Source organism: Silene latifolia, chromosome 4 (assembly GCF_048544455.1).
Source record: "Silene latifolia isolate original U9 population chromosome 4, ASM4854445v1, whole genome shotgun sequence".
Taxonomy (NCBI): domain Eukaryota; kingdom Viridiplantae; phylum Streptophyta; class Magnoliopsida; order Caryophyllales; family Caryophyllaceae; genus Silene; species Silene latifolia.
In genome coordinates this window covers 33,397,603-33,469,691 of record NC_133529.1, presented here as the reverse complement: position 1 = coordinate 33,469,691, position 72,089 = coordinate 33,397,603, and the positions used below count along the sequence as shown (strand labels likewise).

The 72,089-nt window shown below is 38.1% G+C and overlaps 2 protein-coding genes and 1 long non-coding RNA gene across 3 annotated transcripts; all 3 read right to left on the bottom strand.

Moving 5' to 3' along the window:
• Nucleotides 1–18,078: 18,078 nt before the first annotated feature.
• LOC141652198 (uncharacterized) lies at nucleotides 18,079–18,616 on the bottom strand. The gene is made up of 2 exons (XR_012547026.1): nucleotides 18,435–18,616; nucleotides 18,079–18,349 (listed from the first exon to the last, which is right to left on the bottom strand). It is a non-coding gene; the product is annotated as an uncharacterized LOC141652198 (long non-coding RNA).
• A 25,306-nt stretch (nucleotides 18,617–43,922) lies between these two features.
• Nucleotides 43,923–44,764, bottom strand: LOC141652197 (uncharacterized). Its single transcript, XM_074459789.1, has one exon. The coding sequence runs from the start codon at nucleotides 44,762–44,764 to the stop codon at nucleotides 44,186–44,188; it is 579 nt and encodes a 192-aa protein (XP_074315890.1). The 3' UTR covers nucleotides 43,923–44,185.
• A 2,254-nt stretch (nucleotides 44,765–47,018) lies between these two features.
• On the bottom strand, nucleotides 47,019–62,070 carry LOC141653401 (sterol 3-beta-glucosyltransferase UGT80A2). Its single transcript, XM_074461155.1, has 14 exons — nucleotides 61,642–62,070; nucleotides 59,589–59,770; nucleotides 57,986–58,228; nucleotides 57,670–57,781; nucleotides 56,708–56,878; nucleotides 54,984–55,047; nucleotides 54,824–54,881; nucleotides 54,501–54,678; nucleotides 53,624–53,754; nucleotides 52,404–52,506; nucleotides 52,192–52,268; nucleotides 51,538–51,585; nucleotides 51,309–51,458; nucleotides 47,019–47,481 (listed from the first exon to the last, which is right to left on the bottom strand). Exons 1-14 carry the CDS (start codon nucleotides 61,751–61,753, stop codon nucleotides 47,314–47,316), a joined length of 1,797 nt encoding a protein of 598 aa, XP_074317256.1. The 5' UTR covers nucleotides 61,754–62,070; the 3' UTR covers nucleotides 47,019–47,313.
• Nucleotides 62,071–72,089: the final 10,019 nt, after the last annotated feature.

Below are 72,089 nucleotides of genomic sequence, written 5' to 3'. Positions count from 1 at the left end.
TGAAGAAAGTTTTGAGTGGGTTTTTGCCAAGTTTTTAGAATGCATGGGTAAAGCTCCATCGATTATATTGACAGAGACCAGGAAAGAGCAATTGGTAATGCAATTAAAAAAATCTTCCCAAACACTCACCACAGGCTCGCCTTTGGCACATATTGAAAAATCTTTGGTAAAAATGCGGAAAAACATCCACTTTGGAACGATATCTCAAGTGACCTTAATTTAGCAGTTCACGACAGTTTGGAGGTGCATGATTTTGAGATAGCATGGAAGGAAATGGTTCGTAAATATGGTATTGAAAAATGTTCGTGGGTGACGGAGTCGTATTTGATCAGGGAGAGTTGGGTCCCCGCATATTGGCGTGGGATATTTTGTGCTGGGATGTCGTCGACGCAGAGGAGTGAGCAACAAAACCGGTTTTTCAAAACTTATGTCAATGGGAGGACTACTTTAAGTCGGTTTGCCCGAAAATTGAGGAAGCCTTGAAATTGAAAGTGGAGGAGGAGACCGCGAACAATCACGATTGCACAGAGAAACCGTATAAGATTGAGTGCAACTTACTTGTTGAGCAGGTTTTCCATAAATTGTATACTAAGAAGATATATAAGTTGGTACGTGACGAGGTAATTGGGTTAATTTATACGAACGTTGATCCGCCGAGAAGACTTGGGCATAGTGTGACATTTAACGTTGAAGATAAAAAAGTGGCGCCATTTGGTAAGTGTAAGAAATACTTTGGGTTGATATTGATGAAGTGTGGGACCGCTCAAGTGCTCATGTAAGTTATTTGAGTTCAAGGGTATACTGTGTCGACATATTATTAGATGCATGGTTATCGAAGATGTGAAGGTGATCCCAGAGAAGTATATACTTGATCGATGGCGAAAGGACTTGGTTAGAGAATACGAGACAATCAAAACTGGGTACTATAATCCGGAAGCCTCAGCTCGTGCGAAGAAGTCGTTGGAGGTAACTATAAGGAACCATTACATTTCCACACTAGCGCTTCGAGACGATGAAACTTATGCAACATATGATAGATTGACTTCTGAATTAATTAAGGAGTTGGAGGGGATTGTTGGTGTTGAAACTATAGACGCTTATGTCCCTGGCGGTGTTTCTTCTAGGGTATGGGGTCATAGAAGGCTACAGCCTAAGGAATGCAATATTAGATATATGAAGAGGAAGGCGCAGAGAGAGGGAAGGTGGTCTCAGGATCCTGTTGATGAAGAAGATCTGGGAGGGTACCAAAAGGCAAGAGAACTCCCGATGCTAGAAAGAATAAGAAGGTGAGTAATATAGTAATTGTTATTCATTGTTGTACTAAATTCTTTACTCGGCTTTTTTGCATAACCCTCTAAATAACGTCATAATTTTTTTAATTGCAGAAAAAAACTAATGTTTCAAACCCATTCACCGCTAATGAGAGCAATCATTTAAATACTGCATGTAGCGAGTTTGGTGCATCGCAATCTACTCCTACAAGACAGTTTGGTGCGTCGCAATGTACCCCTACGAGGAGCCAGTTTGGTGCGTCGCAATGTACCCCTACGCGGAGCCTTTTTGGTGCGTCACAATGTACCCCTACGCGGAGCCAGTTTGATATGTCGCAATCAACTCCTACAAGGAGCGTATTTGGTGCATCGCAATTACCCTCACCTTATTCTACCCCTAGCAGAAGCACATTTGGTGCATCACAGCCTACTCCTCCTTTGCATGCGATGGAAGGAGATGTTAATCGATCGATGTATGAGTCATCTTACGAATTTTACCGTTAGTATGTTTGTCATGTAAATTGCATATGAATGAAATTGCATTTTGCATAATGAAGACAATCATCTACTTAATGAAGTCTAATTATATTGACCAAGTTTAATTTCACATACCATAAGTTTAATTCCAGAAACCATGAGTTTATAATTACAAAATTACATACCAATTTAAACTTAGAGCCCTAATAGATCAACTTAAAAGTAAATAAAGTCATGGACAATATCGCCTCTTATAATCTTCGTCGTAGAAGAGGTTCTCAGTACGCAGTTGCTCTTCAATACGTTCAATGGTCGGGCCTGAGTGGAACCACCAGGTATACCATCCCCTTGTTGCCTTGCTCACAGAACGTTTCCACCAGCCGCACCTGGGTATTATATAACCCACCATCAAGTCCTCATTAGAACCCACTTCGTAAGCGGATGATCTCTCATGTGTCCCTTTGAGGATGACCTTTCCTTTTGGATACGCAACTGAATTTGGAACATTCCTAGCCCTTCTAAGAAATCTTTCTTCCTCTATTTTTGTTATTTCTGCCTCCCAAGGACAATCCGGATTTGAAACCGCTTGTCTTTTATTTGGATGTTGAAACTTCCACCGAAAGGGTCGCACTTCCGTTTTCCTCATATCCATAATATCTTCGAAAGATTCCAAAGAAGATCAAACATGCATAAAGATTAACGAGATACATGATGTTACTCAAAACTCACAATCATCAATCCTTTAAACCTAAACCTCAATATATGTAGAACATGCATATTTGGGGATTACATATCATATAATCAGAATCATCAAGACATCAATATATGAAGAACAAGCACGCATCTTGGACTGACTAAGCAACAATAATCATTTAAACTTGTACAGAGTATAAATTTAGGGCAAAATTTGTATACAAAGAACAATATTCCATCAAGTACTTCATCTTCTACTGATGAAGAACAATAAATCTTTAACATATACGGTAACATGCATACTTGTTAAATTATTAATAAACATATTTAAGTTTAAATGTGAGATCAAACCTACCTTGTTGATAATGATGAAAAAGTAGGCGTGATGTAGACGTTATCAGACGGTATGTCTCTTCAACTTCTCTGTGCAGTCAGTTTATATGGGGAAGTGAAATGAATGGGTGCCACTTTGTTGTGGGATATTAAAATAAACGATTTGTATTTTTTTTTTTTTTTTTATTCAGTACAATATGAACATGATTATAGGATTATACTGTGGCAGAAAATTATAAAAAAAAGAGAGATAAGATCTTAACAATATTGCGTTATTTTAATAGCTTTATGATACGGATATTATAATATTGCATTATGTGATATGATGATCTAACAACGAACGAAACCTACTTAGATAAACGTAAACATTATAACATTAATATATTTTAACTTCTGTGAAATGATCTAAAAAGAATGAAACTTACTTAGATAAACATAAACATTATATATTAATATTTTTTTATTATTCCATAAAATAAAAAATAAACAAGACATTTCCTAATTGAATATTGTCCATTTTCATGGACAATATGGTGGTTGTGGCCAACCACCACTAATTGACATTTTATACTTCTTCGTTTCATCACGGCCACCTTCGTTATGGTACCAATTAATCGCCCCATGCTCGCAAACCAGGAAATTCACCTAGTTTCCGTATCGCATCTTGGCGGGATATAGGACATGATAAGGTCCCCGCACGAACCAACTCGAATGCCTGATGTCTTGTTGTATCCCTTGACCTTATAGTTATTTGGTGTATAGACCCTTGGTTCCCACCTCATTCTTTTGTATGGGTAAACAACTTCCATTTAGGTTTTTTAGGGTTTTTGGGTTGTGTTGATGGAATGGTTGACAGAGAAAAAAATTTATGGGGACACATATATATATAGGAGATGGAGATGGTGTCTTCTCATTTTTATACTCCATATCCAGTGGTCAGTTTTACGTATATTGTATAAGTTCAATGTACATACGCCGTACGGTCCGTTTACTACGTATATTGTATAGCTTCAATGTACATACTCCATATTCTCTGGTAATTAATTTGAAGATGTGTGCAAAATGGTCCGTTTACTACGTTGTCTTCACGTGGAAATGCAATTCGTTAATTTAAACTGTATACAAACAAATTTACATAAAATTAAACAAGTCATTTTCTTAATAGACTTCCCCGATCAGTTTCTTAATGATGTAACTGCTCCCGTTATTTTGGTGACCCAACATAAATCCTAACTCTAACTTACGGCACATTTTACCGTCTTTCTCAAGTTCTGCCAAGTTTCCATCAGATGGATATAGTAACTTAAGAAAACGGTGCATGACGTAAGTTGCTTTGAATCCCCTCAATTGCCACTCCTTTCTTCTCCTTGATTGCCATTTACGCACTTGAGCGAAATCCCACCGGCCAAACTTGTTGCTTTCTCCAACGTCCTTTTCTGCAAAAACATATAGAAAATTCCATCTATTAGCGTTGTGCTATTTATGCTGTAGTAGCACATAACATATATGAAACGTTATTAGGACATTAATAACGCTTGCTTACCACAGCTTCATGAACATTCGTGTTGTCAACTGAATCATCGGTTGTCTTGTAAAGGCGTACTGACTTTTTACACTTGTTCACCACATACAACATCCAGAGGCCATCAACAAATACAGGTACATGGAACTAGTCAATAAACATGGAAGGTTCAGGCACAAATAAAAACAAATACGAGTGAGGCACAGATAAAACCATCATGCATGCAAATTTATGAAGAAAAGGCACTTACATGGGTTGTCTCACTCAGTTTAAACCCCTTACTTACATCTTTCTTTACTAGGGTGGCCATATTAGGCATGAACTTATGACAGCCTCTACCCTTCACAACCAGATCAAGCATCTCCCCCTACATAAATTGAAGAAACATGTAGTTCTAAGATTGTACATTACAAAGTTAGTTGAATATGTCTCACAATTTACCATAAGTTTTGGACAAAGTATGTAGTCTTGAGTGTCAATCGGATCTTCCATAAATAAAGTATAATTGATTACCCTTGCCAAAGCCTCCATTACCTAGTAAAAAAGTTAATCAAATTCTGATTTAGTAAACATTAAACAATTAGTTAATGTAATTTAGATGGAAACCTTTTTCAACAACCTCTACACCAATTGGTTCTTCTCCAAGAATAGCTTGACAAACACGACGGACCGACAATTCAACTTCTCCGTCATTGAAAATTGAGTCGTCTTTGCACCTAAAAAATAACAATATGGACGATATCAAAGTACACAAACGTATTATTTTATGAAAGCAACTACGAGAATCCTAAAAATTCCCATGCACTAACCCATACGCACTTTGGCGGGATGTAGAACTATACGGCGTAGAAGTTTGTCAACCCTTTCATTGATAAATGTCTTTTGGTCCACATCTTCAACACTGCAGTTATTTGTTTCCTTTTCTCGACCTTTTTAACTCGCTTACGTCCTACCGTTGTCGGCTTTACCTTCACCTTCTTCAAATCCACATCAACACCCATTTCCTTAGTCACCGAGCACCCTTTACCTTCAAGCCACTTTGGTCTACAATAGCGTGGACCTATTGGGTAAGGTTGCCCATAAACGACATTCCGAACAACATCAGACCTTCCAAAATGATCCTCTGAATCACCTACCCTATCAGCAGCTATTGCCTTTTGAATATCACAGTGTTGCCATGCACCCAATCTTGGCTCATCAACTTTCCACCTAAGGCCCTTACCCTCAAAGTTCAACCTATCAAGATAAATAATCTGCAAGTACAACACGTGACAGAGACAATGCACAGTTATGGAGTGCAACTTTCAGGGAAAATTAACAACCATATCTGAAGCAATTCACATATAATGAGGAAGCACTTACCATCAAGACTAATGCACAGCCTGAAATACCATCACATGTACCTTCACCAGTATATTTCACCATCCACTGTAAAATGAACTTAGACCAATTCCATTTCCAACTTTCGAAACGTAATCGTAAACAACCGCTCGTAGCGACTCGGACTTGCAAAGTTGCTCTTCGTAGTACAGAGAAGGACACCTAATACATAAAAAATGAAATGCCGCAAGAAAAGTACTCTACTTTTGACCTCAGATATACATGCATTGTAGATGAAGTTGTAGGGGATACCACCATAACATTCATAGTGTTTCTTCAATTCCTTAAACTCTAGACGCCTTGAAGACGTTTCTTCAAAGTCGAAGGCGTCATCACCATATGGTAAACCAAGCACCCACCCAATCATTTCCTCATCAACTTTAACAATATAATCATCACGAATTTTCAGTTCACAGGATCTAGGGTTCCACCTACGACTCAACCATGCCAGGAAAAAACGGTCCAGTGACTTGTTTATTTTGAGGTCAAGGATCGTCTGAAAAATGGACTGCTTTATCCACTCGATTTGATTACTATTTAAGTTGACAATGAGCTCCATTACTTTATGAGGATAAAGGCGCATTGGAGGATACTGAAATTAAAGATAAAAAATTGGGGTTTTAATCGAACAAATTGGAATTAATAGGGAGTACTAATAGGGAGTACTAATTAAAATTTAAAATTTAAATATTACCTTTCTGGGGCCAGATGATTTGTGAAGCTTCCTTGGCCTTCCACGCTTTCTGGGTTTATCGATGCTTCTATCCTTCGAATGGGTGTCCTTCAAAAGAACCAGTGAGATTAATTTTAGTACATCTCCTGCAATTAATTAACACAAGGATTTACATGAGTATGAAATTAATTTAAAGACATACAGATTCAGTTTCGTCTCCGGATTTTGATTCATCCTCTTCATATTCGCCATCAGATTCTCCCTCGTTGTTAAGCTTCATGGTGAATACGGTTGTTCAATTAAATCTAAAATATTGAGTAATTAACAAATGAAAAAGTGTAAAGAAAGTATGGAAATACGTTATCGTTGACGTCTTCAGCTGCTTTGGTCGAACATGTTACTTCGTCTTCTACTGTTTTGTCACCCATGTCTATTCCCTTATTGATATCTTGACAACAATCTAGAACATTTCCCCAATATTCTCTGCCTACATCCATTATTTTCGACTTGGAGGGAAGTTAATTTTTTTAATTTTTCGCGAAATAGGGTTTTGAATTCTGGATTTGGGGGTGTTTTCTTTCGATTTTTCATTTCGGCGCCTGAATGAATGTTTTCCCTATTTATTTTCCCTTTAATTTTTTAAGAAATTTTTTCACTTATACCCTTGAAATATTGCAACTATGGAGGGATGGATTAAGTGAAATTGAGGGGCATTATTGTCAACTACATTTTGTTTAAAATATTTATTTCTACCAAATAATTTAATTACGTTAAATAATGTTTAACCATATTACTTTGGACATTCTCCCATCCAATTTTGTTTAAAAAATGTTTAGGTTTTAGGGTTTTAGGGTTTAGGGTTTAGGGTTTAGGGTTTATGGTTTAGGGATTTAGGGTTTATGTTTAGGGTTTTAGGGTTTATGGTTTAGGGTTTCAGGGTTTAGGGTTTAGGGATTAGGGTTTAGGATTACCTACACGGGAATCATATTAAACGAAGAAACATTATGGAGTATGGGGTTGATATATACACTCTTTGGATAACGTCCCAGGTACCAACCTTGTATTGTGTTAATCATCCTACATGTGATGTTACAATCCTCAAATATGAAGCATTATGGAGTATGGGATTGATATACACTACTTTGGGTAACGTCCGGTACCAACCTGTATTGTGTTAATCATCCTACATGTGATGTTACAATCCTCAAATATGAAGCATTATGGATTATGGGGGTGACATATACACTACTTTGGACAACGTCCGGTACCAACCTGTATTGTGTTAATCATCCTACATGTGATGTTACAATCCTCAAATATGAAGCATTATGGATTATGGGGGTGACATATACACTACTTTGGACAACCTCCTGTACCAACCTGCGTAGGGATTACCTACACGGAATCATACTAAACGAAGAAACCTACTCAAGGGTGGCAACATTGTATTAATCATCTACATTGTATTAATCATCTACATGTGATGTTACAATTCTCAAATTTGATTGAGCTTATTTATAAATCATTATTTAGTATAATTTATTTTAATATAATTAAAATTATTTATATTAACCATTAAACCATAGAAACCCTAGAAACCGTAGTAAATGACCTATTTATCGTCAGAACTATTTAATAGTTCTATATAATGTAACCTAGTTCCTTTCCCTATTAAATAGTTACATAACACACACTTTATTATCAACTCCTCATATCTACCCCAATATTTAAATCCAAATTAAATATATTATCAGCTACCTTCCGAAGATGATGTTCAATGTCGACAGTGACGAATGTCCAGTAATCAAGATAGACATAATAGATGAAGATAGGAAGTCCTTTAAGGAAAATCACGTAGAGGACCAAAAAAATGCAATGGAATGGCTCTTTAAACGTACCCACACACTTGAAGAAGATGGTGTAAGGAGAAATCAAAGTCGAAACATAATTCTCAATCTGGAAGAGATTGTGAGAGATGGAATCTTTAATAAGTTAGCATTGGGAGATAAGAAGAATATGGCCGAGGTTTGCAAATCCTGGGCAAAATGGTTCCTCATTGGAACAAATGGTCCTAGGCTTGACAGAGTTTATGATCAAAGTTTGACATATAAACTCCGGCTAGGAACGCAAGTCGTTAGTCGAGGTGATTTAGATGTTAAGAGATACTGCCTCTGTCATTATATGAACGGAGAAAACAGCAAAAGAAGCTTCCATCTTCATCAGAGAGTACAATTACTAAGTTATTTTGATTAATAATTTAATTAAGTTGGAGGACATGCATATTATGGGAAGCTATCTAATATCTCTTTCTTATCTGTTGTTAATTTGTTTTGCAGATTTTCTGGGTTGATGTAGAAGTCCCTTATCTCGAAGCAATATGATGGTTTTATTGTCTTCTTTTGTATTTGAAAATCATTATGTATTGTTGACATTATCGTTTATGCAATTTCAAATATCGTTTTAATTTGTGTTCCATTATCGTTTCGATGTTTGAATTTCAATTCATGATGTATTGTTCACATTATCGTTTATGCAATATGAATATCGTTCTATTTTCTGTTCCATTATCGAATTATATAAATTTGACTTAAGTTCAGAAGTACAATTTTTTTATTTTTTTTTTAAATTGAAGAAATAATCAAAACAAGTCATCAAGCTTCAAATATTTCAATATCGTTTCCATGTTAATTTTAAAATTTCATGATATTTTTTTTAATCAAAAAAATAAATAACTAAAAAAATATCAATTGACCAATTGAAAAAGACATTGAGTAATGAACAGACATCTTCATAGAAACTTTATTTTTTAGTCGCAGAAAGGTTTCTCTATTAACAAGTTGTAATTAATTATAATAAAAAAAATTGAGTAATCAACAGACATCTTCATAAATACTCTGTCTTGCACAATTATCCATATCAAATGTGATATTTTAGTCCCAAAACGTCTTTTCTTATAACAGTATTCATTTATTATAATTAAAAATTATAAAGTATTTACTTTTAAACGGTTCATATTAATCCCACTTCCCCGTACACGTCAACCGTCATTGGTCAATAAAAAGATAATTTCTGAAAAGTTATTACACGCGCCGTCCCTATTAATAGGCTCATTGGTTTACCATTTCCACCAATGGTCCACATTTCCCATTTTACTCATTAATCATATTAAATTGATTTTTAATTTTAAAAAAAAAAATCCCACAAGTTAACTTAAAACATGGCGGATAAACGATGCCTCCGTGAGAAGTTTGAAGAAGATAAAAGGAGAGAAAAGGCCATAAGACAAGAACCATGGTATTTAGAAGTGAAAAAGAGAAAAGTGGAACAACGTCAACGGCTTGAGAAATATTATTTGGATTTCATTAGAAATCCCCCACAACAAATTAGTCTCGACGGTACGGATAAGAGGTCATCTGCTTACCAAGTTGGTTCTTCTGAGGATTTGATGGTGGGGTATATATTACCCCGGTGCGGATGGAATGCAATTGTCGTGAGCAAAACAACCAGAGCATGGCATCAATGGTGGTTTCGGTCCGCGTGGCTAATGGAGGAGATGGAGGAAAAGACTAGAGAAGAATTGGACTTCTACGGCGTATATGATGGAAAATTATATTGTCCATGAAGTTATCTATTAAGTCTGTAATATTTTGGGATTTCATAATTTAGTTATTATAAGTCTTCAATTTAGTTATTATAAGTCTTCTACGGCGTATATGATGGAAAATTATATTGTCCATCCAGTAATCTATTAAGTCTGTAATAATGCTGTTTATGTAATATTGAGTTTCTAACGTTGTTAATATTTGATGGAATTGAATCATATGTTTAATGCAAAATAGTAGGAACTAGTGAATTCTAATATCTAATGGTTTTTAAATGTAGATACATGTAAAACGTAAACTTCTACAATAAAAATGTATTTGAAATGAATTTATAATAAACCATACCGATGCTTAAATTTTGTTGATTATACCTCTAAGACGTAAACTTCTACAAATATATTGGTTTGTGAAATTAACTTAATTTAAAACGTAAATATAACGATTTAGACAATTAATCCACTTGATATGAAAATAAACTCCATTAATGAAAGTTATGCATGCAAAATAGAAGTACAGCAATTGCGAAAGATACTGCTAACCCCGAACCCCCCCCCCTCCCCATCCCTCCTCATAACTAAATTAATATTAATCCTTAGATTAAATCTTGTTAGAAGTGTAGTCTTCTAACAATTATATTTTCAGATCCATATTTCCTTTTCATTCCTCTCGTAAGAACATTTGGCCTTGGTGACGGCGTGTTAATCGTTGGGGTTGCTAACCTTACACGGTTGCTCCTTCTAGCGATTGGTGTCTCAACAATATCATTCTTGACCGGGTAGAGAATGACATCTTCATCACTTGGCCTTGCAACATCAACGACCCCATTTATTTCCCTCGTGTACACCGATCTCTTTCTCGGCTTTGACTCGAACATTAGGTTAAACTCCTCCTCGTACATGTTATCTAGTAAGCGATTTGGAGTTCTAGGGATTCTAGAAATTGCGTTGGATACTGCAATTTTTCCAGATTCCTTGAGCATTTCCCTCATGAACATCCTTAAAGAAAGAAGATCAGCCATGTGGGCCTTTCTTTCCATCGACATTGTTTTGTATAGAGTAATAAAAGGATTTTTCTTTTACTTGAGTGTTAAGTTGTGTGTATAAAAAATGGAGGGAGGTGATTATTTTATAGTGTAAGCTTTCCCTCCATAATTACCCTAATGTAGTAAAATTTCCCTCCAAAATTACACTTAATGTAGTAAACTTTCCCTCCAAAAAACTAAAGGCCAATATAGTAAATTAAAAGTAACATATAACATTAAATCTAAAATATTTGATACAATTTAAAGAAAATTAACCACTATCTTTTTTTTTTGGAGTATAAGATATACAATATATACATATAAATAACCTTCCTTAAATTCTATTTTCATAAATTTATATTTTAATCTAAAAGGCCATTGAGTTCTGACATTTCTTTAATATTCCAATGTTATTTCATGATGATATTGTTCTTTTTTAAGCTGCAAGTAAATTGTGTTTCTTAAGTTCCCTATGTAATCTTTATTATGTCATCTATTTACGAGGTAATGTGTTTATTAACCTAGTTTTATGCGTACGTTTTTGGTAGTAGGTTTAATAATTTATAAACAAATTGGTAGTAGGTTTAATATTTTAGTATACCTAATTTTGTTCATCAATAATTTATAAACAAACATGCCATGAGTAGTAAACGAATTAACAATTAATTTGTAAACAAATTAACATAAATCCTTCTCAATTTTAAATGACTTCAACAAAACATAAGTTTAATCCTAATAAAGAAAATTTGACATAACAACCACCAGAAAAAGGAAATAGCTAACAATTGGCCCAGACGGATGGACTATGACTCAATTGTTATCTAAATCTATTTTGAGTAATACACCCAAAAAGGAAAAAGATAACAACTGACCGAGACGGATGGCGTATGACTGAAATGTGGATATTTATCTATTTTGAGTAGTACACCGAAAAAGAAAATAGATAACAATTGACCGAGACGGATGGAGTATTACTCAAATATTATCTAAATCTATTTTGAGTAATACAAGAAAAAAGGAAATAGATAACAATTGACCGAGACAGATGGAGTATGACTCAAATGTTATCTAAATCTATTTTGAGTAATAGAAGAAAAAAGGAAATAGATAACAATTGACCGAGACGGATGGAATATCAATCAACTATTATCTAAATCTATTTTTAGTAATACAAGAAAAAAGGAAATAGATAACAATTGAGTGATTGACCGAGACAGATGGAGTATGACTCAAATGTTATCTAAATCTATTTTTAGTAATACAGGAAAAAAGGAAATAGATAACAATTGACCGAGACCGAGACAGGATGGAGTATGACTTAATACGATTTTAGTAATAACATTTCGATAATGAACCCAAAAACGAAATAGATATCAACTAACAGACAAATTTATAGTATCACTCAATAGTTATATTATGATAATTTTAGTAATATTTGAGTAATACACCCAAAAAGGAAATTTAGATATCAATTAACAGACAAATATGGACTATGACTCAATAGTTATCAAAATCTATTTTTAGTAAATAACATTTGAGTAATACATCCAAAAAGGTAATTTACATATCAATTGACAGAGAAATAGGTACATAAACCTAAGATCGAGACGAAATGAGTAAACCTTTTTTAAAAACAAACCCTAAAATAAACCCAACCCTAAAACCACCCAAACCAACCCTAAAATAAACGTGACGTAGAAATAATTATACTTAACAAACACTAAATACAACCCCAACCAACCCTAAAACACTAGAAACCCTAAAACAACCAACCCTAAAATAAACCAAACCTAGAAACAAAGCGCCATAAGTTAGACCTACTACTTCGTACAAAAAATAGTTGATCAATTAAGTTGTATAAACGAACATTGTCTGATAATGTTCACTTAAAATAGATATCATAATATTATATTTGGTATCTTTTCAATTTATTTAGTTTCATGTAACCTTTCATTATCTGATACATTCTTCAAATAAACAGTTGTGTATTTAAGGCCACAGACCCATTACGGTCACGCATCTTAAATAAATACCTTATGCTTCCAACCTAAAAGACTATCTCAAGTTAAATTAAACATAATTTAACATAAAAAAATATTCAAATATGAGAATTGTTGACTGTCGATTTCATTCAATCAATAGATTGGAAGAGGACAAACAATTGTTCAAAGAAGAATATATCGCCAACAAAAAGCGCTCCATGCAAATGGATTTCGATGTTGAATATAGTGTTGAAAGAAACCGGGGAACGGGTTCACCTATTACCGAAGTCCTCGGCAATGTGGATATTATGAGTACTCATATATTCAGATGAGGTTGGCCACACTGATAAGAAGAATGTAGCAGAGGTATGCAAAGCTTGGGCTAAATGGTTTCTTCTTGGAGACCATGAACCATCATTTATAAGAGATTACCGTCATTCCTTACGCCGAGAGGTGAAGTTTGGTATCCTTACTATAAGAAGAGGGACTAATTTAGTCAAGGAATATTGTCTATGCCAGGGGATGAGAGACCCAGTAACAAAAGATTTGTTTCATCTTGACCAAAGGCTTGCCGTAATAGAGGATAGGGTTGCAAGAATTTTATCAAGGGTGGATCAAAGAGTTTACTAAATAACTTTCATGGATCCTTTTAATTTCAAGTAGATTCATAGTCTCGTTTCGATTTTAGATGGTCGAATTTGTTATGTTCCTATTTTCAATTCAGTATTAAGTCTTATCTACCAGTTCGATTTTACGTTTCAAATCCTTGCACTCTTTAATTTACCTTCAAATGTGCTAAATTAAAGTATTTAAAAATTATGCCAATTACAATTATTTATATAATTTCAATCAAAATACAAAGAATGGTACGCCAACAAATCACCAACTTATTTTTTTATATTTAATAGAGCAATGGTGAAGCAACGGTAATTAAAAAGTAATTTCAAATTAAATTTATATTAATTTAATTTAATTTAATTAATTTCTTTGATGTCATGGTAGTAGAACAGTCACCAACTTAATTATAAATAGTGGGGAGCTAACACAAAGTAGCCATTCTAAAACATAACTATTCCTCTCTTTCTAAACTATTTCACCTTTTATCTTCTCTCTAAATAAATCAACTAAAATTTTTAGAATGAGAAACCTTAATGAATTGTTAATTGAATCGTTGCTATTTTTAGAAGAACAAGTTTCCAATCTTCGTGAACTCGAGTTCAAAGCAATGAAGGTGGTTGTCGGGGCGATTGAAACTCGTAACGATTGTTATTTAAGGGGCCTTAAGGAAACAGAAAAGGACGCGGATGATTTCATCAAATACGTGTTGGGGACGTATGAAAAATTTAACAATCTTAGAAAAGGGTTTGAAGAGGATATTGACGCTCTAAAGTTCATTATTAATAAGGATTAGGAGACCTTATTTTATTCCTGTTTGATATTTAGTTATATAATTACGTTGTACTTTTTTTTAAGTTTATCCTGGTATTATTTCTAAATTAGTTAACATTGTTGGGTTTTCTCTACTTCTACCTCTTACATTAGGTGTATCATTCATTTGATTTCTATGCAAGTGGCCATTGTTTGCAAGGTAAATGAAATTGGCAATCACACCAGTCATAATTTATGAACCAATTTGTCAAAAATAAAAATAAAAATAAAAACGCAAGTGGCAATTTTTTTTAACTATTCAACGCACGGTTCTCCAAAGGTCATAAATTCAATTATAAATATTAGGTGGTTAACATCATTCTAAAAGAAAACAATTTAAAATAACAATAGTTATCTCTTTCTTCTCACTAAAACTACAAAAGATTTCAAATGGCAAACCTAAGTGGTATGTCAATGGGTTTGATCGCCAATTTGGAAAAAAACATTCAAACGGTACTTGAACAAGAGTTGAGAACGATGAAGATGATTGTTGGTGCGATTGAAACTCAGAACTATTGTTATGTACAGGGCGTTAAGGAGATTGAAAAGGAAGCGGATGATCTCATACAATCCTTGTTTGTTTCTTATGGAAAATGCATCGACCTTAGGAAAGAACTTGAGGATGATCTAAAGGCTTTAAAATCCTTAAATTAGTAAGGATTAAAAGAAGTGCTTAATTAGATATTCATGTATTTTTATAATATTATTATGTTGTACTTTTCTTATTTAAGTTTATCTTAATATTAACTATCATGGTTGGGTTTTCTCTTCTACCCCTTTTATATTTTGTTCGATTTTGAATGTTAACTATGTGACGTCATTTTAATTTCGTACTTGAACAAGAGTTGATAAATAAATATCGGTTTTAAATACTCGGAATTATATTAATTACGTAAGATTTATTAAAATACAATTCATTGTACCGGAAGATTAAAGGACAAGTTGTCATTTCCTATAAACATATTAATTTTAATTCAACTTCCACTTGTTAATTTTAATTTATAATTAAAAATCCTCCTGTGTGGCATATGAAAAGACACGACCCACACTTTATTTATATATATGATTCATTTGTATATTCAAAGAAATCCTAACCACATGTACTACCCAAGCCATTATCTAATTTGATTTGTCTATCAATATTTCAAACCCTAAACCTTTAAAACCTAAACTGAAAACTTCCTTCAAAATAATGGATCGGAACATTACCAAAACATTGATTACAATCGAGTACAACAAATGTTTCATAAATCGCTTAGAGGAAATCGAAAGGAAGAACAACCTATTCCTTGTTAATGTTCAGATCCCACTCAAGGTGGCCAAAGATCGTGGCTTTATGCCGGAGATGGAGAAGATGCGAGCGAGATATTGCATCCGCTTTACGAGACCTCAAACTAGCAAAGGAGGTGAAGATCAAAATCATGGAAGAGAATGCCTCCCTAAGAGCCTCTATTTCTCGTTTAAGTTCTATTTAATTTAGTGGGCATGCATGATGTCACTTATATTAAGTATGTAAATTTTAAATGTGGGTTTTTAATATTTTCCATTTGAATCAGTTTTATTATCATTGATTTTCTTTGGTTTCGATATAACATATGAATATCTATTAATAGTTAAAAATGTGGATTGATTTTCCTATTAAGTAGTCCGTATAAACTATTTTGATTTGACTAAACACAACACAAAAAGAATTACAATTGATTTGATTTGATTATGTGTGTCGTGTAAGCAAGCAAGGCAGAAATCTAGCATGCATGCATGTTGATTTGACTTCCAATTGACAGGATTTAAACACATCATCACTAATAAGAAAAATAAAAAAATTTGTCTTTCTCCCCATTATAAAAGTAAAATGGCACTATTTTACATTCATCTACAAAAATAAAACTACCTTTAGATCTCATATATACTTGTAAGGAGGACTCCAAACTTGTTCACAACTCTTGTGTTACTAATTCATTCATCAAGGTATTTAACCATTCATTCCTTTAAATTAAATCGTTTGTATAGTTTACAATTTTTGCATGTATGCGACAATCAATTTAATAAGTTCTCAATCATAATTATATTTTAATTGAATATAAACGGTTTATGTGGTATGAAAGGTTGTTATATTTGTTTCTTTTTACATAACGCTTTAATTTTTTTAATTGAATATAGACGGTTTTAAACATCACTAATTACAAAAATTAAAAAATTGTCTTTCTCCCCATTATAAAAGGAATATGGCAGTATTTTACATTCATCTACAAAAATAAAACTACCTTTACAACACGAACCCTAGATCTCATATATACTTGTAAGGAGGACTCCAAACTTGTTCACAACTCTTGTTACTAATTGTTTGATCATTCATCAAGGTATTTTAACCATTCTTTCTTTTTTACTGCTCATTTCATCAAGATATTTAACCATTCTTTCTTTTAAATGAAATCGTTTGTATAAGTTTAAAACCGTAAACGATTTTTGCATGTATGTGACAATCAATTTAATAACCCGTCAATCATAACTATTTTTTGATTGAATATAAACGGTTCATCCAATTTTCCTTTTACATAACGTTTTATTTTTAATTTAATTAACTAGTATGAATTTCAGAAGGTTAGACAGTTCATTCCTATATTAGTACAATACACTATCAATCGCAGAATCAAACTCGCTAGGTTGCGAGAGATTGACACTCAGTTGGCCGATCTAATAGACCGAGCGGAGGTGATAAGGCAGCGGGCAATAAGTAGAGGGATGAACGACGTGCAGGAAAATATGGAAGCTCTTATACATGAAGTGAAAGCTAATCGTGAACAAGGGGTGATTGAAATCCAGAAAATTGAGTTGGAGCTTCATCAACTTGAACTTCTTGGTTTTTAGTTAGGTTAAATATGGTTTATATAGTACGTATTTTGTAAGGATTAAAAGGTTGGTTTATATTTTCCAATGGATCTATGATTATCAACTACCCATTTTCCTTTTCAAATTCCTGTTATTTTTTTTAATTACTATCTTACGTTCTTCGTTAAAAAAATACCCGTAATTTTACCAATGTGTGATGACTAATTTTAATCCAAAATAAATCTGGCACATGAGGAGAACACGGCCAAGCGAGTAACAAACGCCACAACGAGATCTTATCTTTGCTACAAATAATTATGCAATTTAACTTGGTAGGATCGACCATTATTCACTTGGGCCATTAATATTCATTTTCCATGTTTCTATGTTAAAAACAGACCATTAGGAATGTGGCCCCAATAGGGAAAAAGCCCAATCAAAATATAGGTCTTATATAACAATTTGGGCTCATTCTATTTATCAACTAACTTACTTGGGCCTTCGGTAACTAGACCCATTATTACTTCCTCAATTGGGCCATTTTCATCGATTACTTTTAAATCGACCCATTTACTTCCTCAATTGGGCCATTTTCATCCATTCTTTCTCGTCGACCCATTTACTTCCTCAATTGGGCCATTTTCATCCATTCATTTACTTGGGCCGTCAGTAAGTAGATGTCATTTGCAATTTGCAATTTTCAAAGTTAACACATTACAAATTAAATGTTTTTCTTTTTGCAATTGATTCATTTTAAGTTTTAAAACCTTAATAATCAAGCATAACAAACCGCGACCGAAATTATTTTTGATCGACAACGAATAATGGACAACTATCGTCAAAATACAAATTTAGATCAACAATCAATAACAAATTAAAGCTTCTTCTCTTATTTATGTAGTATTATCACAATACAAATTGATAATAATAATACAAATACAACCCATGAATAATACAATAACCGACGAGCTAACTTTTCTGATTTAGTAGCACGTAACTTCTGAGATTTCAATTTAATATTTTCCGATGTCAATTGCCGTAACCTATCCTCCAAAGAGTTGTTTAGATCAATCAACCTGTTCATGTTCCGATCAACCTCCACGCATTCATCCCATACGAAGTAACCACAATCTTCAGTCTAAAGATGCATTAAAAATTAATTAGAGCAATAAACATAGATATTATACTAATTATATTATTTTGAGCTATAAACATAAATATACCTTCCATAAGGGACAACGATAAAAAAACCTTCCTTTGTTAGGTCCATTTTTCTTCACGAGTTGACGGATTGGAACCAAGTTATGATAACAATGTGAATCGCAAGAACAAGATTGATTAAAACTCATATTTGAAAGATGATGGTGGTGTCGATACAATTGAAATATAGTATGAGATTTTAATAATTAAATATGATTATTAGATTTGGAAACAAAATATACTTATTTTTTTTAAGGAATTATTAGATTTGGGAAAAAAAATATACTGATTTTTTTTATGGATTATTAGATTTGGGGAAAAAATATACTGATTTTTTTAAGTGAGAGAAACGAATATACTGATTTTTTTAAGTGAGAGAAACGATTTTTTTTAGTTAGACAAATGAGGTTAAAATAAATAAGAACATAAAATAAATATAAGAAACAAAAAATAATTAGTATAGAGATTAGTATAAAAAAATTAGATTAATATTGCTAATGATCTTTGGAAAGTGTAGCAATTAATAGGTTGTCTCTTTTTGAATTTGAAATTCAAAAATTTCAAATTTATCCCTCTAAAAACTCATTTGAAAAAGATTCCATATGGTCCCTACCAAACTCCACTTGGCGTGCTCTCACTGGCCTGTGTACCAAGGCCCTTGTACACCCCGTGTACTTGTAGCCTTTTCGATAAAATTATACGGAGTATATAACAATTACGGTGATTTAATCTTAAATTTATATAAAAAAAGATTTTGATAAAATTTCTAAAATGTAAATTATTACCTTTATTGCGAAAAATGCTTTAAATTGAGTGTACTTTCCATTATATTTATTGAAATATTTTGATATGTATAGATGATTAAAGTGAGTGTCTCACAATTCGTTACATTTATTCAAAGAAAAACATTTTGAGAAAATTATACTCCCTCTCATCCACTCTTTTCTTCCCTATTTCCTAAAACGGATTATTCAGGTTTTCTTTCCCTTTCCTTTTTGAGAAAGTTTTTATTAATATTATACTCTTACCTCTCTCCACTCATCAAACCCCACCATATCCTTTATTAATAATTAATTCTAATTATTCTTACCTCTCTCCAATAACCAAACCCCACCCATCCCCTTTATTAATATTTAATCCTAATTATTCATACCTCTCTCCAATTACCAAACTTCACTCATATCTTTATCAATATTATACTCCGCACCCTTAATCCCCGTGCCCACTTTAAAGGGGAAGAAAAGAGTGGATGAGAGGGAGTAATACTTAGACCATTATATCCATCAAGATATATTTGGACGAATCATTATGTTTATTAAAAACCAAACTTAAAGATAACTACTAAGAGATAAATTTTTAAAATGTGATAATGAAAAAAGTATATTGGACATATTAAATACATTTAAGATTTAAGAGGTTTTAAATAATGTGATAACGAGTGAAGATTTGTACATGAATGATAGCTTTTTGGACTTTTTTGAGTAGGTTAAGATAAGATTTTCATGTGACTTGATCTCTATCGTAGAAAAAAATTAATATTTTGGTAATAATTAGTGATTACCAATTATTGATTATGTTGGTACTGATTATGAAAAAATTGTCCTTATATTGGTTTATTTATCAATTAATCCTATTTTATATGTAGTTGTTTCAAAAAAAAAATAGTTGCAAATTTCTTATAAATATGTTGTTTGACACATAGCATATGCAAGACATATACAACCAAAACATTCGAATAAGTTGAGCTTTGACTCTATATGTTTGATACATAAATATCACACGTGATACATTAAAAATTGAAAAATGCATCAAATTATATTCACATCGTTTTGAACCAATATTAATTGATTTGGAGCATAACGTATTGTGAAATGATATAACGAGTGAGATATTTGAAAAAATTAAGTTTGTACTTGAATGATGGCTTTTATGATGTGATAATGAAAAAATTATATTGGACAAGTGACAATGTGATAGCGACTAAGATATTTGAAAAATTATGAAAAACTTAATGAAAAATACATTTGAGATCTAAGAGGTTTTAAATAATGTGATAACGAGTGAAGATTTGTACTTGAATGATGGCTTTTTGGACTTTTTCGAGTATGTTAAGACGGGGGTTTTAGACGACTTTTAATACTTATCGTAGAAAAAAGTTAATACTTTTGTACTTATTACTAATTATTGATTATGTTGGTAATATTTATGAAAAAGGGTCCTTATATTGGTATTGTTTATCAATTAACCCTATTTTATGTATAGTTGTTTCAAAAAAACAAAAGGTGCAAATTTCTTATAAATATGTTGTTTGACACATAACATATGCAAGACATACACAACCAAAAAAATCAAATAAGTTAGCTTTGACCGTATATGTTTGATACATAAACATCACACGTTATACATTAATAATTGAAAAATGCATCAAATTATATTCACATCGTTTTGAACAAATATTAATTGATTAGAACATAACGTATCGTGAAATGATCTAACTTAAGAACTTAATGTTGATTGTTGCATTATTAGAATACATTTATTTTAGTTAATATGATATCTGATAAGTCACAGAATTATTTAAATAATAACGTTTATCACGAATAGCTAACTATCACTTATTAGTTATAATTAAAATTGTATTTATTTTATTTTAAAACAGTGAAGTTAAACCTAAAAAAATAAGAGTTGAGAAAGTTAATTTATAAGTAAAGATATTAAATGTCATATATGAATTATATCATTTTTCTTCAATTATAATAATAAAATTTTCAAACAGACCGTGCGAAGCGCGGGATACTACCTAGTAATACCTAATAATGAGTATCACATCTTAGTAAGTTTATTAGTAAAGTGATACGGAATATGGCATTTATAGTTGCCTTTGTCAAATTTCTAAGTAAATTAACCAAGAAAAACAAATTTAAAAACCTTCATAGAAGAATATTTTTGATTGATTTGAAGTTTAATTTACCTTAGGGTGTTAATGATAAATAGGTGAAAAGCTAAGACTTCCTTCAAACTTGGTTTCTCATTCACGGCGGTTAAAAGTCGATCCCTTAGTTACAACTTCAATGGATCGTTGTTATCGACACCAATTGATTTTAGTAAAACTTGAAATTCACATAAATGAAAATCCGTGTTCAATTAGTCTCACTTTAGACGGGTATATTCATATATAGTGTGGACGAGTTAAATAGGTCACCACTTACATAATAAGACAAAATGGTGACATTCCACTTGTTGTTTATCTTAGGGTTTTTTGTCAAACACAACCTTTAAAAAAAAAATCTTCCAAACACCACCTTTAAAAAAAAAGTTTGTAAAACACAACCTTTAATAAATTTTTTGTTGTCAAACACGACTTTTTGCCCGAAAGACTTAACATTATGCAATGGGGTAACTTTCAGTCGATGTTTGAGATAGCAAACGATGTCGGTTTGAGGCGTTTTTGGACTCGTTGGAAAGGTGGAAATACAAGCTTTCCAGGGGTTATAAATACGATGGTCAAAGGTGGCCTTATGTGGAGTCTATTGATGTGTAAAGTAAGGCTGGTCGGAGAGATTAGCGGGTGGTTGGGGATTTTTAGCGAGTCTTTTAAAGAGGTTATGATGCTTTGTTTGGTCTGAAATTTGGTATGTAGGTAGCGGGGAGTGTAAGGTAGGCCGTAGTTGTGTTGTTTTTTGTGGTTGTTTGTTGTAAGTGGTGGTTTGAGGTGAGTGAATTGACCCACAAAAAAAAATCCTACTTTGACATTCTTTTGAATGTTTTTTACCTTCAAATTAACTTCCCTCGAACCACCACTTGTAACCAACAACCACCACAAACAACACAACTAAGACCTACCTTGCACTCCCCGCTACCTACATACCAAATTTCAGACCAAACAAAGCATCATAACCTCTTTAAAAGACCCACTAAAAATCCCCGACCACTCGCTAATCTTTCCGACCAGCCTTACTTTACACAATAATAGACCCCACATAAGGTCACCTTTGACCATCGTGTTGATAACCCATGGAAAGCTTGTATTTCCATATTTCCAAAGAGTCCAAAAACACCTCAAACCGACATCGTTTGATATCCCAAACATCGATTGAAAGTTACCCCATTGCAAAATGTTAAGTCCTTCAGCCAAAAAGTCGTGTTTGACAACAAAAAATTTATTAAAGGTTGTGTTTTACAAACTTTTTTTTAAAGGTGGCATTTGGAAGAAATTTTTTTTAAAGGTTGTGTTTGACAAAAAACCTTTTATCTTATTATGAAAGTGGTGTAATATTTGACTCATCTACAATTTTAAACGGATAGTGTCCGTCTAAAGTGAGAATTTGTGAGCCGCATTAGAAAAAGTAAATATGTATGCATCTGGAAGCAGGCCGGAATCGTTATAACAAAAACAGAAAACCCAAGAAGTTTGTCAAGACAAATATTATATCGCGAAAGTGGTAAATACCCTCATAACTTCAGCCAATTGTGAGATTAAGTCTCATAACTTACAAATGGAGTAATTAGGCCCCATAACTTTGTCAAAAAGTGAAATTTAACTCAATTTCTCTTTTCAACTTAAATCAAATCATTAAATCATTTTATATATAAGTTCATTGTACACTAAATAATTATTAACATTTTAAAAGTATTTATTTAACTTATTAACATAATTTTTAGAATATTTTTTACTAATTTTATTATAATTCACATACATATGAGAGTACGTTTAGAAGTTCTCAATTTTATTTAATTCATTCAAATATTTGTTCCCAAAAGTGTGTAATAAATTGCATACACAATTTTTAAATTTTTAAAAGTTTTATTGTATACTTATAAATTGTATTGATGAATGAAATTGGATTTTTTGGTGCAATTTTGGTTGAAAATAAAAAGTTGGATTGAATTTCACTTTTTATCAAAGTTATGGGGCCTAATTACTACATTTGTAATTTATGTGGCTTAATCTCACAATTGACTAAAATTATGCGGACTAATCACCACTTTCACGTATATTATAGTAACATGATCTCTAATCATTATCACTCATTATCACATGGATAATAATAGGCTTATAGGAGTATATGTTAAAATAAAAATATTCTTGGTTTGCACGGTTATATATAGAGGCGACAATCATTGACACGACCCAAAAATACGACACGAACCCGACACGAAGTTAGCGGGTTAGGGTCAAGACGTTGTGACCCATTTAAGTAATTGGGGTGACATAGACACGACACGAAACTTAAATGGGTCGGGTTAGGGTTAAGCTCTTTTGACACGAACCCGACACGAATAGCCCATTTATGTAAAACTGTCATAACATATTTGGGTTGAGTCAATAATTCAACAAAAGAACTTAAAAATAAGCATTTCCATTCACCATTTTTTGGGACAATAGGGTTATAAAGCGTAGTTTATCTTATTAGTTTGTAGGGTTAAATGAGTTACGTGGGTTAAAAATGATCTGCTTAAAGATAAATGGGTTAAATAGGTCGGGTTGGGTTATAGAAAAATTAAATGGGCTGGGTTGAGTTAAGACAAATGACCCGTTTATTTAATTGGGTTGGGTTAGAGTTGGGGTAGTGGTGACCTGTTTAAAGTTGACACGAATATGAACATGTCACGACCTGATCTATTTGCCAGGTCTAGTTTATATATATAATTTTTTTTGGTGCGTCGTTTATATATATATAGTCAATTGGTCGATTTAGGATAATAAACTCCAGTTCATAGACTATACATCCAGATGTACAATGCTATTGTACATTTAAGGTTATTTTAGTCTTTTTTATTTATTTTTGTTAAAACCTAAAACAATACTACGTAATCCAATTCAACCCTCTTCTCTCTCAAACTGCTTCCATATTTTTTTTCTCTCTCCATCTTTCTTTATTATGCAGTTAATTAATTATCTTCTCACATTAAATTAATCTGTCAACTATTATTTCTCTCCTTCTTCAATCAAAATCAATAAGAATTTAATCAATATTTATCAATAGAGGAGGAAGTTTCGAAGGTGGATGAAACACCATATGTATCATCACCATCATCATCAATGGAACATGAACATCAAAGGAGCATGAAATTTCAATGAAAAATAGAACATCTAACTCATAATCAATGGCTTTGGAAAAATAATTCGAAATTACATCTCCGTGTATTCTTGAAAGTTTAAACTCGTATTCTTTTCATATTAGCTCGTATTTTTGAAAGTACATTACAATTAAGTTTAAGCTCGTATTCTTTTCATAATAGCTCGTATTCTTTTAATAGGAGCTCGTATTTTTGAAAGTACATTACAATTAAGTTTAAGCTCGTATTCTTTTCATAAAAGTTCGTATTCTTTTCATATTAGCTCGTATTTTTGAAAGTACATTTCAATTAAGTTTAAGGTCGTATTCTTTTTATAATAGCTCGTATTTTTTTTATAATAACTCGTATTCTTTATGTGAATTTAATTTACGAGTTCATAGACATTGAAGCTAAAAAATCGGAATTGGTTGGACTTAAACGAGTATGGAAGTCTTCCACATTAGAGAACAATGGAGCTTTGACCTTTAAGAGAGGTTTAGAGAGGGGGTGTTTGCAATAATCGTTTAGTTACACTGAGATTTGGAGAGGGAGGGTGTTTTGTTTAACAAATATTAGAATGGGTTTCAGTTCAATATAGTATAAATGGGCCAGTTGTATATATAATACTAAAATACAACTGGTTGTAGGATCTTATTTGTGAATAAACTCTCCAATTTTAAGTGAGAGGAGAATGTACAAATGTGCAAAGCACAGGGGTACCATGGAAAATGTTCAAATTTTTATTTTTATTTCATATTTATCATTAATTTTTAATTACTAATTATTGTCACGTCATCAAACTTAACTTGCATTTAACGGTTGTTACATTAGGGAGTACCATGAGCACAAAAATGGAACCACAAGAATATCATAAATAGTTCTTATTAAAAGCAGGGATATTATGGAAAATCTGACAAAATTAAGGAGTATCATGAGAAATTTCCGTTAATATTTTACTCCTAAGATCGGAGGTTTGGCTGGAACTCAGGCTTGTATACAACCAAATTCATAGTTTCGAGAAACATTTTGTTATACGTAGTACTCTTTCTGTTCCGGTTATTTGTTGTCTTATTCCACTAGTCATTTATTAATTGCCTCCTCGTCTTTCCTTGTTCTTTGTTCCAAAACCAAAGAATAACAATTGACCGGAACATAGAGAGTATCATACTACTGCTATGATGTATCATTTGATACCAAAATTAACAACGCAGTAGCTTATAATAAACACGGTCCGGTACGGCGGTACTCCACTAAGGCCCTATTCTTTTGGACTTAAAGTCACCCCCTTTAAATTCAGTTCAGTTCTTATAAGTTCAGTGTAATACCCGGATATTATAGGACCCGGAAAAGAACCTTGGGATGCGTGATATAACCTTAGACTAGACTAGAGATCACTCGGGAGTGAAGTATGACTATAAAGTGGGCCGAGTATAACCTATACTAGACTTAGTGGAGTTGTTATAATGTTCGCCTATAGAAGGGTCGTCTTAAAACTGTCATAACTTGAGATATAGACATGATATTGATGTGATTCCAATTGGAAGCGATATCTTGTTCTCTTACGATTCCAACGGTAGGTCACACGCCCAAAATTACTAAGAAATGAGTGAGATATGACTGTTTTACGAAAACTAGTCATTGCTGAGAAATGCATCGCACTTGATGAGGCAGTCGCAGCCCTATCAAAGATAAACCCGAGGAGTCTCTAACTAATGCAGCTAGGGAAGTCGGGATCGAATCCACAGAGAGGCTATGTTGCTGTCTACTTGCTAATCTAAGTCTATCGGTGTCACAGGATTGGGGTTTTGATTGGAAACTAAACTAAAACAACGATAAATAAAGAGTCTAGCAGATAAGAGAAAGGGACTAGGATGTCGGTTCATCAATGAATGCCAGATAATTGCAGTTAAGGTCACAGATCAATCACATGTATCAGTCTAAGGGGTAATGAAAAGGTCCTTCCGGTCCACTATTCACCCTAAAATACTACTAACTTAACTTCCGCCCTTATTAGAGTATCCTAAAGAATTGTAGCAGGTCTCACTCCTTCCAATCTTCCGATCTAGGTCAGAGTTTGCCAAAAACAACTAAAACAATTATGCGCATTAACCGTCTAATCGTCATTAAATGCTACTTATAACAACAAAGACATGATACTGACAACAGATCTGCAAACCTAATTAGCAACTATCATCAATTCATTGATTCCCCTAAATCCTAGCAAGGGAATTAGCTATGCATAATGAAATTAATGAAACTAATAACAACTAAAGCAATAATCAATAACAACATAATAATAAGAGGGAAGAAACGAAACAACATAAACTAAATTAACAAAGAGATTAAAGGAAGAGAAATTACAGAGTTTAAGATCCGGAATAAGAAGAACAAAGTAACGTAATAGAGGTTCAAGCAGTGAAAAGTTCCGAACCCTTAACCTAATGAATGTTTTTCTCTTATATAGTAAGAGATTTTATTATCTAATAATATAATATAGCTAAATATAATTGATGGGGCATATTCTGCACCCGATGACCAAGTCAACACATTGAGCAAGGTCAAAGATATCCACAGCAAGTCAACACCTTGGACAGCCTAGCCGACGCAACCTGTCGGCCTGTCACTTGGGTCTCGGCCAGGCAACTAGCCAGCCGGGGCACATATCCGCGTACTCATATCCAAGACCCCTCGGCCGGCCTGCCATAGGTCCATCGGCCGAGGGTAGAACGGTCTTTCTACCTGCTAGCCACTTGGCCACTTGGCCACTACGTGACAAAAGGTGAAAGCCTATAAATACTCCTCAACCCTCATTGAGGAAGGGATCCGAAAAATAACCTAAACACCTCATAATCTGGTAATATCTTCCTTATCTCTCTACAATATACTTAGCCAAGTAACACATAACTTAATCCTCTTAATTTTACTGACTTGAGCGTCGGAGTGTGTACGCTCGGCCAAAGCCGAGCCCTCAGTTTGTTCATTGTTTCAGGAGAGGCCAAAGGAGGACTCAATCAAAGACGTCATTCTACAAGCTACGAGTGGTAACAATACTTGCTTCGGAATTACACCCGGAACAATTGGCGCCGTCTGTGGGGAGGAGATACTAGAAGCTAGTCACATTCATTCCCAAAAAAAAAAAAAAAAGAAACACACAAAAACCCACCCAAAAAGCTAAGAAGATGTCGAAACAACAAGAAGTATTCGTGACCGACGAAACCGAATTCTGCCAAGATGATACCGTCCACAATTCTGGAGTTGTGCAACCCCCCACCGGCCGAGTGATTCAACCGGAGTACGGGATGCCAATAATACCGAGATCGCCGCCCCACCGACCAAGTCACCATCATGGGACATGTGGTTGATGCAAAAATCGAAGCTACTCCCGGACCTAATGGTAGTACGCCGGCTCACACTGTCACACCGACAAGAGCGGCGGAACCCGTCCAGGAGACCAGGGCCCAAAATGTGACTCCGAGAAACTTGAACGGAGCACTAGGGGAAGCTGACCCTGCCAAGACGCCGGGGGAGCCCAGAGTGGTCGTGGTAGACCTAAGTCCTTCCCGCACTCATGGGAGGGCAGCGTCGCCGCGGCACCAACGAGGCCTACCCCAAAGGAGCCAGCGGAGTCCGACTCAGCAGAGCCGGAGAAGAAGCCCGAGTCGGAGAAGGAGCCCTTCCCGCTACGAGGAAAGGAGCCAGACTAGGAATGCGAGGAGCCGATCGCCGCGTGTCGTTCGACATGTGGTCAGACAGCCCCTCACTGCCTATGTCCTTGAAACCACCGTGCCAACCAAGCTGAAGTTGCCGGCGCTCACATACAAAGGGGATAGCGACCCCACCGACCACGCCGAAGCTTTTGAGTCGTACATGTCGGTGTGGGAACAACCCGATGAGGTCTGGTGCCGAGTCTTCCCAACGACTTTGCATGGGATGGCTCAAAGTTGGTACAAGGGGCTGCCCGACGACGGCTCGGTATCTTACGCCGACCTAAGGGACGCCTTTTTAGCCCAGTACTGTTGCAATAAGAGGAGGGCCGTGGAGACATCGGATCTCCTAACTATCAGACAGGAAGGGGGCGAGTCTCTACGAAGCTATGTGAAGAGGTTCGACGCCAAGGTTCAGCAGATTCGAGAGATTAATCCCGAGCTGGCGGCCTTCGCGCTGATGAAAGGCCTCCCAAGGGGAGACTTAAAAAACGAGCTCATCAAGTACGGAGGCCTGGGCTTAGACGCCGCTAGGAAGATGGCCGACCAAGCCATCAAGGTGGAAGACTATCACAAGACCTGGGTAGGCCCCAGCGAGGCTGGGCACTCAGAGAAGAAGAGCCACCGGGAGGACAACCCGGATGACAGACGCCGTGACAATAATAGGTCACGATCTGACAAGTCTACCAGGAAACAGAACTCGGCGGGCGCCGGGGGGAGTTCGGGACCGTACTACCAAAAGCGGTACAATGATCACACCCCCCTGGTCGTATCTGCTGCCGAGGTCTTCGCCCTGAGCAAAAACGAGGGTCAGAAGTGGGAAAGGCCCCCCAGGCCAAGGAGTGACGGTGACACGAGCCAGTACTGTGAGTACCACGGCCACACCGGTCACTTAACTGACAACTGCCGGCATCTGAAAAATGCCATTGAAGAGCTGATCCGGAAGGGGAGCCTCGGCAAATATGTTGCCGGAGGCCAAAAAAATGATGCCGGCGGGTCAAATAAGAAATCCGTCTTTGAACGGATAGGAGTATAAGAAATCCATGTTGTCATCGGGGGCAACGAGAACGGTGGGTCCGCTCATGGGCACAAACGGCACCTGAATGAACTATATCAGGCCATAAACTTTGTGCCCAACACAACAACCCCCGCTTCCAACATCCCCGATATAACTATTGGGAAGAAGGACTACGAGGGAGTCATCGCCCCTCACAGCGACCCACTTGTAGTCCACTTGGACATAGCCAACCACCTGGTGAAGAGGTGCCTGATTGACACAGGCGCCTACACAAACATTATGTACAGAGAATGCTTTCTCAACCTCGGTCTAAAGGTTTAAGACCTGAGCCCCTGCACCAACCCGTTGTACAGCTTTTCCGGTGCCGGCCTGGTACCCCTGGGGTCAATCAGGCTGCCGGTGAGGTTCGGCGAGGGGGGTGCGGCCAAGAATGTTATGTCTGAGTTCGTGGTCATTGACGGCTCGTCCGCCTACAACGTTCTCATAGGCCGAGTCACTTTGAGTGAGGCCGACGCTGTGATGTCCATCCGGGCCCTGACTTTGATGTATGTCTCGGACCGGGGGGAAGCGCATAAGCTCATCTCGAAGAACGAGAAGGACGAAGTGGTCAATGTCCAAGTATCTGCCAGAGGGTGCAACATGCAATCCTTCAAAGTGGCGAAGAAATCAGAGAAGGGGAAGAGCCCATCCTTGCAACAGGAGGGCGAACGCATGGATACCTCCGTCGGCATGGTCGAAGGAGCGGAGATCGAGGAGGTGGAGATTGACCCAGGCCGCACCGTAACTGTCGGTGTCAACCTGGAACCAAAATTCAGAGCCGACCTCCTGAATCTGCTGAGGAAGAATAAGGATGTCTTCGCCTACTCAGCGGCCGAAATGCCGGGTGTGAGCCGGGAGGTGATTGTTCACAAGCTTAACGTACTCTCCACCGCTCGCCCGTCAAGCGAGAAGATGAGAAACTCCTCGGTAGAGAAGGACGAAGCCATCAAAGCCGAAGTAGACAAATTACTAGCGGCGGGCTTTATCATGCCTTGTACTTATCCTGAGTGGCTAGCTAATGTTGTAATGGTGAGGAAATCATCGGGGGCATGGAGAATGTGTGTAGACTTTACCAATCTTAATAAAGCATGCCCCAAAGATTGTTATCCTTTGCCTCGGATAGATAGTTTAATTGACGCCACGGCAGGCTACACTATGCTGAGCCTGCTGGACGCCTTCTCGGGGTAGCATCAGGTATTCATGGCCGAAGAAGACATGCCTAAATGCGCATTCATCACCAGAGACGGCACATTCATGTATAAAATGATGCCGTTCGGTTTGAAAAACACCGGCGCAACTTACACAAGACTGGTGGACAAAGTGTTCCAAAATCAGAAAGGGAGAAACGTTGAGGCTTATGTCGACGATGCTATTGTAAAGAGCAAATCTGACAGCGAACACCTAGCCGATTTACACGAGACATTTTGTTCACTAAGGAAATATAAGATGAAGCTAAACCCAAAGAAGTGCAACTTCGGTGTCCGGGCCGGCAAGTTCCTCGGCGTACTTGTCAGTGCCAGGGGAATTGATGCCAATCCAGAGAAAGTCCAAGCAATCTTGGACTGCTGGAGCCGAGGAACCGAAAAGAAGTAATGACGTTGACCGGGAGGATGGCGGCTCTTGCCCGTTTCATCTCTCGGTCACCGACAAGAGCACTCCTCATTCTTTACGATGCTAAAAGGGAATAAAGACTTCAGGTGGGGGGAGCAACAGAGCCACGACTTTCGTGCAACTCGAAAGCTCACCTTCTGACACTGCCGACCCTGTCCAGGCCGATGCTGGGGGAGACGCTATATCTATACTTAGCAGTTACCTCGGCCACGGTCAGTGCCGTGATTGTCAGAGAAGAGAACAAGCAGCAACACCCAATTTACTTTATCAGCCATACACTACTGGCCGCCGAGAGGAACTACCCACTGATTGAAAAAGCAGCCTTCGCCGTCGTCGTTGCCGCAAGGAAGTTAAAACCCTACTTCGACGCACATCCCGTAACGGTCTTAACCGACCAGCCGTTGGAGAAGGCATTGGAAAAATTCGAACAATCTGGTAGGCTTATCAAATGGGCAGTGGAACTCTCCGGCTTCGGCATTCAGTACAAGCCGAGGCCTTCGATAAAGGGGCAAGCACTTGCAGACATCATGGTCGAGTGCACATATCAAGAAGAGCCAAATCCAGGTGTATGGGAGGTATACACCGACGGCTCCTCTACGACAAACAGCGCGGGGGCCGGCATCCTTATCATCAGCCCAAACGGGGACGAGTTTGAGTATGCCTTAAAATTTACCTTCTCGGCCTCAAACAACGAATCCGAATACGAGGCGGTGATAACCGGAGTCGAGCTAGCTAGAGCCGCCGGAGCAGAACACATTGTGTTGAAAACAGACTCGCTATTGGTGACGAACCAAATCAGAGGAGAGTATGAGGCTCGGGACGACGGGATGGTAAGATACCTGGAAAGGGTAAAAGCGACACAAAGAAATCAAGTCTTTCCGGATCCAATGCGTCCCAGTGTCCGAGAATAACCGGGCCGACGCTCTCTCAAAACTTGCCGCTCAACAATCAAGAATGTCACCAACCGTCTTTGGTAGATATCAGGAATGCGAAGAGCATCACTGAGACCGTCGGCATGGTGGGCGACGCGGAAGCCGAGACGACATGGATGACTCCGATAATGAAATACAAACTTACAAATGAGTTGCCGGAGGACCGCAATCTCTCGGCCAAGGTAAAAAGGATCGCCGCCAGGTACTTGGTGTTCGAAGGAGAACTATACAGAAGGTCCGTAATAAGACCACTTTTGAAATGTGTCGGCCCGGACGCGAGAGCTAATCTTGACGTAAATTCATGAAGGCATCTGTGGACACCACATGGGGGCAATAACACTAGCCCACATAGCTCTCCGAGCCGGCTATTTCTGGCCCACCATGCTTGAGGATTCCAGGGCAAAAATGAAGAAGTGTACGAACTGTCAAATGCATGCTCCGGTGATACATGCACCTTCCCGAGACCTGCAGCCGGTACTTAATCCACTTCCTTTTGCACAGTGGGGGATGGATCTACTAGGGCCATTTCCAACGGCATCCGGAGGAAGAAGGTACTTGATTGTCGCCATTGACTACTTCACCAAATGGATTGAAGCTGTAGCGGTACTTGCGAAGACGACGGCGGCCGTGAGAAAGGTGATTTGGGAGAATGTTATAACTCGTTTTGGACTACCCCAAGTCATGGTGTTTGACCACGGCCGAGAATTTTGGAGTGACCTGATAATGAACTGGTTAGAAGAGTTGGGCATCAAGTTTGCATACTCCTCCGTCTGCCACCCTCAGAGCAACGGACAGGCGGAGGCAGCCAACAAAACGATACTCAACGGTTTGAAGAAAAAGGTTGAAGACTTAAAAGGAAGATGGGTCGATGAACTACCCGGCGTTCTGTGGTCCCTTCGAACCACGGAGAAAGAAGCAACGGGTGCACCCATTCCACCTAGTCTATGGATCCGCCGTCCTACCAATTGAAGCAGCGGTGCCAACATTCAGAACGGCTACCTTTAACCCGGTTGAAAATGAGGAAGGCCTAAAAGCCTCCCTAGACCTGGTCGAAGAAAGCCGAGATACAGCACGCCTCAACTTGGCAGTATACCAAAACCGGATGAGAAGAGCCTACAACCGAAGAGTCCACAAAAGGGACTTAAAAGTAGGAGATGTAGTCCTAAGAAAGTCGGCCGCCACCAACAAAGGAAACATTCATGGTAAATTGACGGCCAACTGGGAGGGTCCCTACAAAGTGGTTGAAGAGATGAGGCCGGGTACATATCGGCTGACAGACATGGAGGGTGTACCTTTGATGAGCCATTGGAACACCGACAACCTAAGAAAGTACTTTGTATAGCGGCGGAGGTGTCCAAAACCATTGTGGGCACCCCAACGCATGATTATATCAAATGAAGAATCACCCGAGTTTTTCATCAAAGTGCTTGTCCTCTCCATAGTCGTTTTGAGGTAGACGCCGACGGTTGCCACCGGGCAGTCACCCCAAGAAAAAGAAACGTATACTCAGTACAGTTGAGACGCAAATCTAGCCGCCTCGGCCAACCGAAGGCCTGGCAGAGGAAGCGATCAATATGTCTACAGATACGAACGCTGTCGCGCCGTAACCTCTAGCCGCCTCGGCCAACCGAAGGCCTGGCAGGGGACACAACGGTCGATACGCTAACATGTTCACAGCGGCGGTTGGGAAGCGCAAATCGGACGCCTCGGCTTGACCGAGAGTGAAAGAGGAAGCGACCAACATGCCAACATGTTTAAAAGACGTTAAACACAGTTGAGATATGCATTCTAACTGCCTCGGCCAGGCCGAATGTAAAAACGAAGGCACTCAATTAATAACGCAAGAAGACAAGTGAAGGATTGTGATCTAAGCCCCGGCCAAGCCGAGGGCAAATAAAACAAACTTTATTGAAAATGATTACAAGGAGAATACAGACGACGGCCGTCCCCATTGGGATAGCCTAAACACAACCTACCAAGAGTTTTACAAAAAAACAAAGAAAAGAAAAGCAAAAGGTTACAGACATATCATTTGAAGCGCCAAAAGGTGGCAGGGAGGAAAGGCTCAATAGTTGGCCCCCGAACAGCTAAAGCTATCCGAGATGCCGGGTGAGTCTGGTAACGACCGCCCGTCTCCCTATGCTTGTTGCTGCCCTCCATCGGCAGCAGCAGCATCATCTTCGGTGGCCGGCCCAGGGGAGAGCTCGTCATTTTCACGTGCCTTTAGCCTCTCAGCCTCCTCTTTGGCCTCCTTCACCTTTGCATCGTAGGCCGCCTTAGCCTCAGCTATCTGAGCAGCCTTCGTCGCCTCCGCCTTCTCCGCAGCCGCTTTTTCCGCAGCATCGGCCATCTCATCCAGAAGCTGGTCAAATTTTTCCCACGGGAAGGAGCCTTCAGGAACGAGCTTCTTGATTGCCTCCCTGGTCGCTTCCTCGGCCTGGTCCCGGAATTGGGCGCACATGTTAGGGATAAGCTCAGTTTGAAGCATCTCAATATCCTTCTCCTTTTGGGCAAGGATAGCCCTTGTGCCCCTATGCGCCTCCGACTGGGCATGGTACAGATCCTTCCATTCGTCCCTCTTGGCAACCACGGCGTCATAACCGCCCTTTAACCGGTCCCGCTCCTCCAGAAGCTTGGCAACGGCGGCATCACCAGCCTCAACTTTGGCCCTCTCGGCCAAGAGCAGCTTCTCAGCTTCCTCCTCACGCTTTCGGGCAGCAAGGAGGTCCAGCTTAGCCTTCCCAGCTTCCCCCATCGCAGCTGAAAGATCAAGCTTAAGCCGTTCGATCAATGGCCCAGCTTGGGCCATAGCCTTTTCTTGCTCCATAATGTGGGAGCCGGCTAGTTGAGTCCACTTCGCCAACCTCTTATATATTCTCGTACCCTCTGCCACAAGCTCGGTGGGGGGAATCTTCTGAAGTGAGGAGTCAACGGTGACATTTCTATCACCCGCCTTCTCAGGCTGCTTCCCTAATTGCCGTTCAGTAAGAACGGCGACTGCCGACGGCGGATCTACAAAAAATTCACACAGAGCATCCACGTCAACGTTCATTGACACGTCAGAGAGTCTGTCATTGGGAATGCCTAATGAACCAGCTAAGTCTGAACCACAGGTTAGATCCGTACCAGTCTGGACCTTCTTAAATGGAGGGCCGGCTGAGTCATTCTTCTCCCCGGCAACGGTGGAAGCAGACGGTGGCTCTTTTCTCTTCTTTGGAGGAGGGGGGCCCTTCGCAACGGTCACCGCCTCCTCGGTGATATCGACAACCTCCACATGCTCCTTCTGGACCGCTGGGGTTGAAGAGGGAGTTGGGATTGACGCCGTCGCCGACCTGGATGCTGCCTTTGGCTTTCTCTTCGGCATGCCCCCGAGAACCCGTGCTTGGGCCACCGCCGGATCCAGTGCCTTCAGCTGCTGATCCATGAGGTCGGTGGGAGTCGGTCTGCGATCACGAGCCTGGGCCTTAGGATGCAAATTGACAACGTTCTTGTCCTTATCAAGCCCTATTCTCTCAAGGATATCCTCCGACAGATCCGGGCCAAAATGGTCTGCAAAAGAAACGAAGCAACAGTTAAGTAGAAGAAATAAAAAAAAGCTCTAAAAACAGAAGCATAACAGACAAAGATGGGCCTCACACCGACCCTACTCACCCCGGTTGAGGGCCGGTATGAGGCCGACGCAGCAAAGCAGCTCATCCTGAAGAATAATCTGAGTCGGGGGCATCCATCCCTTCTCAGCATCAAACAGCTGCATCGCCCGCTTCTCATCCGCATTAAGATAGACCTTCGAAGCGTCCATCTTAAGCTTACCCCGGGAGATATATTTCTCATATTCTCCCCGGTTCTCGCACCGCAAGTGAACAAGGCTCTGGAAAGACCGGGGCAATGGGTAGTCCTCCGGCACTTGGACATACACCCACCGCCGTTTCCAGTCCTTACAAGAAGTAATCTTGGTCACGGAAACATAGCCCGGCTCCATCTGCACGCTGTACCACCCCACTTTACCGGAAGTTGATGGCGAAGATGATGAAGCCGGCGGAATAAGTTAACTGTTGGGACCTCCCCCTTAAAGAGACAGAGCCACACGAAGCCGACTATCGTCCTAATGGCCAACGGATGCAGCTGAGCCACAGCGACGTTCATAGCTTTGATGATGGCCGTGACGTATTCATTCAAAGGAAACCGGAGCCTATACTCCAGGTGCCTGATGTATACGCCGAATATGGTACGGCCTAAGCAGAACCAAGCCGAGATAGAAGAAGCCGGGGCAGAAAATTTTTACTTGTGCAGAATATACGCTCAACATACATCGGAGCCCATACCACGGCATAGACTACGCTGGGGGCAAATTGATGGGGCATATTCTGCACCCGATGACCAAGTCAACACATTGAGCAAGGTCAAAGATATCCACAGCAAGTCAACACCTTGGACAGCCTAGCCGACGCAACCTGTCGGCCTGTCACTTGGGTCTCGGCCAGGCAACTAGCCAGCCGGGGCACATATCCGCGTACTCATATCCAAGACCCCTCGGCCGGCCTGCCATAGGTCCATCGGCCGAGGGTAGAACGGTCTTTCCACCTGCTAGCCACTTGGCCACTACGTGACAAAAGGTGAAAGCCTATAAATACTCCTCAACCCTCATTGAGGAAGGGATCCGAAAAATAACCTAAACACCTCATAATCTGGTAATATCTTCCTTATCTCTCTACAATATACTTAGCCAAGTAACACATAACTTAATCCTCTTAAGTTTACTGACTTGAGCGTCGGAGTGAGTACGCTCGGCCAAAGCCGAGCCCTCAGTTTGTTCATTGTTTCAGGAGAGGCCAAAGGAGGACTCAATCAAAGACGTCATTCTACAAGCTACGAGTGGTAACAATACTTGCTTCGGAATTACACCCGGAAAAATAATAAGTCTCGACATAAATCATGTGCGTCAGACTTGGTTTTACCGATCGAGTAACATAAAGTTGGTCGATCGAGTATTTCTTCCTCAAAAGCTCTCGATCGAGCACAAAAGCACTCGATCGAGTACAGTAAGAATCAAGGTAGTCGATCGAGAGAATCAAAGTACTCGATCGAACACAAAAAGTACTCGATCGAGTGGTTTCAGCGCTTAATTCCTGCTTCGCGCACTGAACTTCAAACGACCACCATTTATTTGTTACTTGTCGGAAACAAGCGATTTTTACGGCGTTGGAAAGCTAAGAGGATAAACTTTCATCTTAAATTGGAATCACCTGATTAACAGTTGTAGAACTTGAGATATGGCTCTTCAAATTTGACACTAGTAATTTGAAGCTCTTCCTTTGCTCGCCTAGCTACCTTACTTCTACGCGCATCACAATTAGTAGTTTTCAAGCTCCGACTCAACTCATCTCCAAAATGTATGCATAGGGACAGGTTTTAAGCTTGATTATGCTCCTCTTTGGTTTATTCCTGCAAATAGGACAAGAGAAACCAAAGTAGACAATTCGAGGGACATTTGTAGCTTAATACTACGAAATATACATAGAAATGCGTGCAAATACGGTACAAAAAGTCTATATAAAATGCACGCATCAGCATTCGACCGAGTGAGGTTCACTCGACCGAGTGGACTCGGCACTCGATCGAGTGAGTGACACTCGACCGAGTGGACTCGCCACTCGACCGAGTGGCGCTGAATCAGAACACGGGATAAGGAAATCTTATCCCATTATCCTCATTCATTCTATCTTCTTCTTTCTCACTCCAAATCCTCTCCCTTCCCTTTAAAACCCCATAAACCTCTTTATCCATGGATCCAAGCTTGCTTTAAGGAATCTCTCACCTTATTCTTCACCATCCACATTTGTAAGTTGATTTTCATTCATCCTTGTTTTAGTCTTAACCCTAATCTTTAGGGGTTTTCACTTGGGTTAATTAGTTAGTAATTAGTATATGTAATATGGGTAATTAGTGGATAATAATAAAGGGTTTGTTTTGCATATTAGTGTAGTATGTATTGGTGATGGTATTATATGATTTGCATAGGATTATGACGGTCTTGCGAGACGGAATCTTATGAGATTCGAGCACCTTATGAAGAATGCTAAAAGGTAGGTTTATCCTACTTGGTTTCAATATTTTTGTGTGCCTATTTGTGTGTCTTTCATCATCATTTCAACTATGAGTCGATTTGGATATCGTGTTGGTATTTGAGGAAGTTTTATCCATGATATGTTGGGATTGAGTTCATGATGAGTCATATAATTGGTGTTGTATTGCATTTTCCATGTATAGTCATTGTTATGTTGTGTTGGAGATCATTGGTGGTGTTACTTGGCTATTGAGGAGACGTAAGATGGTTGGGAAACCGTATTACGCTTAAGTCGCCTCTTGGAGCTTCCCACTCCAAGAGAGATGTGCACATTAATGGCTTGAGTTATGGAGGGACTCGTGTGGGTTAGACACGACGTCTGGCGGGGGATCCGGTTGGCTTCCGGACCCGGTACGTCTGGGCATGTCCCGGTACCTATTTGTGGTTGTTGGTATGTCTAGGCGTGTCCCGATACCAGTGTGATTGTCGGTATGTTTGGGCGTGTCCCGATACCGTGGTGGTTGTGGGTACGTCTGGGCGTGTCCCGGTACCGGAGTGGTTGTTGTTTGATAGCGTCTCATTCATGTTTTAGTCATGTTGCATACTCACACACTTTGAGTTGAGTCACATTGTATTTATTTTTTGAAACTGACGTTTGTCTGTCTGTGTAATTGTCACCTATTTCCGGGGTGACCTGTGTCGATCCATATGATATTTCCGATCATATGGGGAGCAGGTTAAGTACATGTTTGCTTGTGGACGTGATCGGGATTCGGGCCGCGCTACGGACTTTGGAGTCGAGTACATAGTCACTAGGTAGATGACATAGTCATAGACGAGTTGTGTTTCATTTATTCATTAGTTTATGTTTGTAATAACTAAACTTGTCATTTATTTAATAAAGTTTCTTAATTGTAATTCCGATTTCACTGCCTCGGAAAACCGAGATGGTAACATCTCCCAATTACCTTGGCCGGGTAAGAAGGGGGTGTTACATTCAGTTCAGTTCTTATAAGTTCAGTTCAGTTCAACTCTTATAAGTTAAGTTAAGTTCAGTTCCTTAACTTCAGCTCCTATAAGCTCGGTTTAGACAAGTTCATACAACTTGAAAAAATTTATACCCGTTTTCTAATATTGACAAATTGAAAAAAAAAAAAAATAGTACGGTTTTCATTTAAATCAATGCAAAAAAAAATCCAATATTAAAATTATCCAATACACATTATTCTTAAATTAAAAAAAAATGATCCTTATAATTTATTTATGCTAAACCGCCTACTCATTACTTATTCACAAGTCCACCTATCTCATTAATATTTTTACCCTTATTTCACCTATACCTCATTAATCTCAAAAGATTGAGACATTTCTGAAACAAAGCGTGATGCATGCATTTTATATAAGCATTTTGTACTTCATTTGCACGCATTTATATGCATTTTGTGTAGTGTTTAGCTACAAATGTCCCCGAATAGTCTACTTTGGTTTGTCTTGTATTATTTGCAGGTATGAACCGAAGAGAAGCATAATCAAGCATAAACTTGTCCCTATGCATACATTTTGGAGATGAGTTGAGTCGGAGCTTGGAAACTGTAATACACGTCCTTTTAGGGACTTGTTGACCGACATTGACTGACCTTAGACACTAATCTTGACCTTGGGAAGCTTTATGGGTTATATCTTGTGACGATGTGAGCTATGTTCTACGTGGGACTCGATCTAGCTGAAGCTACTCGATCGAGTAGCTTGGGAGCTCGATCGAGTAGGTGTCACTCGATCGAGTAAGTTAGTTACTCGATCGAGTAACGAGTTTGCAGCGGGGAATTATAAATCATGTTTCGTGAAACCGCAAATCATTTCCGCACTTCATTTCCTAAACCTAGGTGTCGTCTATCCTTCTCCCTTTCACCATAGTCCTTGGCTTGAGGTCCTTGAGGATGCCTACACCATGGGATGAGATGCTTGAGTCGGGTAGCGGTCTTGACGATGGTTTGCTGTGTGTAGGTATTTCATCGTCCTCATCATCATCATTGTTGTTGTTTTAGTTAGGGTTACGGTAATAGTAATAGATGTTTGCACTGTGTGTATAGGTGTTTTGCTTGGTTGATGGATATCGTTTGGTCGGATGTGGAATCGCTGCTGTTGGTTAAAGGTAGGTTCGCCTACTCAGTAATGTTGGTTGCCTAGAGTGTATTTTGATGTGGTTTGGTTGATGTAGTGTCGGTATGGTTGGCTGATGTGATAGTTGGTTGGTGTTGTGTTGTTTCGTTTATCGTTGTTGTGGTGCAGCTGATTGTGATTGTTTGTCTATGGTTCTCGAGGTGCGTCCTCGGCTGAGTGGAGTCACTTGCGGGAGTGGCTTCACGCCTATTGTTCGCCCTCCGTGGAACCCGCCACGGGAGGGGATGTGCACATTAACGGACATGGGTTTATCGCTCGGTATGATGAGCGGGGATTTGGTGGGTACGGCTGCGGTCCCCCACTGGCAGGGTTGGTCCAGTGGACAGTCGGTGACGGAGATTGGTTGGAGGAGATGTGATGTGTGTGTGTTCTGCTGTGCCTGTATTGTATCTGTGGTTATTGGTGTGTTTCTTCAGTTACTGACCTTGTGTGGTTTGTCTTGTTGTTTGTTTCTGTTGTGTCTGCCGTGATCCCTTATGGTGAGCAGTCAGTCTTAGCAGGTTGTGATCTGGATGTTAGCTGGGTGCTTGGCGGGATGAGTCTTTCATGAATCACGACCGAAGTAGTCCACACAGCTGACAGTAGTTTGAGTTGCACCTTTATATATATATGTATCTTAGTTTTGTTAATCACTATAATGTAACTTAATTGTTCTTTTATCGACATTTGATTATTACTGTCCTCGGGCAACCGAGATGGTGACGCCCTTATATGCTAGAGAAGGTCTTGTTAAGGCTCCTTGAGATATGGGGTGTTACAGAAACTACTAATTTGTGATGCGCGTAGAAGTAAGGTAGCTAGGCGAGCAAAGCAAGAGCTTCATATTACTAGTGCCTTATTTGAAGAGCCATATCTCGAGTTTTACAACTTATATTCAAGTGATTCTAACTTTAGGTGAAAGCTTATCCTCTTAGCTTTCCAACGCCATGAAAATAGCTTGATTCGGACAAGTAACGAAGAAATGGCGATGGTTTGAAGTTCAGTGCGCGAAGCAGGAATTACGCGCTGAAACCACTCGATCGAGTACTTTTGTGTTCGATCGAGTACTTTATGTGCTCGATCGAGTACTTTAGATCTCTCGATCGACTACCTTGATTCTTACTGTACTCGATCGAGTGCTTTAGTGCTCGATCGAGAGCTTTTGGGGAAGATATCTCGATCGACTAACTTTATGTTGCTCGATCGAGCAAAACCAAGTCTGGCGCGCAGGATTTATGTCGAGACTTATTATATTTAGATATACTATACTATTAGATAATAAAATCTCTTACTATATAAGAGAAAAACATTCATTAGGTTAAGGGTTCGGAACTTTTCACTGCTTGAACCTCTATTACGTTGCTTTGTTCTTCTTATTCCGGATCTATACTTGTAATTATTTTCTCCTTTCTCTCTTTTCTCTTAGTTAATTTAAACTTTGGAATTCCCTTAATTGTTTTCCTCTTTATTTCTCTTGTTGATTATCCCTCCTTACTCTCTTATCTTAATTAGTTTAATTGTTATTTCAATTTAATCATTATGTTTAGTTTAGTTATTGTTTCAATTATTGTTATCAGCATGATAATTAGTATGAGTAGCTAATCCCCTTGCTAGGATTTAGGGGAATCGATGAATTGGTGATAGCTGCTAATTAGGTTTGCAGATCTGTTGTCAGTATCATGTCTTTGTTGTTATAAGTAGCATTTAATGACGATTAGACGGTTAATGCGCATAGTTGTTCTAGTTGTTTTTGACAAACTCTGACCTAGATCGGAAGATTGGAAAGAGTGAGACCTGCTACAATTCTTTAGGATACTCTAATGAGGGCGGAAGCTAAGTTAGTAGTATTTTAGGGTGAATAGCGGACCGGAAGGACCTTTTCATTACCCCTTAGACTGATACATGTGATTGATCTGTGACCTTAGCTGCAATTACCTGGCATTCATTGATGAACCGACATCCTAGTCCCTTTCTCTTATCTGTTAGACTCTTTTAATTTTCGCTGTTTAGCTTAGTTATCATATCTAAACCCCCAATCTTGTGACACCGACAGACTTAGATTAGCAAGTAGATAGCAAGATAGCCTCCATGTGGATTTGACCCCGACTTCCCTAGCTGCATTAGTTAGAGACCTTTCGGGTTTATCTTTGATAAGGTTGCGACAGCCTCATCAAAGGGGTCTTTTGCCAAAATAACCATTTCTCTCAAAATATTCGCCAAAATAACCATTTTATTAAAGTATTGTCCAAACTAACCATATCTAGAATAAAAAAATGTAATTACTTAATTAAACCACTTGAATTAAAAAAAAACCAATGCAAATAACCAGTGAACCCAAAAAAATCCATTTAAAAGAAACTATCCTGCCATACCCTTGAATTTTCCTCTAATTGAACCACAAACTAGTTGGTAACTTGGTACATATGAATGCTCTGATAATGTTTTTTTTTTTTTTTTTTTTTTTTTTTTTTTGATTAGGTAAGAAAACTAGGTTGATCCTCTAGGGTAGGACCAACCTATCTCATCCTTTCGAATGCTCTGATAATGTTGAATGATGAACCCTAACTATATATTTTTATATTTTTTTACCGTTGTGATTGGCCTTTCAACATTTTATTTTTATAGAAGTATATTGTTGTAGATTTGTGTAGGATGAATCTCAAATTTGTATTGGAATGATTGGATTTTTTAGTTTAGTTATTATTGATTATTGAGTTTTATAAATTTTCCGAGTTAAATGGTCTAATTTTATAATGAGTGAGGCTCCTTAGACCTTAACTACCATTAACAAGTTTGATTGGTAAATATAATGTATAATCACATTAAATCGAACCGAATCAAACCGAACCAAACCAAATAAGCTAGTTTTGTTTTCCTAAGTCAATTTTATAAACCAATGGTAATTATTCTAGTAATTAAAATGACTATATGGTTAGTTTCGACAATATTTTAATAAAATGGTTATTTTGACGAATACTTTGAGAGAAATGGCTATTTTGGCAAAAGACCCCTCATCAAAGCGTAAGGAAAACTATGTACAAGGTACGAAATAACATAGTAAAAGACATTTGGCGAGACAATGGATTCGATGATGCCAGTGAAAATGAAGATGAAGATGAAAGTGACGAGGAAAATGATAATATGGAAATAGATGGTTAGAAAAAAAATGTAATATGTAATATATTTTTTATTGTAATGTATTGTAGTACTTGTATAAAAAATTAACTTATATAAAACGTAAAATTTTTATAAGTTCAGTTCGATTTCTATAAGTTCAGCTCATATAAGTTCAGTTCACCTCTTATAAGTTTAGTTCAGCTTCTATAAGTTCAGTTCAGTTCAGCTCTTATAAGTTCAGTTCAGTTCAGTTCAGCTCCTATAAATTCAGTTCAGTTCAATTTAGCAACTTGAAGTAAAAAAAACAGAGCCTAACAGGGCTTCAATAGTGTTGATAGTATGGTTTGTCAAATGCCAACCCTTACCAACACCCCCAAAGTATTGGTGGAGCTAATCATAAAAGCAAACCATGCATAGCCAACAATCAAAAATATTTTACAAAATTTAGAAAAAAATTGATAGACAAATTTCTTGAATACGGCAATATTTTTCATTAGAAATCGGCAAAATTTTGAACAAGTGTTCTTTTTAATTGTTCATCTATCTGAAACTCTGAGTCATAAATCGAGCTCATACAAAAAGCTACTCCCTCCTATTCACCATTTTCTTCCCTATTTCCATATTCGGATTATTCGGGTTTTCTTACCTATTTCCTTGTTTGGGTTGATTTGTGTGGTCCAAATTAAATTACATGTGGGGTAGTGTGTTTTGTGTGATCCAAAATCACTTTCTTATTTCTTGTGCAAAAAGAAAAGGGGAAGAATATAGTGAATAGGAGGGAGTATAATACTCCACGCCTCCATATATTTTTCAAGAAATTCAACAAAGATATATTTCTCTTCATGTCAAAATTTTATCCTTTGTTTGTTGAACACGACATCTTATTTAAGATCGAAATATGGGTGTCTCAATTATGAAACCCATCTCAATTACCAACATTGTCATCATATGGGGGATGGATCTGTTTCACAAACAGCTCATAAAACGGTTTTAAATAAGAACTAATACGATTCTAATTTTAGACTATGCCCTAGATACTAGAATGACTAAATATTCCACAAGTGTAATTCTACAAGTGCAAGGACAAATCAATCTTCTTTTCCCTCTCCTTATGAACTATTTCCCTTGAAGATGCATTTTTGGGCCCACTATAACCCAACCTTCTTTCCCAATTCACCTTAGTTAGCCCATGATCTTCCACACAGTAAGATGAATATGGATGACTAGAGTTAGTAGTGTAGGTCCCACCATTTCCATTGTAATGAACCATATTTTGAAACTGGGCCGGCCCACCAGGCCCAAAAGGATCACATAACTGAGTAGTATTGGGAAATTGGGCTATGTTGGCAGCATGGCTAGCAATGTACATTGGTTGTGGTTGTGAGTTACATAGGATGCCCATATGGTGGTTCTGGTGGTGGTTGCCGGTGAAAAGAAGCGGGGGAACCATCTGAGACGACGAGAAAGCGTTAAAAAGAGAGAATTCTGATGCTCTCTTGGCTTTTCTTGCTGCAATTCTTTCCTTTTTGTGAGCATTTTGATGGCCTCCTAATGCTTGTGAGCTATAGAACTTCCTTGAACAAAATAGACAAGGAAAATTTTGTGCCTTGTCTTGCAAATTGTTGGTTGTCTCTCCTTGTTTTTCCATCACTACATTCAAAACAAAAACAAAAACAAATATAAATAAACAATCCGAATATGATAAAGAGGAATGGATGTTACTCATGAGTCACGACCTATCAGTATATCAATAGCCTTACGAGTAGAGTTAACAATTCTTGACACGACACGTATCAACACAAATTAACAATTTTCAATTCAGCCTCAAATATCCATGTTCAAAGTTCAAACCTAGTGTTTAAGAGCTTGAAAAGGTGAGAATAGTATAGCACAGCCACGTGTTAAAGACTTGAAGACATGATGGAAAAACAGAAAGAATATTATGAAATGCAGTGCTCGGAACCAGGATTTTTAGCTAGGGGCGATTTTCTAATTTCATAAGATAAACTTGAGAACAGTTGAAAATGTTTTAGAAGTAGAACAGACAAAGGAGACAAAGTAAGAACCTTTTTAGAAGTAGTAATACGAGTAGAATTGTAGTAGCAATAATGCAATGTAACTAACTATGCAAGTTGAAGAGTTTGATTTGGTGCTGAAAACTGAAGAGTGGAGTTCAATTTATAAAGGGTATGTATACATTGAAATAGTGAATTAATAATAGGAGTATATGATACTATTATTACAGTGAAGTTGCAGTAAGAAGAAGGGGATGCATGTATGGGCTTAGGAAACAGAAGTGCAGAAGAGATAAGTAGTGATTTATGGTTGAGACTGTCAAAGAGAAGAGTTTGATTGGTGGAAATGCATGAGATTGTGATGCTGTTTCTGTGTAATACAGTAGAGTTTATCAATTTTGACTTGGGAAATGTAATCTATTTTTCTGAGTCTCTAAGTCTGACATGTTTTATCTGTTTTTCTCGTGTTTTTATCTTTCTTTCTTTCTTTCATTTTGCAGGTACCATTACTGCTTGCTACCCACTTCCTTTCTTCTTAGTTCCCATGCCTTTCCTTCACTCCCAAGATTAGCTTTGGTTTCCAATGCTCCCTTCAAGGAAAGGAATTATAGCTTATAGATTGATATAGTTGGTCGCCTTGTATAAGACTGTTGTATAGTTACACCATAGTTTTCATTGATATCATTAAACAAGGTGTATAATATGGGATTGAAACGGTTATTGTACTTCATAAATTACTACTCCGTTGTATAATTGTATGTATTCATCTTACTCATAAGTGTGTTTTATTTGGTGAAATGATCATAATGCAGAACACCAGTACAATTACAGAGAAGAGACGAGGATTCGAGCCTACAATCTATCATTCATTGATCCGTAATCCATAACACTTTTCAAATTGCTTTGATAAATTATCAAGGCATAAGCTAGATAGCACGGAAACTCCTCCTAAACGGCCTAAATTTCATTGGATGCGGTGTCCGTTTCAGCCCTACCTAGGGCATAAGTATGGATGGGTACAAGAGGATTGACCGGAATACATTAATATGCCTAAAGACAATAACAATTCCCAATAGTTGATGACAACCAATGGAAGAAGTCAAAGAAGTAGCAGTTTGGGAAAGAGTTCAAAGATTATCTGAGAAAGTGATCTCACAAGGCCAATCTAGAAAGGTTGGAGCACCTTAAAAGTAGTAACATGCATGCAACTTGGTTACTGCACCCTGCAAAACATGCATCATCAACAACTAGTTGAGACTTGAGAAACAAGTATTGGCCAACTTGTGCCTTTCTTCTTGGAAACTTCCTTCACCGCCTGTCACTCCATACATTTTGTCTCCTTTTCAAATTGAGATTGTGCCCGAAACGATGCGGTACTCCCTCTGTTTCGGTCAATTCTTTACAGTTTGCTTATTTGGCATGACAGTTTGCTTATTTGGCTGTCCTCGTGTTTTCATTACATTTTTGGTTATAAGGGCCGATTTGTATATGTTACAGGTAGTCATGCTGACATTTGTCCATCATGTAAACGAGTTGAAGTAGACAAAGTTTGGCCGTACAGTCGGTGTACAACCAATGCTAGATCAATTAGAGAATGTCATGGCGATCCTGTAATGACGTTCAATGCTGTATTTGACACCCATGGATAACGGTGCACACAGTACATGGTAATAAACAATCAAACATATAATTCACATTTACAGCACAAACCTGGAACTCAGACTGGAGAACGTTTAGGACTCGCGAATCTTAAAAAAGATCCTTGTGCCTCTTATGTCGCACTGCTCGTTCTTGTTACACAGTAATACATTATTACCCAGTGCCTAAAGAAGTAAAACAGTGTATCTATTTTACAAGATCCATAAGCTTTGCAAGACCTAAGCAATATTTAAAGCTTAAAAACGACCAATTATATTGAAGTCGCTACTTGTGTATTACGTCACCAGTAATGCCTAATTGCTATACAACAACAAAACCACAAAAAGAAAAAGATTCACATTGTCCCTAGCTACAAAGAATGAACAAACAAATACGAAGGCATGAAAAGTCGTAAGCTAAGTACAAAATAGTACAATCAACCTCGTAAGTCTTAAGCCTTTACTCCCTCTACAAGAAATGGTTTTAGCAAGCATTCTTACAAGGAAAAAGCGGTGGACGAACCTGCCAATTGCCAGCCTGCAACTCAAGCACAACCAAAGCATCGGGTTATCGATAAAAAACCAGACGGTTCAGGTGTTGAATCGTGGTCAGCCTTTTTGCGAGGAAGTTGCTTGAAAAAGGCTTTCACTGCTCCCGTTACTCCGTCTTCATTTTCCATGGCTTTTGAAAGCTCAAGGGCCCGCTCTTTCACCTGCAGTTATAAGTTTAAGAGTATTTTCTGGTCAATGAAATTCAGAGAACCAAAAACCAATGCTACATCAATGTTGCTGAAATGAAAATCAAACACAAAAATCTCTGGTTAGTTTGGCCAATGATTATGCCAACACTACGCCATCGCGCGAAGGTTCCAGACAATGGTAGGGTTAGAGGAAGGCGGATGCACATACTGTCCGGATGACAAATGATAAAAATTGTCTCAACCAAATGACACTTCAAAATGTTAAGGAGCAGGAATAATTAGGTAAGCAATTTTCCTTATCAAGTAGAATCAGATTTCCATTGAGCCAAAGAACAGTAAGGGATCTTTAGCTCCATTGGAACTGCTAATTCTGCCAATCATACAATGTAAAAGAAAAATACTACAGTATGATCTTCTATAACCCACAAGTATGCAAGTCATTCAAAATCTGTATAACGGTGAATCAGTATATATAAAACTCAGCATAGACTTGCAACAGATTTGAAAACCTTCCCTTCTGTTAAATACTCCTCTCGCTAATCTCATTACTTTTTGCGTATTTTTAAAATTTCGCCAATCATTTTCTGTAATCTGTCACTAAATGGCTTAGTATTGAATATCCGAACTATTATGTCGGTTCAACCTCTGCTTATGTCTCTTTTGAAAGATTTTTCATGGTTTGGTCTTTCTTCTAGTTAAATGTTGACAAATTACCACCTATTATGCTCATCTTTACAAATAACCCCTACTTTTCAAGTTAAACCTCACCATCCACGCCTATTTTACATTATATTGACGGCTGATGTTATGGGTTATGCTCTTTCATGGACATGTTTTACTCTTTCATGTACAAAAATGACCACTTTACCCCTCTCATTTCAACCCCATGTTTTTCAAGTCTATCCTCATTTCTAATCTCTCTTTCAACTTTCTCCCTCTACCTCACAACACCACCCTTGTCGTCGGTCACCACCTAGGTAAGCACCAAAACGGACACGTGACACGGCATCCCATGAAATTTAGGACATGGGACACGTTATAATTTAATAAAATATACTCCCTCTTATTCTTAATAACCCTCCCCTTTCATGGGGGGCACGGGAATTAAGGGAGGGGAGTATTATATGGTAAAGTATTGTAGTGGGGTAGGAGATTGGAGAGAGGGAAGATATTGTGTGATTAAAATAAGTATTGTTGTGGGGTAAGGTGATTAAAATAAGTATTGTTGTGGGGTAAGGTGATTAAAATAAGATAAATTATGAGTATTGTGGGGTGGGGTGATTAAAAGAAGTATAAAAGTTTGTCAAATAAGGAAATAGGGAGAGTATTGTGAATAGACAAAAAAGGAAATAGGGAGAGTTATTTAGAATAGGAGGGAGTATATTTTTTAGTTATAAACGTTCGATTTTATTTTTGTAAAAGCATTTGATATTAAATTTAAATAAGTTGAAGGTAAAACTTGGCCTTGATTAGAACTCAATTTTCATTTCCCAGCCAAATCCATATTCTAATCAATCTCTTTCGGCGGCTCATTTCTCGTCTAAAGAACATCATTCACCCAAAATGATGTCCAATACCAAGGACACGTGCCCAAATACCATGGACACGCGTCGGACACGTGCCCATTTAAAAGTAGAAAGTTACACGTCTTTATAGGTGTCAGACACGTTTAGGCGTGTGTCCGACGAGTGTCGGTGTCGGACACGGGACGACTGATTAAGAGAAGTGTCCGTGCTACCTAGGTCACCACGACCAACGCCGTCGACATCACCTTCCACCCATCATTGACGACGTCACCGACCACTCCTAACGACGCCGGGGACATCACGATCCACGATCCACCTTAGACAGCTCCATTCAACCACCTCCGACTACGAACTCGACCACTAACAACGACGCACAACCGTCCCCACCATCGCCGCCTCATCTCCACCTACGAGACGACCATCTCCTTAGCCACCATCAACCCCCTCCCCTCCACCCCAGTCAGCCACCCCTTTCCCATCAACCTTAATTTTTATAAACCCTAATTTTATATTCCGTAATTTAAAGTAGATATATCTAATCTGACACACACAAAAATTGTTGCGTAATTAGAATAATTGATTAATATACAAGAACTAAGATTTGTGATCGATTAATTTGATGAGCATTTTATTAACTTCCTAAAAAAAGGAGGAAGAAAGAATTTGATTTTTTTTAAACAAGGGTAAGTTCTGGAAAATTTATGGAAAAAAGTCCATGAAAGGGTAAAACTCGTCCATGAAAGAGCAACTACGGATGTTATTTATCGTCTTGGTTATATGACATACCCAAAATACCCTACTATATATTATCAGCCTCCTCCCCACATTAACCACACAACCACCACCCAACCCACACCCACCAACCATCAACCACCACCCCCCTCTTTCCATAACCCCAACCACCGCTACCGAACTCCGCCGACTACCCTAACCACCGCAAACTCACCCTCAACTGCGCACTGCACCATGAACCCACCCCACAAGCCCACCACCATCACCCATAAAAACCCCTCCTCGAATCTGCATCTGGATTAGTCCGGCCACCGTCGGTCCGTCGACGCTTCGCCAAGTCAACCCTCACCGAAGTAAGTCCCTCCTGCCTATGTGCCTGACCTAAAAAATTTTCTCCAATTTCTCCAAAACCCAATTCCCAAATCCCAAACCCTAAGTACCTAAATTGAATTGTTGATATATGATATTGAATTGCTTGCTTTCAATTGAATGTACGAAAGGCACTATGGCAGGTGTGACTTTATGATATAATTGAATGTACGAATTGCTATCTTTCAATTGCTGATTTGCTTTCTTCTTACTTTCTTTGGAGTTGATGTATGCTATTTGCTTTCAATTGTTTAATGAATTTTGGTAATGCCAGATTCAATTATGATAGCTTAATTGCTAGATTTTAGATTTATGATAGCTTAATTTTCGTATCCAATGGTGGGGGGATTTATGGGTGATGGTGGTGGGCTTGTGGAGTGGGTTCGTGGTGCAGTGTGCGAGGTGCGAAGAGGTTGAGGGTGAGTTTGCGGTGGTTAGAGTGGTCGGCGGAGTTCGGTAGCGGTGGTTGGGGGTTATGGGAAGGAGGTGGGGTAGTGGTTGATGGTTGGTCCAGATGTGGGTGGGGTGATGGTTGTGTGGGGGTAATGTTATAGTAAGGGTATTTTGGGTATTGCATATAATCGTAAGTCGTTAAAATGTAATCGAGACGATAAATAAACATAAACCGTCAATACAATGTAAATTAGGTGTGAATGGTGAGGTTTAACTTAAAAACTAAGAGGGTTATGTGTAAAGATGAACATAATAGGTGGTAATTTGTAAACATTTGGACATAATATGTGGTTATATACAAAAAACCCTTATTTCAACTATCTTGCTTATTTCTATTGCCTTCTCCCTTTTCTCTTTCTTTATTGTTTTATCTCATGTTGACAGTTTAGGACAACCATTTATATTACCCGACCCCTAATCACTTTGATACAAACACTTCATGTTGACATCTTATCCAAACTCATATACCAGGATTTACATAAGAACCTCTAAAAGATCATTGCATCAGTGAATGAATGATGGAGTAAAGGTAAGAGACCATGATTGGCCATAAAACATGATTAAGTATTTTCTTTGTTCTGCAGTTTGTTCATTTGCTTTTGCAAACACATGCAAGTTGGCTAAGAAGTCCCACAAACATTCGCCATCACACAGTCATATTGAGACAGGAAACTGAACTATCATATGGACAGACTGAAATGGAATAGGTACCCTAATTAACTAAACAAAAGCTATATTCAGCTCATGTTATTATAATACCTGGGGATCCAGCATAAACTTTATCGCATCAACCAACTTATTGAGTGAGAACTCATCAATTGGAATAGGTGGGGGACCTACTCCTCTGGCATGCACTCGTTCTCCCCAAAAAGGTTGATCCCCAAAGAATGGAACAATTGCCGTAGGGCACTACAGGAGAAACACAGAACGAATCAGAAACATGAAATTGTAAAAGATGGCAACAAAGATGAAAAAATGTAGCCAGTACCGCAGCTTTGAGACCCGCAGCTGTTGTCCCAGCACCACCATGGTGCACCTGAAAAGCATAAATGGCATAAAATTATCTAGCAGTGAACTTAAAAAACAAGTCAATGATGAGAAAAATAATCTGTTCTTACACCTCACATTAGCACAACTCTAATACGGAGCTTCAGCAGTTAACAAGAAAATAACCAACAAATTCATTTTGAAAGGTATAAATAGACGATGGAATTTCCGTCTAAAATCAGATTTCTAGCTGACAGCCTGACATTTAAAAACCTAAACAATTTATTTAAAAAAAAAAAAAAAAAAAAAAAAAAAAAAAAAATAGTTAAATAATGCATCCCTCTAAATCTATAATCTTGTATCAGCTATAAACCAAAGCATAATCTTTTCTCAAAGATATGTTACTTGAACACTTCACTTTTAGCTAATTGTGTCATGTTGACACAAAACGGCTTGGAACAACACTGCACAATACTTCAACACCTTAGTTTAGGCAAAAACATGAAATTCTTTCACAATAGCTGGGTGACCGTATCTGACATCACGACATGCACCCAAATCCGACAACGGCAGTTGTGTCAGTCTGAGTAACATAGGTGTGAATGGAAACACGGTATTAAAACATAAAAGACGATAATAGAACTGAAAGGCTTACCACAGAAGCACAACGTGGAAACAGCCAATCATGAGGACAGTTGTCCAACAGGTATATAGATTCCTTAGGTTCAGCCACTTGTGACATAACAAAAACAGACAAAAGCTCTCTCAGCACGAGCACAAGGATTATACACAGCAACATTAAAGAAACATTTACAGTAGTTCCCCCTACATAAGGCCAACTGAGGAAACAGAAGGAAAGAAACTTACAGTCACCCAAACCACCCCAGCCCTTGTTAATGATTCCCCTCTGTCCAGTTTTTTCCAGTGCTTCAACAATTATCTGAGTCATTTTCTCTGGCTCTTGAACAGGCTGAACAATATCAAAACAGCCAACCTTAATTAAACGTTAATGGTTTGTAAGAAATACGTAAAGCAGCCAAAGAACCTTAGGAAGGGTTGATGCTAAATGGTTCATATGTTTGATTGTCAATAATCACATCCTAAATTCTTACAAATTACCACACTCCTACGTTGGTGCCTGATGCATAACAGTTCCAATGAAACATAGCTCGGGATTCTGAATCCATATCCCAAAACTTGTCAACATACTGAACTAAATACTGTGATCCCCATATCTGTAAACTTTAAGATGGCCCAACTCATGCAAGCGGAGAGCCAATGCTGAAATTCCTTGGAATAGGTATTTTACCCACAACCAAGAACCTAACCAGACTTGGAAAATAGCATTCAGTGAGTTTCAATATTATGATTCTTGTTGGACCAATACATTACCCTTAAGTCCTTAACCCCATCTTCTAAAGTCACTATATATTAATTCACTCTCCACCAAAATCAAACATGGGCAGGAAAAATGTACAGTCAAACAAATGACTAGCTGCTGAACCTTTTCATTTCTTAGATAAATGTGATAAAGACTTCCTCCTAGCTTCCTCAATCATTCTTTGACGCAACACTTTATTAGAGGGGAATAAGAGAATACCCAATATCTGAGGGGAAAGTACACTTTCATAACTCAACTCAACTCAACTCAACTTATACCGTCTTTCACAACTCAACTTATAATGGAATTCTCTTTCGTATCATCTTTTGCAACTCGGCTTCTAACTATTACTCGGGTCTTCGAATATACGCTAAACTTTAGATTTAGACAAGTCATGAATTGATGGCAGCGTTAGAAATTACACTACGTCAAAATATGCGAGGGGAATTTTGAGAATAAGTAATTCCAAATAATATGACGGAGTATAAGGTTATCACCTTCATTAGAAACCAAACCTGTCTTTGTTTCTGATTCTGTGCTTTTCTAATATATATATATATATATATATATATATATATATATATATATATATCTATATATATATATATGGCGTCTTAAACAACCACAGAGGCACAGAGTCACGACCAGGGAGGACTTCTCATTCAATTTAAGTATTCCAAAAATATAATTAGTGAGATAGGCTTACCAGGCTACCAAAACCAACATAAACAGGTTTTGGACCAGCATTAAGCCATGCAACAAGCTCTTGAGGAGGTTCATAGTTTGATGCAAGGTCAAGAAAGCAAAATCCAACTACATCGACCTTGGGTCCCCAATCTACAGCATAGTGCAAAAAGCATATTATGTGTTATCAAAACAGAACTAACAAGAAAGCCAGCGAAACGGTCAGGTAATAGAGCCAGATAAGCACGTTGAAGTTCACTCTAAGAGAACAACAAGATTTAGTTGAAAAAAAAAAACATAGCTACGATGAACAAGAATTATTCATTCCATAAGAAAAATAACAACCATTGATCCTCATTCATAACAATAAAGACTGCGGAAGTACTCGGGATTAATAAGAAGAGTGGTTGACTTTTTCAGTCCCCTGCACTTTATATACAAACCAGAGTGACAGATAACACATAAAATATTGAGAGATTATCAGAGCCACCAAGGCAGAACATCTGTACTGACAAATAGCAACCAAAAAAAAAAACAATGTTGATGGTCATAGCCCCATAGGTCATGATATTAACTGAAAAAGGTAGGAAGTAGAACATCATTAACTAAATAACTGTCAAAGTAATAAAGCTTTCTGACCAGCAGCATTGAATGTTTGATATCAATACTTCCTAAAACAATGCTGGACGAAGGAAGAGAGTAAAATAAAAGAAAATGGCACCCTCCTGATAGATTAAAAATTTAACATGATACAGAAAGGAGAAAACTTCTAAAAACAGAACAAAGCAAAATAATAGCATCATCTAACGCTTTTTTGTTAACACTTAGGAACAGTAACAGATTTCCGTGTGATTTTATGTCAAGTATGAGATCCACATTTTTAGCAAAAGCAATTTAACCTTTTGGTTTAGGTACAAGATGAGGGCTCCATATATAGCCATGAGGAACATCATTCTCTGAACCTTGTGAGCCACTTAAATATGTCACAGGACGCAGTTTCAACTTCTTTTTTCTGACATCATTTATCATATCTCTTATTCCCAGCCAAATCAAGGAGTCAACGATTTGATAAGAAAGCTGCAAAGAAGGAAAAGAACAGACTATTAAAAGGATGAGCGCGCAGAGCCGCAGACATACAAATCCACGATGAAACTAACCAAAAAATTCAGTGAACAAAAACTAAGACAAAAAGTTCAAACTTCAAACTTATGTAAGAACGCACTCTGTATCCAGCAGGTTGCTTGACCCGTGAAAGAGGGTGTGGAAATTCGCTTGTTGGCCTAGAAATGCCAATAAATAGGATAGAGAAGCCAAAAGAATTAATGGATAGCTGTAGTGCATAGAAGGTAAATAGCATCTATACGTATAAATACAAGACTTACGTCCACGGCATGGTGAAAAATATATGCAGCGGTATTTTAAGTGCCTCTGCTACATGCGTATGACCTGAGAAAAATGTCATTCATCAGCCTGATAACCCGAGAACCTTAAAAATCGGCTGGAGCTTAACACAACAGTCCCTCAAATGAAGCTCCCCCACTAACACTGTACCCAGATTACTGTTTGAATCACAAAGAAGCTGCTTCCGCTAAACTTTTTTCTAAAAAAGTAGTGACGATAGACAACTTCCAATATAGAGAAACTCAGAGAGATCAATTAGATATTCTGATTCATCCACTATACTTAGTAATACTACATAACAAGAGAACAACAAATCTAAACAAGAAAAGGATGTAAAGAACAAATAATGAAAACATCAGGACTTAAGGAGTCCCTCAGGCACCATGAGATATCAGCAACAATCATTACAAGAAAGCCTTTGTCCCTTAGATAATTTGAGGTGATCAGGTACATGAACCGCCTCTGTGGTGGTAAAGCAAAGAAAAAGCACAGGGGCAAGAAGAGGAAAATCAAAGGAGAAGTAATACCGTAAATAGAATAAGCAAATTGAAACTGGAAAAAAAGTGTAAACAAAGCAAAGGGAGACAAATAGAAAAAATAGAAACCTAAGGAAAGAAAAAAAGGGGTGGTGCAAAAGAGGAAAACAAGTGTAACAGAGAAAATAACAAAAATTGAGAAAACCTTGGGAACGAAGAGAAATAAGAGGATATGTGACGGACATAAGAGAGAATAAAAAAGAAAGAAAAGCGAGAGAAACCCTAAGAAAAGGAGAGAAAAGAAAGACGATGTACACACGAAATACCTAAGAAAAGGAGAGAAAAGAAAGATGATGTACAAATGAAATGTGAGCAGCAAAGAAGGGAAAAAATTTAAAAAGTCAAATGAGACAAAGAGGAGCAAAGTTCAAAACGAACAATGCTGCCATACAAGTTTCCCGTGATGACAGAAACCTGCAGGAAACAATAACAAAGTATATCTTACTGAGATTATGTTAACAGAACCCAAGATGCCTATAATCCTAATTGTGAAGCTCTTAAGCTCTTGCACAGAGGAACCAGATAATTTTGAAATGGGTTTATATGGAAGAATACAACAACAACAACAACAACAACAACAACAACAACAACAACAACATTACCCCAGTGCCTCAATGGCTCCCGCATATTGCGGGGTAAGGGGGGGTCGGATGTACGCAGCCTTACCCTTGTGTTAGAAACACAAAGAGGCTGTTTCCGAATGACCCAAGATGAAAATTGCGTCGGGAACTGCATCGAAGGACTGCTACTTCACAAGAGAAAGAAGCAGAGCCACTTTAGTGATAGAATCTGCAGATACCTAGCATCTACGGAATGTTTGGAAACATGTTACGCCAGTTATGAAATTTTAAACTAATCAAGCTTTGATATCTGTACATAGATCTGGCCTAGCACAGATGATCATTTAACACCTAATCCCATTAATCTACCCCCCATGGAAGGAAGAAAACTATCAAGTCTCTTTATTTTTTTCTTTCTTTTTACTCAGGTCAAAGACACCTGATGCCTTGTCATGTTCAAGCACACTACAATAAGCTTCTCTCAGCTCATGCAGCAGGAAACCATATGAAATGTCCTTATCCTTTAAAAACAAAGGTGACTAAAACTGAAATGCAGCCCAACTGAGAACAGACTAGTATAAGAAAGAAAATGGTGTGAGAATATCTGACCATAAGCTGGAGGGTTCGCAATAATAGCGTCTGCTTTGAATGGGACACCAGAATCAACATCAGGATCTCTGCAAGCTGAAGGTAGAGAATAAATAATTTCTTTCATCTGAACGCGTTGAGTAGGTATCTCTGAAGGCCCAGAAGGCAAAAAGCCTTTATTTTTAACCATATCTGCATGATAACCACGTCAATTGTAAGATTATAAATAATTTATCAAAAAATGGGAAAAGGACAAGGAGATAATTGCAATAACTTTAAACACTCATCCTCCAACAGCAAGGGAGGACGACATTATTTGCCTTCAAAATTGCTTATAGTTGCTCTAAATTACTCCAGTGAGAGGATTTTTTATTTATTTAATGGGACCAATGTGAGGATACAATATGTATATTATCAGAAGTTATTCCATAAATCAGCATTGAACCCAACTATAAAAGAAAACCAGACAACTATATGTAAAAGCTGACCCTGTATGTTATAACTGCAAATCAATACACATAATAGCTCAGTACCAGAACCGAAGAACGTAAAGCAGCACTACACCAATTGATATTCTGAAATACAATGGTCCCGAGATTCCTTGATTGTTTCATGCTCAAAATGGCAGCATTTACCACCTAAAATGGATAGTGGATACCACAATGGCACGATCATAAAATTTCTGAGATAGTAACTACTCCCTCAGCCTGATCCATTTCTTGTGAGGGTAATTTTAAACAACGAAACGAACAGGAGGGAGTAGTATTTTTCACTAGTACCAATGGACTGTTCTAGCCTATACATTTATCGAGATACCAAAAACATATGAAATGTACATGATTAATTTATGATACGGAAGGAATCACATTTCATGATGACGTTTTGGAAGAAACGAGAAGAATAAAATAAAATGCTAAACAAACCATAAACACAGACACTGATGATTAGCAGAGAGTAGGAAGTTCAACAGCTCAAGTACATACACTCTGCAAGAATCTTTGGATCACCACCTAGAGGAAAGAACTCCAATCCCGAAGTCAGCACAAAGTCTTTGAAATTAGCATGAGTTGCCAGTCTAACGCGGTGGCCATAATCCTACATAAAAATAGTCTCTAGAATCAAATTGAACAACCAGCTACAGAAATTGATCAATGGCTTGAGTGTCGCTAATAACTAGAGTGTCACTAGTAACTAATATTCAAAAGACAAAATTTAATATCTCGATCACATAAGAATCTATTTCTAAGAGATATGTCGACAAAAGGTTAAAAATAATTAACATAATAGTAAATTAGCAACCTGCAACTTTTTTCCAATTGCAATGAAAGGCTGCACATCTCCTCGAGTTCCCACAATCAGCATTACAATTTGAAGTGGTGGAATGTATTGCAGGTCTGTATCATCTATAGAATCTTCATCAGCAGACTCGCGACAAAAATTTGCAGGCACACCGCCGAAAGTATGAGGTTCAATGTCTCCAGGCACTTCAAACTCTACAGTACCATCATCTTTTACTGTCGCAATCCTATTCAGCAACTTAAGCTGCAAAGAATTCAAAGGTCACAATGCAGGAACCAAAGCAAAACAAACTAGTAGATAACCAATCTACATTCCTTCCAAACTTTCGCCAAATGCCATTGACTAGAAAATCATGTTGATAACTATTTATAATGAAGAGAATCACAAAATCTTTAGGCCGGGAAGAATATCAGATTGGGAAGGATAAGCAATTCAGCAAAAAGACATTTAAATTAAATCAATAGCTCATATACAATTTGTGTTACTCCCTCCCATTCTTTGGAAAAGCACCCTTAAACGAATATATGTGAGTAGTATTTTATTCAAAGGGTGCTTTTCCAAAGAATGAGAGGGAGTAATTGTCAATAGCATGCAATGTTGGTGCAGAAACAACTTCAGTCTTCATGTGTTTCAAAGCTTTGAATAACACCTCAATGAATAAAACTGAGTAAAATTCAGGTTCCACTTTCAGTATTTCCAAGAATCAGCAATGCATCAAAAACAACTTTGTTCTTTTCTGGTGAAATCACTTCATCCCTACAAAAAAAAAAGGTTGCCCAACTTCTCATCTCTTCCCCCCAACCCACCCCACCCTCCTAAAAAAATAGACAACGCAGACACAGCTGTTTACTGCTTTACGTTTATTAAAAGATCAGGGAATCGGAAAAGCGATTATTTTATAATTATAAAGATGATTAATTGTCAAAAGCATACAGCATCTAGTCCTGTTTAAGTTAGGGAAATCAATAAATTCCACCGGTAGTTTATAAGCCTCTGAAGTTTGCTGATGCCATAACTAGTTTACAATGATAATTTCGAGTTCGTGTGGTTTTAACTTTTGGCTGATGCGTTATGCTTCTACACTCACTGGAAGCCTGGAAGGACAACTACAAGTCCACAACCCATAGTTCATGTTGACCAAATTTTTATTTTGTTATTAATAGCTATGTGCTATACTGCTATGTGCCTATGCCTCTATCCTATCCATTTATTTCCACTCTCCAAATTCACATGTCACATGCGGGTCTTAATATTTGTACTATTAGGTAAGTTTTGGGTCGCTCAAGTTTAATACGCCCCTCTTTTTCTTTGTTTAAATTTGAAAAACAAGTTCATGAGCACTATCCCTGACAATCACATATTCCTATATAATTGTAATGAAATGAGTGGGGCGAAGGGAGCACGGTTATGAATTGTAACGATAAACTAATCAAAAAGGAATAAGGGTTGCAAAGATGGGGAACATAAGAGTGGCAAGAAAACAAAAGACAGTGTCCACTTTCATAGGAAGAAGACCAAACATATCATGTTTGTCAGTAGTTAATAGAATTTCCAAAAGCTGCTAATTGTGGATGACAGAAAGATCAAGGGTAGTAAGCACTACCTTCTGTTGAACAGAGATTTTGTTGTCAAAAATCTGAGCAGCCTCAGAAGCAAGTATATTTGAAGTTCTTTGGCTTTCAGTTTTTGATCTTTCAAGCTTAGATTGGCTCAACTCAGGCTCTAGATTAGAAAAACTTCTCTTCTCCGCAGGTAAAGTTTGCACCCTAGAAAAGCTTATACCCACTGAAAAACCGACCAAGATCAGAAATATCACATCAGTTGCACACCATAGAAAAATATAAATTAAGACCTTTGTATGTTAAAAGGACGAAATGAGTGCTGCATCAGATATTGAAGTTTAAAACAGAAGCAATATAAATAAATACTAAAGCTTTGAAATAAGAAATGTATGCCATCAAAACATCTTTGCCTTCACTTAACGCAACTACTTCTTAGCTCAGGACAGTATCTTCCACTATGGGCGTAAATAAAGGCTAGTGATAATGCCAAAAAGAAAATATCATGAGCCACACACTTTGTGTTTATATTGTCTAGGCTTAAACTAAGAGCTATATGATATTATAGAGTGTCAATACAGCCAGCCTAACTAAATGAACCTGTCTCAAACAGTCAAAGCGCAAGGGCAGAGGGGATTCTGAGAAAATGTCATCTCATGTTTTGATTGACTAAACCTAAGCAAAGTTATGGTTAGATTTATATGCCTGTATCCGTCCAAGTACAAACCATGCTAAGCTGATCCATTCAATTACCACTCATCTTTACAAAGTTATAACAGACTTGATCTTACACAGACGTGGCCACATTAAAATGGGATCATCATCGACAAATAGAAAACAGCACACAATATCAGTGAATGGATTCTTGTATGTGGAATCAAGAAAATGAAGGCCGAGAGATCAATAACAGCTACTGGTATTGTTGATCCAGTATGACATCTTTGTTGTACGACCAAAAACTTAAAACATTTCCCATCACCGGTTGAACAAAATAGCCATGCAACAGATAAACCTTTCTGATGAAAACTTCCAAGACTTCAGCCTCCTTGAGATTATGTCAATAGGAAAGTTGTTAACACAGCATGACAGCATCGGCTGTCTAACAGTTGTAAATCTTCGATCTCAACTCATTGCTTGGATTTTATTTCTGAATTTCAGTCATGATGGTGGAAATTTCATTTTTCTTTATCCATAGCTCCTCAAAATTTTTGGAAGTACAATTTTTATACTTTGTTGAAAGCTCAATTGGGTAATGAAAAGAGAGAAGCGGCAACCGTAAGGAGCTTTCAATGTTCCATCCGGTTGCAGGTTTAATTATCCCACTGAACTAGTGCTGAGTGACTCAACTCCAACACAATCCCTAACCAATAACACTTAAAACCCTCATTTTTGAGTCAAAGACCCAAAATGCAACCGAGTGGCACCAAAATGAGCATATCTGAAGTATAACAGCGACCCCCTCTCAAAAGCTCTTAAATTCTGGAAGCACCTACTATCACTAGACTACTAGCTTCAAGCACCATCACTCCTTCGATGCGAAAGCAGCTCTCAATTCCCCTCTTTCTCACACACACACATATTCTCTCTCTCTCCACGCATTTAAGTATAACCACTCCCTAAAATCAAGTGCCAAATTGGCAAAATGACGACGAAAAGCTGCTCAATTAGAGATTAACAGCTACTCCACCACCAAAAAAGCATTGTCCGAAACTCAATAAGCTACTTCAAGATAACCTCACCCACACATCAACATAACGGTCACACCAAAAAAATCCGAAGTTCAAATAATTACACCAAAATCAGCACCACCTAATCAGTGGCGGAACTAAGGGGGCTAGCCGCTAGCGGGCCTGTCGCCCCTAACAATGACAAATTTCAAATCTTCTTTAGTAAAAAGTTTCGATTTCTTTTCTAATCTACCTTATCGCATTAATAATTCCCCCGAAAATCCATAACTAACTACAAATCTTAGTTCCGCCATTAAACCTGATCTAGCTCCACTAAAACAGCAATTCAATACTACAAGAATCTATCAACAATTGAGTACTAAAGCACAAAAATTGAGCAATGAGCAGTATGCTGTATGCAGTTAATTACCAGGAGAGTTGGCGCCATTGTTGTTGGTAAGAGTAGCACCAGCAATTTTACCATGGCCATCACTTGACGAACTTGTTGAAATTTCTCTCTCCTTGTGCGAATCTTCCGCCATTAAAGCAAGCAACAGAGGAACTGAACAAAGGTTAATTTAGTAGTTTGGGGAGTAAATTAGGATGTTTGTGCGTATAATTAAGAAGTAAGAGTTACGGGAAGTTGAAGCACCGCCATTGTTGCAGCCATGAGAAGGCGGTTTAAAGGGAGGTGTCCACGTTAAGAACGTGGGGAGTGAGGTGGTAGTATAGTGGAGAATCTATCAGGGCTATTTTCGGGACTAGAAAAACGTATGTAGGGGATTCGAGGGGATATTTTTCATCCGCATTTTCATACATTTGTTCAAATTACTCCGAAAAATGTGTAATAACAAGTTGTAAATTTGTTCAAATTACATGGGGGAACATTATTATATCCTTAAGAGACATGTTCACAAATTACTTGTTCATAAGAACAACAAACATTTTATTGAGTTATTCACAGATATTCATTTAACAAAATATACATATTCACACAATTTAACATGTGAATATGTCACTTAAATTTTGTGAATATATATTTAAATATTATAAACGAGTTTCAAAATATAGGAAATATGATCTTTTTTATTGAGTAAAAAATATTATGAACATTAGGTGATTTTTTGTTTTTTAAAATTGGTAGTTAGATTAAAAATAAAGTCATTTTAAATATATATGCACCTTTTAATAACTACCCACTAATTACATCACAATTTTAAAAAACTGATGGGAGTACACCATGCACCATACTCTCAGTTAATGTATTATACAACTGGTTGTATATACAACTTTTTCAATGTAGTTGAGCTTTGTTATAAAGTTATCGAGTTCTACTAACAAAATTATCGAGTTATGATACAAAGTTATTGAGCTTAACAGAATAACTGTTGAGCTCAATAACTTTGTAAAATAGCTCAATAACTTTGTGTAAGAGCTCAACAACTTTGAGACGGTTGTACAATGCTACTATACAACTGGTTGTAGGATAATATTTGTGTCATACTCTTGAGTGCATGGTATAAGAATTGTTAAACACACCTCCGAAAAGTGTAAAATAGCAAGTTGATCTCAAAAATGTGTAATTAGGCCTCTTAAGGGTCATTAGATGTTCGGGGCTTAGTCCCTCTTACGCACCAAATAAAAGGCTCATTAGATGTAAATTTTAGTCTCATACATTTTGCTTGATACTAGTTATTGTTGCGGATGTGAGTGAATCAACACCAGCTATTTCTTCTGAGGATTAGAATTGATCCCCCTCTTCTATTCCACCGGTTACCGAGAATGCTACACAGATACCTCCTAAGAAAACTTGCTCTAATGTCCTTAAAACTTCATCTAAGGGTATGAGTTTATCTTATGTGATTGATCAATCTTGGTTTAAGCTAATTAGACACTTAGCCAACTGGCCTAGACACCGCTGAAGTTGAGTTGTTCATGGACCGTCCAGTTCATTGATCTGAGTCCTGACTCATCCAACCTATAAAATAAGTGGGTATAGAGTCTATAGACAAGATATTCAGAAAAAATACTAAGGACAAGTCTATTAATTTATCCTAAATTCACTAACCCGTTTGTTCATGGGCTTTAATATACATCCGTCCCAAATATGCATTTAATCACCTCTACTATAACCCAGATGCTAGCCTAACACATAGCATAGTTTAGTTCTACAACTCCAAACATTAAAAAAGGGACGTGTTTTTTCACATACGGATTTTACTCTTTCACATACGATTTTTACAATATTACCCTTGTCATTTTTCAGTCCCTCACCCACTTAATTTTTTCCTCTCTTCCCTCACCACTCCCATTACATTATTATAGTTAATTAATTAAAAAAATCAAATTAAATTAATCAATGAATAATGTACCCAAAAAAAATTAATCAATGAATAAGAAAAAAATTTAAAGCTAAAAAAAACAAAATAATTACTACATGGAGGAAAATGGAATATTTAAGAAAAGATGAACAAAGTAAGGGTAAAAAGGCAAAAAAATAGGGGGTCATTTAATTGTAAGATTAATTGTGGATTTAGGTGGGCCATGTAATGACGTTTTGTATAAATATCGAATGGGTATAAGAACAACTTGGTAATGTTGTGGGCCAAATAAGGAATGTTACCTTTGGTTTGGATCCTCCGTTTATAGTAAGTGTTACTTTTAGTCTAGGTCGGAGGGAGTATTATATTGAAAAGAACAAACTAATTAATATGTAAAAAAAAAGACAAAACAACAACCCAACAGCAATCCCGTAAACTTCCTCCCCAACACCGCTTGACCGCCACTACCTCTGTCCCAGCCAACAACCAGCCCAACCACTCTCTACAGTCATTCGCACCGCAAAACCCCACCTCACGCTATTACCCCCAGTTGACACCATCTTAAACCCACCACCCAGCTGTCCTCCATTAGCAACGCACCACCCAACCGTCCTCCTTCCTCACCAACGCACTACCCTCATCGAACCATCGTCACCGCCCTATGCCCCTAACCACCGCGCATAGCCAGAACAACCGTCAACCACCGTGCCTTCCACCACCCATAAACCCTAATTAATAAGAATTGCTAAGCATATAATTTCAATAAAAATTGAACTTAATAATTTCAATAAAAACTATTTATAATTGCTAAAAATCAAAATTACTTAACTAATTAGAGATTTATAATCCATTATTTTAAGTTTTTTGAGTAATTAGATTCAATATTAGGGATATATGTATATATAATAGTTAATTTGGTTATGTTTAGTAAAAAGCGTATGGTACGAAAACTTTAAGAAAAAATGTATGTGAAAGAGCAAATTCGTAGGAGAAAAAGTAATTCCGTTAAAAATGTTGACTAGTGACTTGACCAGCATAAAGACTAGAAGGTTACAACCCCATGGTTGAAAATGTGTAACACTCCCGTCTTACCAAGCCAAGGTAATCGGGAGATGTTGTAACACCCCCATACACCAAAGTGTCTTACCAAGGACCACCCCAGTGCATAAAGGTGCTACCATCTCGGTTGCCCGAGTTAAGTAGATCAAATAAAAAATAACAGAACATTTATTAAATAACTTTATACTTTACATTATAACCAACGTAAGAAAGATATAACAAATACAACTGGGAGAAGTGAGAACTACTAAACATGAGTGACAGCGATATCTATTTCAGTAGCGTGATGACTCAGTTCCCTTTCATGTCCCGCAAGCATCAAGACTAGCTGTACCTGCTAAACCAACTGCTCACCATCCCCAAAGGGATCACCACTAGGGCTGAGCAAAATAAACCGAACCGATTTTTTAAACCGAAACCGAACCGATAACCGAATTAAGAAACCCGATAATTCGGTTTTTTTTCGGTTCGGTGCCCGAACAGGTTTTTTTTTGGGAAATCCGGTTCGGTTTCGGGGCCTAAAAAAGCAAAACCGGGCACCGGTTTTAAACCGGTTTAGTTTTTTTCCGGAAAAAAAACAATAAAAAAATGACATAAAATAAACAAAGACGTATGATTTGGTTGAATTAATGGGGATGCATGATGGTTTAGGTAGGAATTTAAGAGTTAGGATGGAGACGTGCGTTGAAAAGCGTCAATTTGGGAGTAAAAAAAGTTAAAACCGGTTTATAAATTCGGATTCGGATAACCGGTTTTCGGATCCGGTTTTTAAGTTGCTAAAAAACCGGTTATCCGGTTTAAAACCGGGGCGGTTTCGGTTTGGGAAAAACCTGTTTTTGAAAACCGGTAACCGAACCGGTTTTCAAATCCGGTTCGGTTAACCGGTTTTGCTCACCCCTAATCACCACAGTTTAGAAAACACAACACAGGGTCAGTTCACTAAATAATAAAGATACGCAACATACAACAATGACAAAAGCAGCTGTTCCATAATCATCTCCAATTCACAATCACATCTCATAACTGAAGTCCTGCCAGATTACTGTCGTGACAGATAATCCTCACCGCCAGTGGGGGACCGCAGTCTTGCCCACCTAAGCCCCGCTCGCCACAACGAGCAACAACCCATGTTCCTTAATGTGCACATCCCCTCTTGTGGCGGGTTCCACCAGGGGCGAATCAAGGGCGTGAAGCCACTCCCGCAAGTGACTCCACTCAGCCGAGGACGCACCTCACAATCATCAACAATCCATCACAACTCCAATACTTCAGAATACAATCAACCAACAACATTCAACCAACAATATTAATCATATCAATTAAATCACAACATCACAAACATCAATCTTAATTCAATTACGCAATCAACTGAGTAGGGAAACCCTACCTTTTTCGCTATTCCATGAAAGTGCATCCAACAACTAGCCAAGTAAGACTCCGAGATGAATCATACAAGTAGTAATCACATTCTATTACTAGACTATTCAAGACCTACTGAAAGATGACGACGAAATATATACTCACCTTGAGACGCGGACCGATGCCGGCAGCGACGGCAACCCGACTTGACGACTATAATTATGAACCATCCTCCCCCGTGGGTTAATGTCAAGGCTATGTGAGAGTGTAGGGTGATGGGAGGTAAATGGGAGAGAGAGAGAGATTAGGGTTAGAAAGAGAAAGGAACCGTCGAAAATGAAATGAAGTTCACTATCTCGCGTTTTATAATGACGCGTTAATAGACGTGATACTCGGCCGAGTATAGGCATACTCAGCCGAGTAAGCCCTACTCGGTCGAGTATTCTGACTACTCGGCCGAGTGACCTTCACTAGGTCGAGCAACCAGTAACATAGGTCTCCTAACCTCTCCCATATCCCTTGCTACGAGTCTCCTTTGGTCAAACGATCAGTCAACGGGTCCTTAAACAGGGCGGGTATTGCAGATGTCACCATCTCGGTTTCCCGAGGCAATGAATCGGAACTTCAATTGAGTAACACTTTATATAAATAAAATGTTTAAAGAATTACATAAACGAATAAATGAATAATATAATACAAGTCTCAACTACTACAGTCTTTCAAATGAACTCTATGTCGACTAACATATGACAACTCGAATAGACATCAATGCTCGTGGCTCGGCCTGTCCCGCTCATCATAAATCCAAACATGTTCTCAAGCTGCTCCCCATATGACCGGAAGTATCATATGGTTCATCACATGCCACCCCAATTAAAGTAGGCGACAGTTACACATAACCAATACACGTTAGTTTCAATAATACAAATAAATGCTCACGACATAACATGTAGACACGACTATGAAATGCATCTATGAAGCACACAAACACAAGTCTCCATCCACCACACACACCACTTCCATATATAACCCGGTGACGGCACCGCAGCACTCCCCATCAAACAGTCGAACCGCAGCCCGTAAAACAGGTATTGGGGACACGCCCGTGGTATCGAGCTCGGGCACTAACCGGACCGCTGACAGACGTCATGGCACCACACGAGTCCATCCATACTAAAGCCATTAACGTGCACATACATCTTGGGATGAGAAACCCGAAGAGGCGACCTAAGCGTAAGACGATCTCTCGAACCGCCTTACGTCTCCTCAAAATCCTACAACAACAACAACAACAACAACAACAACAATCTTCAACACCCATCAACATCCAACAACAATTACATATACACAATATGCCAATTTTACATTAAACATGTATCTTTAACATGACATGAACACAAGTATCAACAACTACTCCAATACTTTTAAGATAACATATCTCATTATCATGTTATAATGTAACTCTAACAACAATATAAGACCGCGAAAATTATCCATCCTTATATTATAATGCAACTCAAACAATAATATGAATTCAATATCCATTACCCAATATCATGTTACAAAGCAATTCCCACCATAATATGAGACTAATAACAATTACTCTGTAACACCCCTTTCTTACCCGGTCAAGATAATTGGGAGATGTCACCATCTCGGTTTCCCGGGGCAATGAATCAGAACTACAATTAAGTAATCTTATATAATAACATGTTAATTGAATTACATAAATAAATAAATGAATGATACAAGTCGTGACTACTACAACCTTTCTAATACAATTATGTCGACAATCATGCAATGACTCGAATGAACTTCAATGCTTGTGGCTCGGCCCGTCCCGCTTGTCACTAAAACCAAACCTGTACTCGAACTGCTCCCCATATGATCGAAAATATCATATGGATCAACACAGGCCACCCCAATTAAAGCAGGTGACAGTTTACACACAACCAACACACGTCAGTTTCAGTAAAACAAATACTTAAGACACGACACATGCATATGAATATGCACTGCATTAAAATCACACAAGACAACACTCTCCATCCACCACAACTCCACAACTACCTCACTTGTACCAGGAACATATCCACGGTACCAACAACCCAGTGACGGCACCGCAACACCACCCACCAAACAACCGGACCGCAACCCATAAAATATGTACTCGGAACACGTCCGTCGTATTGATCCCGGACTCTAACCGGACCCCCAGGCGTCGTGACACCACACGAGCCCCTCCGATCTGTACTCAAGTCATAAACGTACACATTCCTCTTGGAGTGGGAAGCTCCAAGAGGCGACCCAAGCGCAAGATGGTCTCCCGACCCGCCTTACGTCTCCTTAACAACCAAATATCACCACTACAACTCCACCATATCCTACGACATATACAACAATCACAACGAATGTAATATGCAACAAGGCATGCTAATATACGACTCATCATGAGACACACTCCCAAATATGCCATAAACTATAATTCCTCAAGTATTCCGGCTCTTTAAGTCACCATAACTCAATATCATGCAAACATGCATTTCCGACAACAACGTGAGACTCACAACAATCTCAATACCATAATATGATGCAATCTGACTTATATCATGAAAACAATGACCATGACACAACAATAAATAAATATTCATATTACCAAAACCGAGTAGGAAAATCCTACCTTTTAGCATACTCCGTAAGCAATCCGACACAAGCAAGATCCCGTCTCTTAAAACCGTCTTATCCTACATAAATAACATAATAACTATCACAATACATCCTATATATATTTATCATGTAAAACCCCTTATTATTACTCACTAATTACCTATATTACTAATACTAATTACCAATTAATCAACCCACCAAAACCCCCCAAAATTTAGGGTTAACATAAAAGAAAGAGAAAAGGTAGATCCTAACTTATAAGGTGAAAGGAAGAAGGAGAAGGGTGTAGATCTTTAAACCCAAGCTTAGCATCCAAGGAGAAGTGTTTAGGAGGGTTTTAGAGAGAAAGGAGAGGATTTGGACGTTTAGAGAGAAAGAAGGAAATGATTTAGGGTTAAGTGGAAATGAATCCTGACATAGGTTATATCTCCTTCTGAGTTCTGACACAGTGCACTCAGTCGAGTGCTGAGTCCACATGGCTGAGTGTCACTCACTGGGTCGAGTACTGTCAGTACTCCGCCGAGTGACACCTACTCGGTCCACTACACCTTCCACTCGGTCCACTGCATACTCACTTGGTCTAGTACAGGTTACACTTCGTCCACTGCTCAGCCATTCCTCACTCACGAGTAGCCTTTCGTCTAGCCTAAGGCCCTCTCACATATCCCAAGTTTCCTTTATAAGTCTCAAAGATCCGGGTATTACATACTCAATATCATGTGATAATGCAATTTTAACAACAATACAAGACATGTAAACATCCATATTATTGAAACCAAGTAGGGAAAACCCCAACTTTTAGCAATTCTCCAATTAGCACAAGCAAGCACACTAATCCTCCTCTAAGAAGCCACATCCTACAATTAATAGATTAATACTTATCACAAACATGTCCTACAACAACAATAATAATACTAGTAATTCCTTAATTAAACCATATAATTACTCAAAACCCTAATTAAATCCTAATAAGACACAACCTCTAATTTCTAGGGTTACTACTAAGACTTAAAAGGAGGAAAAAGAATAAATAGCAACTTACAAATGTAAAGAAATGAGAAAGGGTGGATCTTGAGCACAAATCTTCAAGATAAGGTGAAATCTCAAATGGATAATTTTTGAAAGATATTTTAGAGAGGTTTTGTGGTGGAGAAGAAGTTGATAGGTGCTAAGGGTTGTAAAATGAAGAAGAAAGCTGAAAAGAAGGTATTTATATCAAGGCCCAACACACGGAACCCAATACGCGAAAATAGGGTCTGGGCTCGTACAATCGGTCGAGTGCTCGGTAGCACTCGATCAAGTGCACCAGCCACTCGGCCGAGTGACTTACAACTAGGAGTTGAGTTTCTGCTCAGAAGGCACTCAGTCGAGTACTCTGCTACTCGGTCAAGTACTTTGCCGTACTCGGCCGAGTGCACAGCTACAAAATCCGGGGTATTACAGTCTTCCCCCCCTTAAAACGAACTTCGCCCACGAAATTCCCACCCGACCTTCACAAGACATCTCTAACACTCCTCTTTACGTCCCAACAACATCCCAGTGAGAAGGTCTCTACAACACATAACACCAACTCAATGGACACGGTCAACCTCACACGCGACTCAAACTACCGCAACACTCTACCTATCGAGCTTCACAATAATCGCCGCAACACTCTACCTATCAAGCTTCACAACACCTACTAGTAATCCACTAATTCAACACCGACTCCCAAGCATTACAACCATCATCACGTTCAACCTATCATCGTCATTATGCGTCCCACGATACTAAAACCCCAATACTAATGACATTCACCAAGTAAGGACATCTATGAAAATGAAATGTTACATTATTACCTCCTTAAAATGAACTTCGGCCCTGAAGTTCGCTCACACTCAACACCATCAAAGTTCGTTCACACTCAACACCATCAATACTATCACAATTGTGCACAACTACAACTCTACTTTATGACTTCATTCATTCTAGATAAGTAATACCACAAGTACCCCAAATAAGTAATACCGCAAGCGCCACCAATATTTTTAATGATATCAAAACTCAAGTATATCCTCGATTTTTCAACTAAATTCTATCATATTTCATGCTTAGTAATACCTCAATAGCACAATTGACAAACAAAGTATATCACAAAATGTCCACTCCGTACTATATCCTTAGCTACTTTCGTTCAGTAACATCGTCCCCTCCCATCGATAACCGATTATCGCTTAATATAAACACCGATAGCTAGACCTGTTAAACGGGTCAAACGGGCGGGTTACGGGTTCGGTCATTTCGGGTTCGGGTAAAATACGGGTCGGGTCTATTTCGGGTTTGAAAAATACGGGTTTATACGGGTTTTGGGTCGGGATTTAGGGTCAGAACGGGTCAGATTGACGCCTTTTTAAAAAAAATCATTTTCTTTAATTCTACTTATAAACACATAATTATTCTTAAATTTTTATTATTATCTAATTTAATATATGATATTAGTAAGATAAAACATTTTTGCTTAATATTTTTAATATCACACCGTTATATGAACGGGTCGATATGGGTTTTGGGTCGTGTTCGGGTAAAAAAACGGGTCGATCAACATCTCTTTTTTATCATTTTTTAAAACTTCTTTTTTATCGTAATTCCTACCACTTATACGATTTTTCTCCTCTTCCTCGTCTTAGTCAACTTAATTGTCACCATTCTCGCCATCACCACCTCGTCATCATCATCATTACCCTCACTAACTCGTTAAGTACGACAGTGAGAGTCAAATAAGATGACAATGATGACGTGGCATGTGATCCGAGGTGATGAGGTGGCAGTGCTGAAGTGGAGTGCGATTACATGTAATACAATGAAAGTGACAGTGTGGGACACACTTCGAAGTGATGACGTGGCATGTGATCGAGGTGATAACGTGGCAGTGCTAACATGGAATACGGTTCGATGTAACACGGTGAAAGTAATTGCGTGGCACACACTTTAAGGTGATGACATGACATGTCGCCTTAAATGATGACGTAGCAGTGCTGACGTAAAATACGGATCGACGTAACATGGTGAAAGTGACGTCGTGACACACACTTTGATGTGATGACGTGGCATATGGTTAAAGGTGATAGACGTGGCATTCCGTATATATACATATCTTTCCTTAAAATTTTATAAGTCAATACTTATTTGACATTATAAATTTTAAGGAAGCTATATTGCGTTGACCCAACGGTCAACCCGTTACGGGTGGGGTTTTGACCCGCTATTTACGGGTCAAAACGGGTTCGGGTTGAAAAAACTGGGTTATTTACGGGTCGGGTTACGGTCGGTTTTCGGGCCGGGTCAGATTTTGACAGGTCTACCGATAGCTACTCCCACATGTAATGTTCTCTATAACAATTGGCATACCTCCAATCATTCCTCTCACCACCTAAGGTTTACGACGAAATCCTCAGCATAATCCACTCAATTAACTTTGCGACCTTAACACTCA

Bases quoted from the DNA above. Each gene is read 5' to 3' on its own strand.
- LOC141652197 (XM_074459789.1), bottom strand. From the start codon at position 44,764: ATGGAAAAACAAGGAGAGACAACCAACAATTTGCAAGACAAGGCACAA.
- LOC141653401 (XM_074461155.1), bottom strand. From the start codon at position 61,753: ATGGCGGAAGATTCGCACAAGGAGAGAGAAATTTCAACAAGTTCGTCA. The intron at 52,507-53,623 runs GTAAGCCTATCT...GATATTGTTCAG, and splicing joins ATGTTGGTTTTGGTAGCCTG to CCTGTTCAAGAGCCAGAGAA. The intron at 47,482-51,308 runs GTATTATAATAA...TTATAACTGCAG, and splicing joins AGTTTATGCTGGATCCCCAG to GTGAAAGAGCGGGCCCTTGA.